The 69993-nt window shown below is 55.7% G+C and overlaps 1 protein-coding gene and 2 pseudogenes across 1 annotated transcript; 2 read left to right on the top strand and 1 right to left on the bottom strand.

Moving 5' to 3' along the window:
- Window positions 1–4761: 4761 nt before the first annotated feature.
- On the bottom strand, window positions 4762–29418 carry NEURL1B (neuralized E3 ubiquitin protein ligase 1B). Its single transcript, XM_070414402.1, has 5 exons — window positions 29255–29418; window positions 11682–12227; window positions 8250–8963; window positions 6428–6553; window positions 4762–6073 (listed from the first exon to the last, which is right to left on the bottom strand). Exons 1-5 carry the CDS (start codon window positions 29283–29285, stop codon window positions 5829–5831), a joined length of 1662 nt encoding a protein of 553 aa, XP_070270503.1. The 5' UTR covers window positions 29286–29418; the 3' UTR covers window positions 4762–5828.
- Window positions 29419–39057: 9639 nt separating this feature from the next.
- Window positions 39058–41223, top strand: LOC139010084 (spermine synthase pseudogene; annotated as a pseudogene).
- Window positions 41224–41603: 380 nt separating this feature from the next.
- LOC139011580 (procathepsin L-like) lies at window positions 41604–42056 on the top strand (annotated as a pseudogene).
- Window positions 42057–69993: the final 27937 nt, after the last annotated feature.

Here is a 69993-nt window from a genome sequence, read left to right on the forward strand (position 1 = left end):
TTCTTTTTTAAAAATATATTTTTATTTATTTCAGAGAGGAAGGGAGGGGGGGAGAGAGAAACATCAATGATGAGAATCACTGGTTGACTGCCTCCTGCACGCCCCACACTGGGGATCAAGCCTGCAACCATGACCTCCTGGTTCATAGGTCAATGCTCAACCATTGAGCCACACTGGCTGGGCTCTTTTCATTTCTTTTTACATCCATGAGATGGGAGTGTTTGTAGTTTCATGTCTTGGTTTCCCCAGCATATTTTAACATGAGGATGTTCCTGTTATGAACGCTTTGCTGAGTGCAGACATGTGCCTTGCAAACGACCAGCAGGATCTCAGGGATGCTCACACCCATCCCTAAGTCAGAGTCTTACTCTTCTTGCATTGCAGATGAGGAAACTGAGGCACAAAGCGCTTACGTGTCTGGCCCGTGGGGTGCTGAGGCCCAGCTATGAACCGGGTCTGTACCTGTGCAATGGTTTACCCACCCTCCCTGAGGGAGCTGCCGCTGTTGCCTGCCCAGCCCTCCTTCTTTGCTCCAGTGTCTCCCAGGGACTGAGATAGCCACCGCTCAGTGCCCTGGGGGCAGCTATTGGATGGAGGTGGACGGTATCCTGTCTGACCAATCAGAGCCCCCTCTCTCCCTGGCCTCCGTGATTGGTTCAGGATACTGCCCGTGATCCAGGTTTCCAGGTTGGGTGAGTGGGGATTGCTGACAGGCTGGCTGTGTGTGAGAACCCGCCTGGGAACCCCGCTCAATAGGGGGGGCAGCGGAGAGGCGGGGAGACCAGGTCCTGCTGCAGCATTTCCGATTCTGGGTCCAGCTGCCCTAAAGGGTTCTTGGGTTCTGCTACTGGACTTCCCATCACCTGAGCTTTTTAATCCCCTGAAGCCATTGCGAGTTGGGTTTCTGTCACTTGTGACCGAGAGTTCTGGTCGTTGGACATTAGGGTTGGAATAGTTTCTTTTTTATCATTATAAACTAGAGGCCCAGTGCACGAAATTCTTTCTCAGGACCACGAGTTCCCAACCGTGTGTCCAAACACAGGCCACGCTGACCAGAAGGCCCAGTCCTGGGGATGGACTAGGATGGGGAGCTTGTTTTGACTTGGAAACGGTCCAATTTCTCTAGTAATTCCGAAAAACAGGCATAAGCCCTCAGCCCAGCCTGTGCCCTCTTGCAGTCCAGGAGCCCTTGGGGGATGTAGCACTGCTGCAGAGGCTTGTGGTTGATTGGTGCTCCCCTTGTGGGAGCGCACAGACACCAGAGGGCAGCTCCTGCATTGAGCGCCTGCCCCCTGGTGGTCAGTGCGCATCACAGCAACCAGTCCTTTTGCCATTCTGTCAATTTGCATATTAGCCTTTTATTATATAGGATAATGCTGCCATGAACACCTTTATATTTAGAGCTTAATCTCTGATTGGAATGATTTCCTTGCAATATTCTGCAGGAGGTACTTGGTCAAAGGACCAACCATTGTCAGGGGCCTAGAGTCATTTTTCGAGTCGTTTCTTCAAGGCGGGCAATGATTCGTGCCTGCACCTCCACTCCCCAGAGGTGCACACCCCTGGGATTTACAAACTGAGTCTGGAGAGCTTTCTTTTTTAACAAGCCAGAGTTGTATTTGTTTTGTGTGGTTTTTTTTTTTAAACAGAAAACTTATGTTAATATAAAACAGATAAAAACAGACAAAAAAATCAAAACACACCACACACAAAAGCACAACACACAGGACAGTGCAAACCCTTCCCACCCACTCGCCCCAAGTTTTACAACCTTTCTTACAGTTCCCCAAAGATGAGACTGCATTGGAGAGGTCACAGTATTGAATCAGGAAAATGAGAGCAAGAGACAGTTTGCAAAGGTCTGTACACAGGTAGTGGGGGCGGCGCGGGGCGGGCACCTCACTCCACCCCGAAACACAACGCGGAACCGCAGTGACCGTAAGGTGTCCGGGACACGGTGACGTCTGCCAGCCCCTGCCCACGGGGGAGAGTTGCTTTAGAAAAGGATAAAAAGTGCACAGACACTCTCATAAGGCACAGACAGATTGTCGTACAAGTCATTTCATCAGGGACCTGGGAGAGACGGTGAGACAAAGACCAAGCAATGCCAGGCGGCCCTGTGTCCCCGGCCGTTGTCCCTCCAGACATGGGGCAGAGACGGGGTCTAGAGGGAGGTCACTGCCCTTCTCAACAGGAACTGACCGGGGTTCTCCAGGTCCAGGAACCAGTAGCAGATAGCCCCCCCCCATCTCCCTGGGAGGTCCTGAGGGTGGTCATCCGCTGGTGGGGACTTTGGGGTTCAACCCAAGGCCTTTGGCAGCGACGTACGGGCTGCATGGCACCTGGCACTTCCCATGCAGAGGAGCTTTGCGAAGCCTGCAGAAGGCTCTGGTCCAGAAGCAGCGGCCGGGCACTCACTGAGGTAGACCCCGAGGCCACAGTGGCCAGCGAGGCCCATGAAACCTGCCCCCATCGTCTCATCACTCTCTTACTGCCTCCGCCTCTGACCTCAGACCCAGGGCCGTCCTCCCAGCTCCCCACACCTGGCAGGCACTCAGCAGGTGTGTGAGGCGGGACTTTGCAGGCGTGGACATGTTTTATCAACCCCCGGAACTCAGAACCTGGTTCTTATTACTCTGCAAACCTCTTGTACCTACCACGTGCGAGCACAGACCCTGACACAGAGGGATTGAATCAAAGCTCGGAAATGTTCCCAACCCTGTGTCCAAACACAGGCCACACCGACCAGAAGGCCTGGTCCTGGGGCTGGCCTAGGAGAGGGAGCTTGTTTTGACTTGGAAATGAGCCAATTTCTCTAGCGATTCCAAAGGACAGGCACAAGCCCACAGCACAGGGGCATCCTTGGGTCTCCAACCCACTCCTGGGGGCCCAGGAAGGGGGTAGAAGGCCTTCCCCTCCCCAAAGCTGCCCCCATTGATGCCCGACGGAAGAGGCGGAGGCCCTGGGGTGGACCCGAGCTCTCACCAGCTCAGCTTAGCAGAGAGGCGGCGGCAGTGGACAGAGGAGCCTAAAAGGGCTGTGGGGGCACAGGGGCCAGACCCCCTGGGGGGCGGTCACATGAGTTTAAAGGAAGGAAACTCGGGCAGTCTCGACCTTTCTGGAACTCGGGCCAAGCAGCAGAGCAGGGGACTCAGCACCACACACTCCCCGGTGGGGGTCCCAGCCCTGTACCTCCCGCTGCGACGCCACCTCGCTCACTCCTGGGACCTCGGTTCTCTCACCGGCCGAGTGGGGACAATCCCCTATTTCATCAATTCCAATAACAGGGCCCCCACCCCCCGTTTCAGCATCTGATTGGGATGAGCTGTACAGCCGTGGCACCTGACAGCTCATACTGGCAGCGGTTTCCCCCGAGTAACGCGGCGTGTGTTACAGCCGGTGCCGTCTCAGGCACGACTCGGCCTGGTGATAAGACCTGCCTCTCGGGATGAACGTGGGGGGCCCTCCCTGGCCCAGTGCTGAGGACAAGAGACGAAAGAGGGCTCCTGTCCTCCTTCCTGCCCCTCTGGAGACAAAACCCGAGGGCGAGGCCAGCGGCTGCTGGGGGCACTGAAGAAACCAGCGTAGAGCGTCAGGAAATGTCTGGATTTTAGAAGATAAACACCCTCTTCGTTCCTCTTGGATGCAGGAGGCTATTTATAGCAACTACGAGCGCATCAGACAAGCCCCGGCTCCTTTCGCCCCAGGAGCAAGGCCTGGTCCACCCTGGGCCAGGCCCTCGGTCACTGCTTTCCTGGTGGCGTCTGTACATGACCCGCCTGGAACCCAGGGGGCAGACAGGAGCTGGCTCCTCAGGCCGCTGAGACCACCCGAGCTGTGCCTGTGGCTCAGGCCAGTCAGGAGGACTGCTGCCTGGAGAGCCACAGACTGGGGTGGGGGGGGGAGGAGGGGAGTCCTCTCACAGAGCGCCTGTGCCCTCACCCAGCACCTGGAGGACGGAAGGCTCCCATGGACCAACTCCAGCGGGGCACGGAGCGCTGCCTGGATTCTCAAGCTCTTAACGTGGCAAACACTGGGGTTCCAGTAGCCACCCCCCTCCCAGAGATTCTGCTGCAAAATTAAAATGTGAGCATGTTTCCCAAATTCGCTAGGAAAAAGGACCAATCAGGGGGTCTTGCAGGGGCCAGAGTAGCACTTCTGCAGTTGAGACCAGAAAACTGGGCCACTTCCAGACACAGGAGAGGCGGCTGGGACCTGCAGCAGCCCCAGGCCCCCCCCCGCCCCCCCCCCCCCCCGGGCAGTTTCCTATGCCGAGGGCGTGGCCCCGCTGCTCTCCGCGCCTGACCCCGGCCCCGGCCAACACCTGTTATATGAATACCTGAGTCTGAGTGTTCTCCCCCGCCGCCCTCACAGATGAACAGGTTAGGAGTTGTAATAAAAGTGACACCTGCTCTTGGCAAGGCGTCTCAGGCCTTTTAGAACGTGGTGTGGGTCCTCCCAGAGCTCTGCAGGGGCAGCTACGAGGCTCCTTCTTGGTTGCACTGGGGACTGAGAAACAGAGAGGCCCAGGGGGGTGCCTAAAGGCACGGCACCAGACAGGGCAGATGGGGGGACAGCCCTGGGGGCAAGAAGGGAGGAGGGCGAGGGCACGGCCGGGGTCCCAGGAAATGCCCAGCAAATAGCCCGGGGAAGGGGGACAGAGCATCTTCAGTCACTACCCCAATTTCCCTAACACTCTAAGGGTCAGTGAACATCCTAGTGATCAGCGGCGGGGGGGGGGGGGGGGGGGGGGGGGGAGCGGGGGGACGAGGATCAGAACCACGAGGTCGCAAAGCCCTGGTTCCCTCCTACTTTGCCAGCAGGCTGTCCTAGTGATGCCCACAGGCACGGGTGGAAGCGTGACCAGCTGTCTGTGCCTCACAGTGGCCTTCCCAGCTCCAGGCGAGTCCCTGCCTCTAGGCTTCTCTCCCTCCCCAGGAAAAGATAACCCGCTGTCTGGTACACAGTGGAGCTGCACAGACCCAGAGCAGCCAGGGGCAGGGGCAGGGGCAGTGTGCTTATGATCAGGCTGCCTGGGGCGAAGGGGGGAAAAGGCTTCTGGGGGCGGCCTGCCCAGAGCCCTCAAATGGCTACAGCGCCCAGCACAGCGCCTCTCCAGGGCGGGTTAGCAACCAGAGAGGCAAACTGTTCTTCTGTGTTCTCCGCCCACCTGACCCCCAAGGAGTTGCTGCTCGGGCTGTAAACAACGAGCTATTTTTTCCTGCTCTGCTCCTAGGGAGTCTGCGGCCCCTTTCCATACCATCCGAGGGAGTCTGTTCAGGTGCAGGCTTCACACATTCAAAGCCAGCGGACGTCACAGCCCCAGAAAGCCAGCCACTTCTAGTCTTGCTAGTGTCTGGGCTCCAGGTTGCACATTCCTTAGTCTCCTGGAGCCAAGATCCCTGTATAAATACCGATGCGTTCTCTCTCATTCTCGCACACATGCCCTCTCCCTGCTCAGTCTCTCCACCCCCCGCCCCCACACGCACGCACACACCTCAACCCACCCCCAGCAAAAAGCATTGCACAGAGGACGCCGTTTCCCAGCCGAGAGGTCACCGGAGAGACGGGCGGTCTGCCAGGCAGTTCCTGAGCTTGCATTTGGGTCGGCCGTTGGGGGCGAAGCACTCTTGAGCCAGAAGCAACCCTCGCCTGGGCTCAGACCCCCAGGGCCTCGTCTCCACGGCTGTCACGCCTCGCCCACCACGGAGAGTGAAAGACGAGATGGCCACTGCCCTCGGGCTCCCTGGTGGCCATGGTGGTTGCCCGGCCCAGAGGGGCTTCAGAAAGGTGACCTTGCTCTGGCCAAGGCCCGGCGGCGGGCCAGGCTACGGCCTGTAGATCTTAATGACGTCTTTGATGGGCCGCCGGCAGATGGGGCAGCAGGCCCGAGCCTGCCTCCTGAGCCGCAGGCCGCAGCTGGTGCACAGGCACATGTGTCCACACGTGTAGATGACCGTGTCCACTTCGCCATCGAAGCACACCGTGCACTCGCCATTCTTGCTGCCTGCTGGTTCCGGTGGGGGGAACACGGGGGAGACCGGGGGGCTCAGTGGGGAGCTGGGGGCTGTCACTGCAGAGAGGAAGGCCAGGCCAGGCCTAAGTAATGTGGTTCGCAGGTGGGTTCCGTTGGGGCAACCCCAAGAAGGCAAAGTTTCTCTGGGGGATCCCATGGGGGAATAACTTTGGGAGACACTAACTTGGGCTTTTTGTCTGGGTTTTGCCCCCTTTCCTGCCCCCAAGCATCAGGCACCGCTATCACCCTTTGGGTGCCATATCTAGATGTTTCTCTTCCCGCCAGCTGAATGCACAGCTGAGGAAGGAGAGGATGCGGGGGTAGGGGGGAAGGTGACCCCCTGCTTAGCCCTGGGAAGGAGCCAGGCCAGCCCCTGCCCCCGCCCCCCGCCCCAGGTCTGCATTTCCTTACCCAGGGATGACTCCGATGCCGAGGAGGACTGGTTGACACTGAAGGCCATATCGGAATCGCTATCGTCCTGGGAGCCGCTGAGGGACCCCGACGGAGACGGGATCACAGGGCTGGACTGCAGGGTGCCTGAGACAGAGAGACTCCATCAGGTGGGCGCTGCCCTGCCAGTCCCTGGCTCTCCGCTGCTTTGCACCTTAGCCTCCCCCTCTGTCTAATGGGAGGGCAAGAGCCGCCTCACAGGGTTCCGATGGCGTCGTACGTGCGTGGTGGACATCTACTATGTGCCTGCCCCGCCATCGTTCCCGTTTACTTCTGGGAAGCAGTACTGGGGTTTTATGTCACATGATCCAGGCCAGTAAGAACGTCTCCCTCTTGGTCTCAATGGCAGTTTAGGGAAGGCCGCATAACCCAACAGAGGCCAGTGAGGCCTGCCCTAGAACTTTCACTCCAACTACGGGGAAGAAAGGCTCATTGGCAGGCTAGCCTGGCACCGCAGGGCCGGCCCGCGTGAAGCCAGCACAGAGAAAGTGCACTCCGAGATAGAAAGAGGGGTGAAGTCCTACTGACGTCCTTCCCACATCTGGACCAAGCAACAGTCGCCATTGTTCACTACTTGCTAAGCATGCGGGAGGCAACAGGCACCTGCTGAAAGTATGCGCATCTTATCCTTTCACCCTCACAACCCCAGATGCAGGGGACCCTGCCCTTCTGCACAGAAGGAAGCTGAGGCTCTGACTGCCCCGCCTCTTCATGGCTGAGCAGCCAAAGACTGCGGCAGCCGTTAATTCTCTCTGTGCTTCAGTTTTCTTCTCTGTAGATGGGATCATGAAACGGGTTTCCTACCATGGGCAGGAGGATAGAAGGGAACGAGGTGACAGAGGACACGGTCATCGTGTCTGTTAGCCTTGGGACTCGACTTCCTGAACCATGAGAAAGCAGCTGTGCTCTGTGAACCTTCCCCACACCCCCTCTGCCCCGCAAACACCATGCCCTGCAGCTCTGCACTCCTGCCTCTGCACCCGGTCCTCTGCCGCCGCCCCCCCCCCCCCCCCCCCCATCCTGGAGCCCAGGGCCTGGCCCAGTTGGTGGGTGCTCCGTGTCTGGGGCAATGAAGGAATGCAAGAATCATCTCAAAATAGGGTGGTTCAAGCCCGCATCCATTTTCTGTGGACGGTGTTGTTCTCACTTCCTCTTTTCGGTATAACTGTACATACTGTTTCTCCTACACTTACTATGCATCGGCTATGTAAATCATGTAACCATAGCAATGGAAATAACGAGTGCACTGAGCATTGGCCGACTGCATAAAGCCTGCCACACCCTGACCCCGCAGGTACTTAGGTCGGTGCAGACAAAATGTGGTCCAGGGACCTGCAACCTGGGCATCCCTGGGGCACTTGTTGGAAAGACATCCTCCTGGGGCCCAGTGCTACTGCATGGAAACTCTAGGTCAGTGGTTCTCAACCTTCTGGCCCTTTAAATACAGTTCCTCATGTTGTGACCCAACCGTAAAATTATTTCCGTTGCTACTTCATAGCTGTAATGTTGCTGCTGGTATGAATCATCATGTAAATATCTGATATGCAGGATGGTCTTAGGCGACCCCTGTGAAAGGGTCGTTGGACCGCCAAAGGGGTCGCGACCCACAGGTTGAGAACCGCTGCTCTAGGTGGAGGTGCGTGGTGCGATGGGCCTCAAGTTTGGGAACCGCGGGCTGGGCTTCAGCGGTGGCTCCAGCTCCAGCTCTCCCGCCCCCGCCCGCGCTGCGCCCTCTGGGTCCCGGCGGGCCCGCGCATGCGCAGTGGGGGAGGGGGAGACTCACCGAGCAGGCGCAGCTGGCCGGCGGCGCCGCCGCGCACGACGAAGAAGGTCCAGAGCGCCTGCGTGGTGTCCACGCACAGCAGGCGGCCGCGCGGGCGCCCGTTGACGCCCAGGTGCACGTCGCCGCCGGGCCGCAGCGTGAAGCTGAGCGCGTCGCCGCCGCTCGGCACCGGCCCGGCGCGCGCCACCACCCAGTACTCCTTGCGGTCGAGCAGCGCGTCGGGGTCGGCGGGCAGCTCCGCGGGCCGGAGGCCGCCCGGGTCGCACGAGGTGATGCCGAAGGCCAGCGCGCCGGGCGCCGGCAGCCCCGGGCGGCCCACCTCCACGAAGAGGCTCTCGCCGGGCCGCAGCGGGCGCTCGGAGAAGACGAGCGTGCGGCCGGCGTCGGGCCGCGGCGCGCAGGCCACCTTGCGGTCGGCGGACAGGCTCACGTCGGGCCCGCGCGTCGCGTGGAAGCGCAGGTCGGCCTCGAGCAGCGCCGGCGAGGACGCGGGCCGCGGGCGGTCGCGGGGCCCGCACGGGATGGCGGCGGCGTCGGCGGGCGGCGGGCCGGGGGCGCGGCCCAGCCCCAGGTGGCCCAGCTTGGCCACCACCTGGTTGTTCTCCAGCTCGTTGTTGTTGAAGTTGGCGGCGTCGAGGCTGCCGGGCGGCGCGCAGGCGCTGAAGCGGGCCTGGCTGAGCCGCGCGGGCGGCAGGGTGTCGGCGAAGGTGCTCTCTGCGGGCGGAGGGAGAGGACGGGGGTGAGGGCGCGGCCCGGGCCCTGCCCATCAGCCAGCCTCCTTCCTCCCCGCAGCCCTCCCCGCGCCTCCGGGGCCCCAGCCTCTCCCCCCCCCACCCCCTATTCTTTTTCTGGTTCATGTGTCGGTTGGTTTAGGAATCGCGGATGGCCCGGCCGGCCCGAGTGGCTCAGGGGTTGAGCTTCAACCTATGAACCAGGAGGTCGCGGTTGCGGGCTCCATCCCCAGTAGGGGGCGTGCAGGAGGCAGCGGATCCATGATTCTCATCATTGACGGTTCTCTCTCCCTCCCCCTTCCTCTCTGAAATCAATAAAAACGTATTTTAAAAATCATCATCGCAGATGCACAGGATTGAGTTAAGCATAACCCTTCGTTTCCCTGACATCTGACCTTGGGGATGGGCAGGTAAGACCCTTGCCGCCTTCTGTGCTCCCTCCTCCCTTCTCTCCACCCCTTCGCCCTTTATTTCTCCTCCCGTTCTTCCCTCCTCTCCTCCTCCTGCCTCCCTGTTTCCTCGCTCCCTTCTTTCTTTTCCTCCTCTCTCCCTTCCTCCTCCCTTCCCTCGGAGGTTTTCATACTCGTGAAGCTGTAAAGGGCGTTTGGAAACGCTTTGTTTTCTGCCTCCCCAACCAGAACATAAGCTGCGAGGGAAAGAGGGGCCCTTTTTGCTCTTTACGTGTGGCCTTCGTCTGTGACAGGGGCCGCTTTAAGCTCCTCTCAGGAGGGGCTTCTGCGGTCCTCACACACCTGTGCAGTGTGGTCTGTTATTATCTGTTAGAACTCGCCATTAAGCGGAGAAGGAAGTTGAGGCACAGAGGGGTTCAGGAGTGTGACCACGGTCACAGGTCACTAAGCGGCAAAGCAGGACGAGAGTCCAGGCCTCCAACACCTGCCGGCTGAGCCAAGGCAGCAGGAGCACAGCCTGGTGGCACCAAACACCGAATGCAGAAGGTTTCAATAAGAGATGGACCCATTCCGCCAGCCGGTGTGGCTCGGGTTGAGCACTGACCTATGAACCAGGAGGTCACAGTTCAGTTCCCCATCAAGGCACGTGTGGGGGTTGTGGACTTGATCCCCAGTAGGGGGCGTCCCATCACTGATTCTCATCACTGATGTTTCTGTCTCTCCCTCTCACTTCCTCTCTTGAAATCAATAAAAATTTTTAAAGAGAGAGATGGACTCATTCTAAAAACAAGAAACTAAGGAGGAGTTTTTTGAAAGAATCATGAAAATATTTTTGAATAATTTTTAGTGATATGAAAATACGTTTTGATACGACATATTACAGTTAAGTAAAAAAGCAAAATAAAGTTATTTATCATCCAGGTAACAGGTCTTTATACTTTGGTAGATGAATAGTTGCCTGTCTCCCCAGCTAGAATGTGAGTTCCTAGAGGGCAGGGTCTGTGCCAGTCTGCTCACCACCATGTCCCCAGGGCTGAGCAGAGTACTCAGCAAGTAGCCCCCATTATTATGTGGTTTATTGGATGATGAATGAATGAGGTCTCTAGCACAGACTGATCTTAACAAAGAAATTGAAAAGAAAAAGTCATTAACATATTTTGAAGGTTTTTTTAAGTGACAAATATTAACCATAATTAAAGCAAGAAAACGTGTTTCTCAAACTTTAAAACCAGGTCCCTCCGGCTAAGATTTTGTTAAATATTACTATACAGAATTATAGTTTATGTTATGGAATAAAATTTTTCTTCCTCTTCAGTTTTCCTAATATAAAATTAAGTCATAATCTTGAACATGCTTTTTCAAAAAGCCTGCCCGAGCCCCTGGTGAGAGTCTGATATGGTACTCTGCAATCCTACCCCTCCATACAGGGCAGATTTGGCAAACTGGCAATCCCAGTTTTGACCCTGGCTCACAGACCTGTTTTGGTTGGCCTCCTGGTTTTTTGTTGTCCCCGCCCCCCTCCCCCCCCCCTTTTTAACTCTTTTTGAAAAACTAACCTATACAAATAGTATAATGAATGCTGATTATCCAGATTGAACAATTCATGGCCAATCTTGACACCTCCACCAACTCTCCCTCCTACATTATGTTGAAGCAAATGTCAGACATGCCATTTCATCTGAAAAAATTTCAGCATGTCTCTCAAGATAAGGGCAGCAAACTCCCCCTGAGTTCTCACCACCAGGATTTCAGCACTGGCCGCTGCCTCCTCTGATAGAGCCAGCGCCACCCCTGCCTGCCTGCCTGCCTCCCCAGTGGACCTGGAGCCTCTTACCAGTGGGCTGAATGCTCACTGCCTGACAGTGTAGACACTGGAGGATTAGGGCATAAATTACCATCTGAGTGAGTGGATGTGTGAATGCATGAATAAAGGAGTGAGCAAGTGGAAAAGGAGTGACGGAATGAGCAACAGAATGGATGAAAGAATCAGTGAGTGAGTGAGCAGATAATTGAATGAAGGAGTAAGCAAATAAACCTGGGCCAGACCATGGACTCTGGACCAACCCGGCTTCACAATTCAAGTCCTTTAACCCCTCCATGCCTCAGTTTTCTCAAATGTAGAACAGGGATCATGAGTTGTCATGATAAATGACTTAGAATGTATCGATTGTTTAGGACTAGGCCTCGCCTAGCGAAGTGAGCCCTCTGCGTCGTGTGAAATAAACACACAGCCGGCGCACGGAGAACCATCGCCTGGCCCCTCGCAGCAGGGACGGCGGCCCTGGACCTACCGAGGAGCTGGACCTCGTCGGTGATGCCATACACATCGATGAGCGCCCAGAGCGGGCCGCCCACGGCCACGCCGCAGTGGAAGAGCACGGGCTCGCCGTCGTTGACGCTGTAGAAGACGCGGCCGTGGCGGTCCACCCAGTAGGCCAGCACCGTGTCGCGCAGCGCCAGGTTCTCGGGCAGCGCCTTGGCCCAGTAGCCGGGCCGCGTGACCAGGTCCGGGCAGGCGTACTTGGGGATGTCCTGCGGGCTCATGAGCGACGGGTCGTGCACCGTGAAGCCAAAGCGCAGCGCGCCGCTCCAGCCCGGGCGCACGGCCACCAGGCGCAGCCGCACCTGCTCGTACAGCCGGATGGGCCGCTGCGTGAACGTGACCCCGTTGCAGAAGCTGTTGCGCCGCGTGGCCCGGCGCGAGTGGCCGTCCAGCCGCACGTTCTTGCCCTTGGCCTGCGCGTGGAAACGCGGGGCTTCACCCAGGACCGGGCGCCGCTCGGGGCCAGGCCCACAGCACGGCCGGGTGGACAGGAGGCGGGCGGGAGGGCTCGAGTCTGCGGGAAGAGACAGGCAGGAGGGTTAGGGCCCCTCAGAACTGTGCCGCCCCGATTCATCTTTTAATAAAAATTCCATCTTAATTAAACCAGTACTTGGTGAACTTAAGAAGGTTCCAGCCACCCCAATCAGCCCAGCACTCCCACAGCAAAGTCACTATACCCACTTCACAGATGAGCAAAATGAGACTGTGTGTGTGTGTGTGCGCGCGCGCGCACCGTCGGGGGAGAAGCACTGTTCAGAGCTGTTTCACCCGCTGAAGGGCCAATACCAATGAGCTCATCACCCAGCAGCTAGGCTGGGGTCAACCCACTTCTCCATCCCCATCAAATCCTTCCTGGTCCTCCAGGGGCCACTCCGGCTGCAGTCTGTCCAAAGGCCACAGGGGCCTTGGATTCTTGGGGAGAAGTGTGTGTGTGTGTGTGTGGGCGGGGGGGGACGGGAGGTCGAAGACTGCTTTTCTCTGAAATTTTTGTTCAAAAGCAAAGCAGAAAGGGCAACAGAAAGACTGGGGTCCGGGGATCCCGTGACAAGAGGATGAAAGGTGGGACCTTGGCTTCACAATAGAGTCCAGTCTGGAGCCAGGCGCCGGCCCTTCCTGGCTGGGATGGGTGGGAGAGCTGGTCACTTCTCTAGCCCGTTTCCTCGCCTGTGAAATGGGGACATTGCTTAACTCGCACAGCTGCTGAAAGAGCTGTGGCTGCAGTTTCTAGAATAGGGCCTGGCGCAAAGTATGTGCTTAATAGGCAACTAATAATATCCTGATACTGAGGTTCCAAGGAGACCTAGGCTACAATTCTGTGCCTGCCCCTTCCCTTTACCACAGAAAATGAAGACATCCTTTATAAGCAAGGTGACTTTTCTAGGACATGCACCTTTTAGGATGCTTTTCTTAGGGAACTTTGCCCCAAAGGACTTGGAGAATATTAGGATGGTCTCTTATTTTTTAAAACATGTTTTTATTAATTTCAGAAAGGAAGGGAGAGGGAGAGAGAGATAGAAACATCAATGATAAGAGAATCATTGATTGGTTGCCTCCTGCATGCCCCCTACTAGGGATCGAGCCCACAACCCGGGCATGTGCCCTGACCGAGAACCGAACCGTGACCTCCTGGTTCATAGATTGATGCCACAATCTATGAACCACTGAGCCACACCGGCTGGGCCAGGATGGTCTCTTTGAAAGGATCTGGTTGCTGGCCATGCACCCAGGTGGCCTGGGGCTGAGGCGAAAGCGTCATCCTTCCCACCTCCTCCTCCTCCATCCCAGGGGCAGTTCCCGGGGGCCCCGCAGCCGGGGGGTGGGGGGTGATACTGCATGAGTCTGTGCTGTTGCTCACAGCGTGCCTGGCAGGTGCTCATTAATCGCAGGCACTCCCTCGCACACGATGGTCTAGTGGTGGGAGAAGAATGGCACCCCAGGGCATGGCAGGCCACTGCAGGGACCACTCCTCCCACGCCCAGCCACGGGGCTCACTGTGCTCTGGGCACATCAGGGGGTTCAATTACTACTGAGGCTAATGGGAGGGAGGGCAGGAGAAAATGAAGAGGGAGAGGCGATGAGGAGGCAGGCACGCCATGGCCGACCCTCCCCGGACCCCAGGAGAAGGCCCCAGGCACCGAGGGAGGAAACCATGGGGGGAAGACCTCTCTCCGAACAGAAGACACAACACAAGGAATGAAGCCACGGTCCCACATAAGAAAAGGCACTTCAGGAACAAGAGCCATTCCTCCATTTGTCAAACGGTAGGGGGCACCTAGTATGTGCCAGGCACCATTGCCAGGCACTGGAAACACAGCAGCCACCTAGGCAGATGAGGGGCCCACTCGGTGGTGCTGACATTCCAGACTCCCTTAGGCCTGGGTGACGACGGGGCCCAGAGGCCCCAGACTCAACCAGGGATGGGTCAGAAGGTGAAGCCCACAGAGCCAGGTCCTGAGGGAGGAGAGGGGATATTCCAGGCTGCGGGAATAATAGGGGCAGAGCGGGGGGAGCCAGACTTTGCAGGGAGAGTAAGTACGGTTGGCGTGGCAGAGTGTCTGAGGTTGGGCAGGCCCTGCTTCCTAGGGGCAAGGGGTGAGGTTGCCATCGACATCACAGGGACCAGACAAGAAGGCCCTAAATGCCAGCCCGAGAGGCTCAGATTGCACAGCGTGGGGGACAGGGAGCCAGAAGGGCTTCCAGCCAGGCAGCCAGCATTGCCCGCCAGGGAGGGGCCCCCAGCAGCGAGGACCGGGACACAGAGCCAGGCTGCGGCCAGCTCTGAACCACAAGGGTAAGCAAGGGCCCACGGGAGAGCTAGTTCATTCGGACAGAAATCGAGTGGGGAAATGCCACTGGTGAAAACCACCAGGAGAGGCAGCCCAAGGTCTCTGCGCACGCGTGCTACGGCCCGTCCGTCCGAGCCACCAGCTCCTGGCCGCCGCCTCCTCCCGCGTCCCACAGGCCGGATTCTCTCCAAGGTCCCCGGAGCCGGCAAACTCTCCAGGAAACATGAAATACGACCACAGATGAAAGCCCTTCGGAGCCCCAGAGACCACAAGCCACCCTTATTTGATTATTTTGAGCTCCCCTGACATCACTGTTGCTTTTCCAACCTTATCTCTTAATCGGAGAGTTTCCATACCAGAGGACTTGGGAATTCTAAGCAGATGTTCCTTCAGAGCGGCCTCATGGTGGAAGTGAATGCTGGGCTGGGCGAAACACTGCTTTGTTACTATAAGGGGAAGAGTCCTGCAAATCCAACTATATGTTAGGGCGCACTGCAGCCAAGTCACCAGCGAAGTTTACATATTTGTTTAATCTTGATATGATCCAACTTCCTTCAGGGAATGAGGGATAAACACTCCTTTTTCCCCTTCTCTGAGGCCAGAGCCCTGATGTGCGTTAAAGAAAACAGAGGGAAAACGTTTCTAAGAAGATGTGTTATTTACATAAGTTGAAAATGCTGAACATAAAAGAGCAGGCAACCTCCAAATTGTACACCCACACCTGCTTTTAGCTCGGCCCAGGGAGAGTGGCATCCGGTTGGGAGATGTCCACGGAAAACCCGGACTTCAGCCTTTAAATCACTGCAGGAGACGCTGCAGCCACACTATGGAAAGCTCGGAAAGGACAAAAACTGCCTCGGTCTCCCCACATGCACAGCCTACCCCGCACTGCATTTTCACGTCCCCGAGAGAGCAGAGAGCCCAGCGGGAGTCCTGGCACATAGTAGATGCTCACTAAATGTTTTTATTTTCTAAATCTCAGCTTGAGAGGCAATTAGAAAGAACACAGGCTTGGAGACAGACCCGGTTTAAATCCGGTTTTGTCATATCTTAGCTGTGTCATCTTGAGGTACATGCTTAATGTCTCTGGGTCCCCCCCAACCAGACCTAGAAAACCGGTAAGAGTCATCGGCACGCTGCAAGATTGCTGAGAAAAAAGGAGGCCAACTCATCAGATACTCAGTATGTGGCACATAGTAGGTGTTCACTAAACACTCGGTCTCTTTTTAAAACCACCTTATTACAGAAAAGGTTTTTTTTCCCGGGTCAGAGATGCCTACTGTGGGCCTGGGGAATACGTCCTGAATGGTTTCTCCCAGGGAGGGCCAGCGACCTTGGCCAGGAAAGGCCTCTTGCAAACCCTGGGGTTGCTTTCCCTTGATGTCCAACGACACAGGCCTATTTTTAAGCCATCTCAGCAGCGTCCCAAATGCACACTGGGCCACCTCCTGAACGGATCCCGCTCCTCGCCCCAGCCCAGCCCAGCCCAGCCTTCCTTTGCTCCAAAAACAGTCGGGAAATGGCGTTTACCACCAGAGCAGGGCAGGCAGGAAGCCACAGCTCCTGCTCCTCTGGCCGCCGAGATGACAGCTTCCAGCGCGTTAGCATTCGAGCAGATGGCATTCGACTGAAATTTTCAGCAGATTGCTCCACAGGGGGCGAGAGCTGCCAGGGAGCCCAGTCTATTCTGCACCCTCCCCGCACCCAGCCGTGGACAGAGCGCTGATCACCCAGGCGCGGGCCTCGTGTGCTGGGTGCAGTCTTCAGGACAACCCTTCAGGGTGGGTTTACCCCCTTCCTTTTCCAGATGAAGAAACTAAGGCTCTGAGAGCAGCAACACTGGGCAGGTGCGCCCTCCTCCCAGGCAGCTCCGTGGGGGCCCGTCACAGGCCTTGAAAGCTGTGCAGGCCTCTTTCCCCGAAACGTACCCACAATCCACATGCCATTTGACATGGGGCTTCCGGGACCTGCCTGACATCCCGCCTCGGCCTGTGGAGCGCAGGAGAGAAGTCTGTGATCCGAGCGACATGTGCCCAAGTCCGCAATGCCAACCAACAGCGCGGGCGGCAGGAAGCCACATGGTGCGTGCGTGCGCGTGTGTGTGCATATGTGTGTGTGCGTGTGCATGCATGTGTGTGTGTGTGTGGTGGCATGTGCATTGGAGAGAAAAGGCAAGGCTGGTCCCGGGCAGGGCTCCCCACCGCCCGAAGCAGGGCGAGGATGTGGGTCCCCGTTGGCCCATAGCGCGCCTCTCCCACTGGCAGGCTTGAACGTGGGCTAGAACCAGAATAACCCACGCGCCTCACCCTGCCAAGTGGGGCAGCGGCATGTGCCCAGGGGCCGCCGCCAGCTTAATGGGACTTTGTTCTCTGCCCCAGAGGCCTGGTCAGCCAGCACCCCGAGTGGAAAGGGGCCAGCCCGCGCTGGAAACTGCCACCCGCTCCCCTCCCCTCCCTTTTGCAAACAAAACCCTCAGTGCGGTCACCTCAGTGCAGCCAGTGACACTCCTGTCGGCGGCGGGGAGGCCGGGCGGGAGGCCAGAGGTCACGGGACGCTGCTGCTGGGAGAAGCCGGCTCCTTCCAGGCCAGGCCGGCAGCCTTTCCGCTCAAGTGGGCTGGATGCACGAGTTCCCAGGGCGTGAGGTCATCCAACACCCCCTCAAAGAGTTCTCAGTGGCCCCGGGATTCCCAAGCCTGTCGGACCCCCTGCTGGGCCCCTCCTGATAACCCGGCCCAGGAAACTCCAAACTCAGAGGCGCCAGCTCCCAGGGTGGGGGTGGGAGGGCACCAGGGATGCGGGGGGAGGGGGCTGGGAACATGCCCTCATTCTTTCCCGAGTACATCACTTCCTCCTTCAGCTGACATTTAGGAAACATCCACTCCGTACTAGGGCCCGTGCTAGCTGCAGGGACACAGGTCCTGCCGAGCCACACACAGTCCCCACCCCCCACAGCCGGGGACAGTACAGACACAGGCCGCACAGGGTGGTCAGCACGAAGGACAGGGGCCCAGGGGACACTTCTCAGGGAAGCTCCTCTGCGGAGAGAAGTGACTGGGACGGGGAAGCGTGTGTCGGGCGGAGGGAACAGCACAAAGGCCAGGACGTGAGGACAAGCTGAGGGCATTTGGGGAACTGCAAGGACTTCAGGGCAGAAGGGAAAGGGGAGAGTGGACAGGGAGTCAGGGGTCGCATCACAAAAGATCTTAGAGGCAAGGCAAAAGAGGCGAGGGGCCTCAAGAAGGCCCTGAGGGCCAATGATGTGTTTGGAGCAGGAGAGGAACCCCGAGAACCCACCTGTCTGAAGAATGAGATTAAGCCCCGCATCTTCCCATAGAAACTGTTCCTTCCTTCTCCCCTATCAAAACGACCCAGCGCAGTGGGAGACACACACTCCAGGTTTAAGGGGCTGGCCCCACCCTGCCCCCGCCCTGCCCCTCAGCACCGGCTTCTCCTCCGGGCAGCCCGGGGCAGCTGCCTGTGGAGTCTGCCAGCTTTCTCCTTCTCTTTGCCTCGAGGGGAGCCACTCCCCGGCCTGGGTGGTGCCCAGAAGCCTGGCTGCTCAATAACCTCGGCCCCCCGGGAGCACCTGCAGGCCCTGTCCAGACTCTGGAACAATAGAGCCACACCCCTGCTTTCCAGGGTCAGAGGCAGCTGGTGCAGAGAAAGCTCCCTTGCACACCCTTGCTCTCACTCCGGGAGCCCAGGAAACGTTCCACAGGCCCCACCGCTGGGCAGTTTGCCGGCCCCGGGGGCAGGAGCCCACCTCTGTGGCCCTGGCAGTGTGTGCCAGGGGCTCACCCGCAGCCATTCACTGTCGCCACCCCTGCCAGGACGCTTCCAGACGAGGAGCCCAAGGCCCCGAGAGGCGGATGTCCTGCCAGGGGCCGCCCAGCCCGCGGAGCCAGTGCCTGTGTCAATCTGGTTCAGTCGGATCCCGAAGGCTGCATCCTTCCTCTTTCATGCCTCCCTGCCCCCTAAGGTCCCTCACTCACCCCCCCCCCTCCCCCCGACCCGCAAAGAAAAGAGCAAGACTATGTACAGGTAGCCTAAGCCACCTTCGGGCGAAGGGGGTGAGCCGGGCCCTGCCTTGGTCTCAGGGAGGGGCAGGGGTGGGGGTGGAGATCATCAATCAGCTTGTTCTGAGCTGCTCACAGGCCTTGGTTTGGTGGAACTTGGGATGAACAATAAGCCAGGCATCTAAAAAAGGAGAGCGGTGACTGATTAGGAGGGGCAGGGGAATGGAGCCCGGCCGACATCCCTGAGGTCTGAAACAGGAATCGTGGCGGGGCACGGTCTGAGAGGCAGACCTCCCAGGGGGCAATGCGGAGACTGAAACCAGCCCTCCATCCACAGGCCGCCTGGGACCCTCCTGAAGACCCACTGCTGGTGAGGCAGGGAGGCTCAGAGAGGTTGGGAGAGCTGCCCAGGGTCACACAGCCAAGAAGCGGTGGCGTTGGCATTTGAACCCATACCAGCCTGGCTCCCAGGGCTAGGAAGAAGGGTCTGTGGTGCTCTGGGCAGAGTGTAGAGGTCGTCCCTGCAGGGAAGATTGGCGCACAGGGCCTGGCACACAGTCAGTCCTCAACGAATGCCCGTTCCTTCCCTGCCGAGGTTGGCTCTCAGGCCCACCGAGGAGTGACTCTGAAGGGTGCCTCTTCCACCCGCTTCCTTCTCTGAAGACCCCGCTTTCTCTTTGCTCTCCCCGCCTCCATCGCGCTGGCCTTCCTCCAGATGCCTGAGGGCTCCTGGGAGCCTGTGGGTGTGGGCGGACGAGGCGTGCAGGAAGTCTGCGGGGCTTCGGCCCCTTCCCTGAGAAGTCAAGGATATGTGTTGGAAATGCGAACTCTGAAGCCCCGAGAAGAATCTCCATCCACACATCCTAAGCGCGGGTGATCTGAGAGTAGTGGCTCACTGGCCTGTCTCTATGGCCCTGTGGACCCATGGCACAGACGAGGACATTAAGCCCAGACGGGGAGAGTCTGGTCCAAGATCATGTGCAGGTCAACAGCTGGGTCAGGATTCAACTCAGATCTGAATCCAATGCCCGTGTGAGCTGTGGACCACCACAGGCACCCCTCGGCCCGCCTGCGGGGTCAGGTCCAGATCGCTGCAAGAGAGCAGAGCGCAATAAACCGAGGTGCGCCTGAACGCAGAACTGCTTCCCGAGGCAACCAGAGGGCACTTTAGACATCTATCCCAGGACCGGGAGAGGTGCCACAGACACGGCAAGAAGTCACGGTCTGATCGGTCCCCTCCCCCATCAATTCCAGGAGCACCGCTGTCTTGCCTTCAGTGGCCACTTCCGGACTGTGTTGGGCTCGGACTTCTCACGGAGTCTCCTATCTATTCCTCACCACAGCCCCGTGAGGGAGGGGCTATCATTACGCCCATCCTCAAGACAAGGAGATGGAGGCTCAGAGAGGGGGAGTGACTTGCCCAGGGTAACACAGCTTCGCTAGAGACCCGAGGTTTGAAGTTGAGGCTGCCTCCAAAACCAGTGCTCTTTTTCTAACCACGTCTCTTGGCGCTCCAGCCACAGAGCACATCTGTAACCGTGTGAGCCTGCACAGAGCCCCCAGCCGCCGAATGGGAGGTGGGGTGTGGCGATTCCGAGCGCTCACGGGTCCTGGGGAACGAAGCCCCGGTGACCTGCGTGCAGGGATGAAGGTCTGCGCCACCTTCAGAGGCAGGGAAAGGCCACCGTCCCACCTCCTGCCCTTGAATCTCCGGAACCTCGAAGGCACGGAAGCTCTCCTCTGGTTAGTGGAAAGTTACCCAGTCGACCAGGCGTTGGAGACACGGGGTATGCGTGTGCCCACCCATCTCATAAATCCATCATCCTTGGGGGAAGGGAAGAAAACATGCGCCCGAGGGATATAATTATGTTATAAACAATGTGTAATGTTGAGGATGTAAACAAAACACGCTTGTTAATAGCGATGGGCGCTCTGCCAGTTCCGAGTGCCAGCCATCCCCACCCCACCACTTCCCCCCAATGGCTTACTCATTAAAGAACTTTCCCCGGTCGCCCAGAGGTGAGGCTGAGCTGCCCGAGTCTGGTTAGAAGGGTGAAGAGAGAAGGGGTGAGGGTGAGCCGGGAGTGATGTCCAAGGATGGCTGTCCTAACCCCATTCAGAAATACCTGTCGCCGCGTCTGCAAAAAGGCCGAGGATGGGAGGTGGGGGGAGGGAACAGACCTGGGCAGGGCACGTGACTTCATCTTTCTGTGCCTCCGTTTCTCGATCTATAAAATGGGGCTAAAATCTCCCAACATGCAGAACTGGCGGGAGGATTGTAGAAGTGAGAGAAGGTGAAGGGCCCTGCCGGTGTTCAGCAGGCGAGCACCGGACAGCACTCCCCATCAGACCTCAGGGTCAGAGGCGCCTTAACGGACCATCATCCCAGACCCATCTGGTGCTCGAGTTGCCTTTGCAATGTCCATGTCCAGCCCCAGCTAAACACCGATGCCCCTCCCGCAACGGGCGCTTCCTCCCCGCCCGTTTCACTCCAGGCAGCTTCACAGTTAGAAAGCTCTTCCTTTAAGCTGAAATGTGCCTCCGTGTGAGGCCCGCACATGGGTCACATCTGCATTTGGTCCCCATCCTGCCTGCTTGCTGGCCTCACGGTCTGCAGACAGCTCTCAGGCCGCAGATCCGCAGGCCGTGCTGCTGGGGATCCGTGGCTCCCTGAGGGGTGGCATGGCCCTCGCTTTGCTGTCCAGAGAGACTTCAGGACATCAGCTGTCCCCTGATCTGCTCTGAAAGGCAGTTGGAGGCCTACACATCAGACACTGGGGGATATCAGCTGGGGTCCCCACCGGGAACCACAAGCCACTGGAGCCTGCCCCCTGCCATGCCGAGAGGCAGGTGTGAGAGAAACAAGTAAAAAAGCAGGTGAGCGACTACCACAAGCCTGCCAGGGTTTCTAAATGCTTACAGACCCCTGCTCACTACTAGGGGGCTTCCAGCTCGAGCCCCCACCCCAACCTGGCAGTTACCCACCCCACACCAACACCCCTTCCTTCCAGCCTGACTCCCCGAGCTGTGTGCCCCTGGGAGGTGACTGTCCCTCTCTGTGCCTCTGTCTGCTCTCTCAGCCATTACTCAGGACTAATATCAGTAGCCATCTCGCAGGGCTTGTCCTGGGGTTCCATGCAGGCACCTGCCTGGAACAGTGCCCGGCACAGACTGGCTGCGTGATACCACTTAGCGGTTGTTACTGTTCTTCTGTGTGTGTGTCTCCCTGGGGAGCTCGGGGCTCAGAGGAGCCGGGGCTCGTTGGCCCAGGGAATCCAGTCCTAACAGGTGGCCCGTGTGGACATTACTGTCTGTCGGACGCTGTGCATGCCCGGGAGGTCACATCACCGCCCCTTTCTGCAGAAAAGGGGATCGAAGCTTGGAGGGGTCAGGCTGCTTATCTGGCTAATGAAGAGGCAGGGCCGAGACCCGATGGTGGGGTGCGGGGAGCTCAGCCCGTGCTCCTACCAACCCTCCTGATGGGGACAGCACGCTCCTCCCTGCAGGACAGCCTGTGTGCAGGGCGTGCAGGGCGACAGGGGTCTCCCCGCGGGCGCCCTTGCTCACGGATTGGTGGGTGCCGCCTGGAGCTCCGGGTGGGCGATGCACCAGGACACCTGGGAGTGGCGAGTGTGGGTGGCTGACCACAGGGCAGTTTTTACCGGGCGACACGTCAGAAGCCCAAGCCCCAGTTGGGCAGGAAGAAGGGGTTCACCCCTCCTCCAGGGCAGGCTTCCCAGAGGCCACTCCCCCTTCTGAGCTGCAGATTCAGGGTGAGGCCTGAGGGGACAGACCGGTTCTGGGGGCAGCTTCATCCTGGCTGCTGTAGACAGTTGTCATTCACCTTCCCAGGACGGCCAAGATGAGGGCCTGTGGGAAGGACTGGAGGGGCGCAGGGCGCAGGAGGGAGGCGAGGGGCAGTGCCCCCTGGTGACGGAGGCGAAGGGGCTTTGGAGCCGGGCAGGCCTGCGGTCAGATGCTGCCCTGCCACCTCCTGGCCGCCTGACCCGTGAGCTCAGTTTCCTCACCTGTGAAATGGGAGGCTCCCGTGGAGGGCTGGCCCTGCTGCTGTAAATGGGACGGAGCAGGTAAAGGTCTGGCGCGGGGCAAGCAGGCGGAAGCCCTGACCACTCTGCCCCACGGCCCAGGTGAGCAGCCAGGCCTGCCCCGCTTCCCTCTCTGCTTTCAGCGCTAGCACACGCCTGGCTCCAGAGCTTCTGTTTCCAGCCAGCACAGAGCACCACCAAGCACAGAAAGCCCCTGGGTCCGAAGGAGGGCAGAGCTGCCTCTTGTCCGCGAGGAAGATGACACACTGTGTCCTGAGAGGTCCTTGTAGCCGCCCCACGCAATTGCTCCGTCCCTGCTGGCGAACACGTCTCATCCCCCAGCCAGGGAGGGAGGCAGCTGGAAACCTAAGCCTCCCGACTGTGCCGGCCTGGCCTCTGACTCCACATGCTACCCCCACTTGCACTGGGACCCCCAGAATGCCACAGCTCCCCACCTATGGCCTGCTCTCCCTCCCCTCAGGCCTTTGCACATCTAGCCCCTCTGCCGTGCACAGCCTTTCTTGGTCCCTCCTCTTGGCTAACTCCTCTGCTTTCTGGGCTCAGCTGGACAGCACCTCCTCCAGGAAGCCTTCCTGCATTCTCTAAACTCTCACCCCTCTGGGCTCCCCCTCCCCCAGCTACTGCTGTACCTGCCTGTCCTCGAGTTCTCTCCCATCAGACCTTGAGTCCCCAAACCCAGGCTGTGACCCCAGGCCCAGCACAGAGCCCAGCCTGAAGGCTGGTGGACAAATAAAAACTGGAAAATTGGACCTGCCAAGAAGATTCTCCTCATCAGACATCAGGTGTCCTGGAAAGAGCTCCAGAACCCATGGGACTGCCGTCAGCGCACATGGAGGGTGCCTCCCAGGCCAGCCCTGGGTCTGCGGTTCATGGTCACCTGGGCTTTCAAGGCAGGAGATGAGGGCTCCCGTCAGCCAGCCCCGCCGGGCACCCCAGGGCAGGCCCAAGGCCCCTCCTTACCATGGGGACAGCAAACGCCCTGGGCATGTGCTAAAGACTGCCTGCTCCACTCCAGTTCACTCCCACCCCCACCAACCACGGGAGCCACGCACCCTCCCCATTTCACAGCGAGGAAACTGAGGCAGAGAGGAAAGTACCTTGGCCAAAGTCCCTCCACTGACAAACGGCTGGGCTGAGATCTGAACCCAGGCAGCCTGATCCATGTTCCAGGCCAGGACACAGACGTCCGGCTGCGGCTGACCAGCGAGTGGGCTCATCATGACCCTTAGACACGACGACCCGTGGAGAGAAATGCATTTCACACTGTGACACACACATACACATGTGCGCGCACACACATACACGCATGTACACACACACCTGAAACAAAAGTTCATGAAGCAGAAGCACTCTCACTGCATAGATCACTCAATATTTTATCTTCATTCTATTCTACATCATTACAGATTGTTTTAAAGCTGGTTGCGCATGACCCACAGTAGATGGCTCACTTGGTCTGGCGGCCAGGCCTTGTTCGGGGCAGTGGACACGGATCCCTCCCTCTCTTAGGCACCTGTGCCCTGCGCCCTCTGGTAGCCTGATCAAAGCTGTACCGTGCTACTAGAACAGCGGTTCTCAACCTGTGGGTCGCGACCCCTTTGGCGGTCGAATGACCCTTTCACAGGGGTCGCCTAAGACCATCCTGCATATCAGATATTTACATGACGATTCATAGCAGTAGCAACGTTACAGTTATGAAGTAGCAACGAAAATAATTTTATGGTTGGGTCACAACATGAGGAACTGTATTTAAAGGGCCAGAAGGTTGAGAACCACTGTCCTAGAACATTCTATTCCTCTTCCACCAGCGGCTGACCATCCCATTCACCGCTGAACCTCCAGTGCCTGGCACGTGACAGGTGCCCATAGGTGTCAGGAAAATGAATGAAGGTGAACACAGTTAAATATAGGGTCACCCCAGCTTGGGGTGGAGATCAGGGTGATCTTTGGGTGACAGAGCCACAGGAAGACCTACAGGCAGACTGAAGGAGATGACGCTTGAGGGTAGAGGTGACATCTAGAACTTTCCTTCAGATGTCACCTCCTCCAGGCAGCCTTCCCAACTTTCACAGCCCCAGAGCTCCCTCCTCTCCTGCCAGGGGAGAGAGCGCAGGGAGCAGAGGTGGGAGCAGGACGAGGGTAGAAACGGAGGATGGGCCTAGTTCCTTCTGGTTCCAGCTTCTCCCTGGGCACCTCCTCCACTTGTCCTGCACACCGGACAGAACCACTCCCTCTTCCTCACTTCCATTGCTGGACCAGCCACGCCACCCTCCAACCCCACCCCAGCCCCAGCATCCTCATGGGCCGTCACTAAGGGGCCTTGCCGCATCAGGCCCCAGCAACGTGTCCACAGCCTGTGGGTTTCAGGGCTGCCGGCGGGACCACTGTCACTCAGAGGCTCAGCTCAGGCCTCTTGCTCCACTGGGTGGGAGGGAGGCGGATGGGCCGGAGAAGGCAGGCAGGCCTGGCCTAACTACGCGTGACTGGGTGACAGCGGGAGAGAGGTGCGGGGAGCAGAGAGCGTCACCGTGGGGTCACCCACACAGCCATTGCAATGGCTGTGAATAGAGTGACAAAGGCTTCTGTCTTTCCAAGAAAGTCCAGATCCAGGGAAAGGAGTGGCTGCCAGGCCCTCAGAGCATCACCGCCCACTGCCAGGGAGCGGAGCTGACCCACAAGGCCCCAGCACCCACGCTCTCCTTTCCCAGCAGCTCTGCGGGCCAGGGGTGGCATCCGAGGGGCCCAGGGAGGAGCAGGGCCTCCCCGCTCTGGCCAGCGTTTGCAGATTGCCCCTCTGGATGAGGAAGACTGGCTCCCCTCTTACTCCAGGAGAGTGCCTTTGTTTGGTACCTCTCCGAGCCTCCATTTGCCTCCCTGTAAAATGGGGATAGCTAGAGCCCCTCAAAGGGGTTCGGAGGATTTGAAATAGGCAACCAGAGCTTGGCAAGGTCAACACTTCTCTCCCGCCAAAGCTCCAGGATGCCGGCGACTGAACTAACACCAAAAAGGTGGTTGACTTGCTCAATGGACAGACTGAATGATTAACCAGCCCAACGGAGAGTTTAAGTTCAGCCTCTTCTCCAAACGGAGCCTCGTGCTGAGGGAGGGGCAAAATGTGAGAAGACAGGGAAGAGCTCCTCCTCCTCGACCCTCCCCTCCCCCCCCCAGAAATCCTGCTCCCCCCCCCCCCCCCCCCCGCGCCCCACGTGTTTACACTTTTCCCCCCTTACAAAATCCAGAAGAAGGCTGATGGAGTCCGGAGAAAAGGCCCACGTGGTTATTAGCAATAAGACAGACCTGGGTCTTCAAGCTCAGCTTTGCCGATGCCTAACTGTGTGAGCTGGGGCAAGTGTCTTAACCTCTCTGTGCCTCAGTCTCTTCATCTGTAAAATGGAGCCAGGCCCCTGACCTTGCAGGATTGCAACTAGAAAGGAATGGGTCGTGCACACAGCAGGAGTTTAGCCAACGTGGGTTCCCACGCTGAGCCGGGCCCACTCCTGCTCGTCGGAATTGCCGATGCTCTCTGCCAGGGACGGCCCCACAATTGATCATAAAGCACATTCCTTCCTTTGCTGTTTCGTTTCCTTATTGTACACAATGGCATGCCGGTGGACTGGATGCCCATCAGCGTTATCTAAGCCATGGATGGGGAGGCACCACATGTGGGAGGAAGAATGCAGGACTTTGAAGCTAAATAAACCTGGATTTCAATCCTCGTCTGTCAACTGGATGCGCCGTGTGAGCTGTGGCTTCCTTACCTGTAAGGTGGAGACGATCACCCCTACCTTGCAGGGCCGTCGCACGAATTAAATGCACTCATTCATTCAACAAAGGTTTCCAGGGCATCCACTGTATACTAGCCACTGGTCCAGGTGCTGACCATAGAGCAGTGAACAAATAGACAAAACCCTCCCTCTTTAGACAATAAACAGCCGACTACACACACAGCCGGCACGTGGTGACCCAGGTTAAGGAGAAATGAGAAGCAGGGTGGAGGGAGGGGCGAGTGCTGGGGACAGGGCCCCTGATGGAAGCAAGGGGGGGGGGGGCGCCATGCGGGGGGGCTGGTGGAAGAAGGTTCCAGGCAGAGGGTTCAGCAAGTGCAGGAGCCTTAAGGAGACGCGTGCCTGGCATGTAAATGAAGCCACATATGCAGGAAGCCTGGCCCAGAATCCAGGTGCTTGGCAAATGCCAGCTCTCTATTTCAAGACCCGAGGAAGAAACCCCACGCATGTCCTTTTCCTGAGAATGAAACAAGGATTTCTGCAGGGCAGGGCTGAGCCAAGTGTTCTTTCAGCCTCACATGCAGGCGACACAGCTCCACTGCCTGTTTCTGAGCCCCTGCCAGGCACCAGGTTCTGAGCTGGGCAACCAGAGATACAAGATGATCCAGACCTGGTCTCCGTCCTCACGCACCCCAAGGCGAGTCATGGAGGTGGGTGACCGCCACGCGGCATGGGCAGACGTACCAGCAGAGACCTAAGGAGGGATCTAGGTAGCAGACCGCAGGATGGGATCGGGTGTGGGTGGTCAGGAAAGGCTCCCTGGAGGAGGTGGCAACTAAGCTGGATTTATTTTTTATTTTTTATCTTTTATTGATTTCAGAGAGGAAAGGAGAGGGAGAGAGAGATAGAAACATCAATGAGGAGAGAGAATCATTGACTGGCTGCCTCTTGCACGCCCTCCACTGGGGACTGAGCCTGCAACCTGGGCATGTGTCCTTGACCAGAATCAAACCCGGGACCCTTCAGTCCACAGGCCGATGCTCTATCCACTGAGCCAAACCAGCTAGGGCTAGGCTGGGTTTTGAAAGTTGGACTAGGCTAGAAAGGATAGTCCAGGGGTGGGGAGCATCACAGACTGAAAAGGCACAGTGTATGTGAGAAACGAACCGCAGGCAGGTCGCTGTGGCTCAGGAGACACTTAGGTACTGCAGCGGGTGAGCCGCCTAACCCCCGGCACCCAGCCCGGCCCAGCCCAGCGTGGCCCAGGCCAGAGCCAGGCCCAGTGGACTGAGACCACAGAAACCTCCAGCTATATTTAGCTCACCTCACAGCCTCTGTGCCTTCGCTCACCCCAACCTGACCCACAGGTGGCAGAATGGCTTTTTTACTAGAACAGCATGCACGTTTCTTAGTTAAGAAATCCTGAAAAGGGGCCCGTGCCTCCACGCCGTGTCTTCCTGGCTGGGAGGTGCTGCCGTATTTGCCATCACCCCGGACACCTCTGATTGGGTGGGTGGATTCCCCCCAGGAGGCAATAGCCCTGTCAGTCAGCGGACCTGGGTTCAAGTCCTAAATCTGCCACTGACGCACGGGTGACCTCGCCTCTCTGAGGATTTGGAGGTTTGAGTGCAGTGGCCCTAAAGCTGCCCAAAGGTGTAGAAAAGTAGGAGTTGGCTCCTCCTCCATCAGCTGGCCTTGGGAATCCCCGGCTCAGCTCCGGCCACTGCAGTCCCCTCCAGGGGAAGGAACAATGATTGCTTGGCAACACCTAGAAGGGAGGGCTCTCTGGGAGTGTTAGAGCAGAGATGGGCGATGGTCCCTCTCCCCCTAAGCCTCACACTACATTTACCCACAGCTGACTGCCCCCCCACCGAGCTGTGCTTTTGTACTTTCTGTGTGTGTGTGCTTTTGTACTTTCAACACACACACACACACACACACACACACACACACACCTCACCTTCTGCATAAAGGATGCTACACATGCCCAGCCGTCAACCAAAATAAAGACTCATTCTAAAGACACGGGGGATGGGAGAAGGGCTGGCCGACGGACTGGGGTCCCCACCCAGACAGACTCTCCCCCTGCTGGCGGTGTGACCTCAGGCGAGCCACTTCCCCTCCTCTGAGCCTCAATTTCACTTGTGAAACTGAAACCCACACCCTTCCAGGGAAGCTTCTTTGCATACCCTCCGTGCAAAGGCGAGGACATGCTAAGTGCCGGCACAGAGCCTCCGCGCGGATCTGTTCCACCGTGACCGGGTATCCTAGCAGTGAGACCTCCACTGCCCCCACTCCCACCCTCGGAATCCCCTTACTCTGCCCCCGCGGTTCTGTGCTGGTTTTAACTACAGGGGAATGCGCTCTGCAGTGGCGACTCCGAGGGGCTAGAGTCCCTAGTTGAGCGGACACCAGAGGGGGGCGCAGCCGGGGGTGCGCGTGGGAACCTGGCCAAACCGAGGCAGCTTGTGCCGCGGAGGCGCTGGACAGCAGTAAGCTGGGGTGCTCCTGAGAGCACCCCCCACTCTCAGTAGCTGCAGTCTCCACACAACGGTTGGCTCTGGCCGTCGGAAGCCCTGGGGAGCCCGGCTCCAGTCCCCACCCCCCACCCCCAGGGCGCCCCAAGCTCCCTCATCAGCGCCCCCAGGCTGGAACAAAGGCGAGGGGGCGCACAGCATCGCCCCAGCGGCCCCTTCGCTCATCTGGCCAAAGCCGGGAGAACAAGGATGGGGGTCCCCAAGGTAACCAGGACGCGGTACCCGCCTTCCCGGAGCGCAAAGCCACCCGCCAGGCGCACACGGATATGGGGTCCAGGAAGCCCTAGAGTCCAGTCCACTGGACGCCGAGGATTCCAAGGCGGGGGTGGCTCTCCGGAAGTCCCCCAGCTGGCCCCCCAGGGAGAGGAGCACCCCAGCGCCCGCCTCCCGGGCAGGGCTCCCGGCGTACCTGGCAGGGTCCTGTGCGCCGTGTTGCCCATCGCTGCTTCGGGGCGCGGCGTTGGCAGCGGCGCGCAAAGGGCGCACGAACGCTAATTGCGCGGTGGGCCGGGGACCCGGGCCGAGGGCGGGCCGCGGGGCATCGCGGCTGCACGGGCGAGCCTGCCGGCGGCAGCTGGGGCGACCGCCGGGAGGGAGGCGGCGGCGGCGGGAGAAGGCGGAGCCACCGGCCCGGACCCGCCAGCTCCGCCCTCGCCGCCTGCCGCCTCCAACCGCGCAGGGAGGGAGGGGCCGCGGCCGCCGCATCTTTTGAAAGTTTGCACCGGGTGGCGTGGCGGGAGCTGAACCGCCGGGACTCCCGCCCTCGCCGTTCCCGCGCGCCCGGGGCAGGAGGGCGCGCCGGGCAGCTGGGTGCCCTCTGGGTGCCGGGCTTGTCAGCCTGCTGACCTTGCCCTCATTCAGTCCAATAGTTTGAGAAGCCCTTCTGTGTGCCAGCCCCTCTTTCAGGCGCCGGGCACAGGGGACCCCGTCTTAGCCCCCAAGGAGTACATATCGGGGTTCGCGCGGGGAAAGGACGCATACACAGGCAGAAGGTCACCGCGGACAATGTCCGAAAGGGCTTGAGGGGGACAGTCCAGCCCCGTGTCTGGGCAGTGGGATCACGTACCTACAATTAGAAGAGACTTCGGCAGAGTCCAAAGGTTGGGATGAGAGACCCCACATTCATGAATCCACTCACTCATTCAAATATGTTTTTAAAACTATATTTTTATTGATTTCAGAGAGGAAGGGAGAAGGAGAGAGATAGAAACATCAATGATGAGAGAGAATCACTGATAGGCTGCCTCCTGCACACCATGGATCGAGCCCACAACCATGACCTCCTGGTTCATAGGTGGATGCTCAACCATTGACCTACACCTGCCCGGCTCTCATTAAAATATTTATTACGCGCTGGCCGGTTTGGCTCAGTGGATAGAGCTTTGGCCTGTGGACTGAAGGGTCCCAGGTTTGATTCTGGTCAAGGGCACATGCTTGGGTTGTGGGCTCAATCTCCAGTAGGAGGCAGCCGATCAATGTTTCTCTCTTGTCATTGATGTTTCGATCTATCTCTCTCTTTCCTCTCTGAAATCAATTTTTTTTTTTAAATTGAGCATATGTTCCAGGCCCTGTGCTGGGCACTGCAGATCCAAACAAAGCATGCTTAGTGGTGAAGACAGAAATAAGCCATTAACATCACAATGTAATGATGGTCGCCAGAAAGAAAAACAAAACAAGAGTGATGGGGTGACTTCGGGGGACTCGGGGAGAAGCTGGGCGTGTCCGCTCCATCTGATGGACAATAGGCATCGGCCTGGGAAGAGCTAGGGAGCGGTCGGCAGAGGGAGTAACACATTCCTCCTTCATTCATTCACCCCACAGGTATTTGGGAGCACCCCTCCTGTCTGTGCAGGAGCCCACACCACACTGGGTGGGGAGGGAGGGAGGCCTGCTAGCTCCTGCCCTCACTGGGCTCCATTTTGCAGACCCAATTCCAAACCAGCCCCCCTCCCCGCTTGGCTCTACTTTCCATGCTCTCGTAGCCCTTACGACCTTATGAAATGCCATTACCTCCGCTTCCCAGATAGGCAATAAGGCTCACGAGTGGAAAGGAGGTGCCCACGACTCCCCCGCTGGTAAGGGGAACAGCCGGCCTGGAGCTGTGTGAAGAAGGGGGTATCCGGGAGAGACTGCCCCTCCCCCCACCACCTTCAGCTCAGTTTGTCAGGTGGCTTCTGCCAGGAGTGCCTGAGCCAGCTCAGAAGGTTCTCCTTCTTTAAGATCAGCTCAAAGCCTCCACCTCCAGGAAGCCCTCGGTATTCCCCACCAAGTCCTGACTCATCATATGTCTGATACTTGGGCATATACACAAGCTGCTTTCCCCCTGAGGTCCCAGTGCACCCTCAGGGCAGGTCTTGTAGCCATCACCCCTCTGTGCTCTCCACTGGCACATGGGAAACTTCCTGAGGGCAGGACCAGGCCGTTTTCTTTCTTTCTTTTTAATTTATATTTTTATTGATTTTAAAGAGGAAAAGAGAGGGAGAGGGAGAGAGATAGAAACATCAATGATGAGACTGAATCATTGATCAGCTGCCTCCTGCACACCCCCCACTGGGGATCGAGCCTGCAACCCGGGCATGTGCCCTTGACCGGAATTGAACCCAGGACCCTTTAGTCCGCAGGCCAACGCTTTACCCACGGAGCCAAACCAGCTAGGGCCTGGCTGTTTTCATTTACGAATCCCAGTGCCCAGAACAAGACTGACATACACAGGGACTCAATACACATTTGAATAAACTGACACCGAGATGAGTTGCTCTGAACTGGGAGAAGCAAGGAAAGGAGGGAAGGTGGGGTGAGGAGAAGAAAGGGGGAAGAAAGAGTTTAAAGGAATGAGTTTCTGTTGAGAGTCGCCTGGGACTCTGGTATGGTCAATAGTGACATGTGCTGGGAGAGACACAGCAACCAAACAGGAATACTTACACAGAAACATAGTCTCTAGAACAAGGTGCAGGTGGCGTTGGGAGAGGGGGGTCCCTGTCACAGGAGGGGTGCAAATGGCAGCAGGGGCACACTGGGCTCGGGCAGCAGCCTTCAGCGAGAACCCCTCCCAGCTTTGACTTCCACCCCCCACCCTTAACCACATCCAGAAGCGCACAGACTGTGCCACCCTCCCTTGGCACCAGGACTCATGCTTGGATTGCAGGGGCCCCTGGGTGGGGCTGACTCTTGATTGTGTAGTGTTGGCACAGTCTCCCATGGCAGTGGGTAGAGGGAAGGGCCCTGGCAGGGCTCCCTGGCACTGCTCTCCCGGGGCATGCCATGGCAGGCCCTGCCCCTGCGATACCAGGCGGTCAGGTGCACCTTGGAAAAAGGGTGCACGCTGAGCTGAGGGGTATGAGCCCCGCTGACACCTGGTGAAAAGACCCTTCCTCAGGGCAGGGATTTTCCACCTTTGTCATCTCGTGGCACACACATATTAATTACTAAAATTTGCGGTGCACCAAAAAAATATATTGTCTGCCCAGCTGGCGTGGCTCTGTGGTTGAGTGTTGACCTATGAACCAGGAGGTCACGGTCAATTCCCGGTCAGGGCACAAGCCCAGGCTCAATCCCCAGTAGGGAGCGTGCAGGAGGCAGCCAATCTATAATTCTCTCTCAATGATGTTTCTAATTCTTTCCCTCTCCCTTCCTCTCTGAAATCAATAAAAATATATTACATTTATATGTATTATCTTTTTCGCCAATCTGACAAAAAATAGGTACAATTTGATTCGTCCATACAGGACAGCTGTTACTGTGTTGGGTATTATCATTCTTTTATGTGATAATCCAAGGGAAAAGGTCAGTGCCCCCGACTAAATGGTCAGGTATTGCATGTTTTAGAAGTTCTTGCGGCGCACAGGGTGCCTGCTGGGACACACCGGTTGAAAATGCTGCACCAGGGAACCCAAAGGCGTTTGCTCGTCTCCTCCCTGTAACTCGAGAACCAAGAATCCAGGCTGTAGGCAAACCACAAAGCTCAGTCTTAAAATTGCTACAGGAGGGCTCTTCTTTTCAGCAAACCCTCGATTTCCAAACCCAGCGGGTCTTCACCCGCAAAAGCAAGTTTTCAGTTCCTGGTGACAAAGTGCCAAGCACGTAGCGGGCACCAGGCGGTCACGGCCTAGCAGCATGGTGATTAACACAGTTCCCATTTTGCAGGCGGAGAAACGGAAGCACAGAGAAGAGGCAGGAACTGCCAAGTTCATAAGAGAAGGCCATTTATGCCCTAATCCCAGGTGTAAAGATAAGTGTCCTCTTCTTTCTCCCTCCTCCCTGCAACCATCCCTGGCCCCCACTTGCTCTGCCATCACTGATCCCTTAACTGGGTGAAATCTCAGCAGGGCTCTTTAAACGCCATCCCAGGACCGTGGCTGGGGCGTTCACTCTGCCAGGCCCAGGGGACAACAGGATGAGCAGCCTCTCTAGTTGAGTCACCAGCAAGCAGCCCCCATCATACCCCCGCCAGTCGGAGAGATTCAGTCAGTCCCGGCGAGGTGGAGAGAGCTGGGGTCCTGGGCCAGTGCCTGGGAGGGAGCTCCCCGCTTCTCCCCAAGGCCCAAGAGCTCCTGCATATGGACCATCCATGGAAGTGTTGAAGGCACTCAACACCTGGGAGTGCCTTCTGGTTCAGAGACATTTCCCTTCCGTGGCCTCTTTTCATCTTCGTGGGGCCCTCTTTATCCATGTCACTGATAGAGAAACTCAAGCTCAGAGAGGCGGAGGATTGGCCCATGGTCACACAGCTGGATGCCGTGGACTCTGGCCTGTCCTGGGGGCCCCACAGCTGGGTCCCCCATCTCTCTAACCCCTCCCATGCAATACCCAGGCCCAGAGGAAGGAGTCCATGAGAAGAGGTGCAGTGTCTCAGAGAGCCACCAGCATCCTCCATCCGCCTGGGGTGGTTACGATCGAGAGGCCTGGAGGCAGGGTGCTTGGGTTCGAACCCCAGCTTGGGCACTGGCTGCCTGTGACCTCGGACTGAGAGGGCTGTGAGGACTGAATGAGCCGATAGTCCTGAAGTGTTTATACAAGTGTCTGGCGATGGTTCTCAAGAAACACAGGCCCCATGAAGAGCCATGGCTGCAGGTTCTAACTCCTGCTTTTAAAGGCCTTATAAGCTTCTGTGCACATTCTTTGAGTCTGGAATCCACTTCTAAGAACCTCTCCTGAGGACGTAATCCCAGCTAAGCAGGGACTAAGCGAATAAATGCCCAGAGATGTTGGTTACATACCAGGACAGCATCTTCAAGTCACACTCACTCCTACCACAGGGAAATGCTCCGTAAACAGGTGTCACTCAACAGAGCCTCACCGAGCCCTTGGGCTGCTGCTTCCAAAGACTTCAGAGTAACAGGAGAGAAGGCTTTTGTTTTCATGCTAAGTGAGAAAGGCCGGACAGAGAACTCTAAACGCAGAACGAGGTCAGGCCTATAAAAACAAAACAAGCAAATACAAAATGTGTATAGAAAACAAGACGAAAGAAAATGCATGGGCTATGGCCAATGATGATCTCTGAATAAGAGAAATATGGGTGTGTTTCCCCCCTTTTTCTATCTGTTGGCAGTTTCTAAAGGTTCTATAATGAGCAGGTATGAAACGTTTCTAATGGGAAAGAGCTCAATAAGCTACTTTTTTGTTTAAAAAAAATAGCTTTATCAGGAAGCTGACAGGCTGTCTGATCTGTCCTTAGCATGTGGGCATGGATGGATGGGGTTGCCAATTTTCTAGCAAGGAGTTGAACGCTGTGGGGTGGGAGTATTCACTTCGTCAATATTTATGAAGTCCCAGCTCTGACCAGCTCCTGAGTGTGCAGGGGAAGTGGGTATGGAGGGAGGGCCTAGGCACAGGCACAGCTGGAAGTCCCCTTGGTACCACGCTGGCTGGCTGAGGGTCCAAAGGAACATTCTGGGAACATTGCTGTCATGATTTTGCCACCTCCAAAATGTTGCCTGTACTATCACTCACTTAAAAATGGCTTTACCTAAAAACGACTCAGGAAATGGTAAGATGTGATCGAGAGGAATCTAAAACCTCAATGGAAGGGTATACCATGTTCATGGATTGGAAGATGCAATATTTTCAAGAAATAATTTCTGTGCAAACTGATTTACAGATTCAATGCATACAACCCGAATCAAAACCCTAACGGGTGTGGAAGTATTTCCTCTACTGGATATAAATACTTATTGTAAAGCTCAGTAAGCAAGATTGTGGCATTGCTACAAGGATGGACACATAGACCAATGGGGTAGAAGAGAGATGCAGGACACAGATGGATACATGTTTTAGGACAAATGTGACACTACCAAGCCGGGGGGGGGGGGGGGGGGATGGGAAGGGGGGGCAATATTTTCAATGACTAGTGCTGACCAAGTGGATAGCTATATAGAAAAAGAAAAAAAGGAAGGAAGGAAGGAAGGAAGGAAGGAAGGAAATTGATCCCTATCTAACAACATTTGCAACATCAGTTTCAGGGGAATTGTAGATCTAAATGTTAAAATAGTAAAAATTCTAGGAAGTATCATGAGAATATCTTCATGACCTTGGAGTGGTCAAAAGATTCTTTAACAAGACACAGAAAGTGTTGACCATAAAAAGGATCGACAAAATTGACTTCATTAATATTCAACATTCTTTTTTGTCAAAGATATTAATAAGAAAATTAAAAGACAATTTACAGAGTGAAAAAAGATATATCAGAAACATATAACCAACAAAGAACTTACTTGTTTCCACAACTACAGATCGATAGAAAAAAAGACTAACAACTCAAGATAAAAATGGGCAAAAAAGCAGGCATTTCAAAACAAGAATATTCCAATGGCCAATAAATATATAAAAATGGTACTAAGTCTCATCAATAATAAGGGAAATGAAAATTTAAAGTCACAATTCGATAATCACAGCTCCCCAGCCAGATTGGCTAAACTTTTAAAATTCTACAATGCCAAGAATTGACAAGGATGTGGGGCGGCGGGGACTCTCCCACGGTGCTGCTGGGAGCACAGAGGGGCACACCCACACTGGACAGCACCCTGGCAGTATCTTTTATAGTGAATCATACATCTGCCCCCCATGGTCCAGCAAAGCCTCCTAGATATAGACCCAAAGAAATGCATACATAGATGAACCTAGAGACCTGCCTGTGAGTATTCATAGCAGGTTGATCTGAAACGGCCCCAAGCTGAGAGCAAGCCAAATGTCCATCATCAGTAGAATGGATTGATATATGGATCGATAAATTGGGATGTACCCATACGAACGAATACCACTCGGTAATGAGAAGGACGCAGAGCTGCACACGCCCACCCGGTGACTCCCAGCACCATGTTCTGTGAAGGGAGCCAGGCAACAGGGGCACGAGATACGGGACTCCATTTGTACGACGTTCAAAGCCGGGAAGGGTTCGGTGGTAAGATCATGCAGCAAAGCAAGAAGTGACCAGCATCAGGTGCAGGGTGGTGGTCACCTTGGAACAGCATGGAGGGGTACCAGTGGGGAGGAGCCCATAGGGGGGTCTGGGGAACTAGACATGTTCTATTTCTTGACCTGGATGCGTGCTTTTTGATAAATAATCAAGCTGCACATTTTGTTTTGCTGTGAGCTTTAGCCACACACACTGGGCTTCTCTGTGTGTGTTCCATTTCACAATCAAACGCTGAAAAGAAGAGCATCCGAGGAGCCAGAGGGAGGGCAATCTGAGAGGCCAGCTCCCGAGGGAGCACCTGGGGCAGGACAAGCCGGATGGTGTCAGCGAGCACCGGGCACCGAGCACCGAGCACGGAGCACCGAGGCCTATGTCATCCAGGCGTCGGATGCATCTCCTGTCCCAGAATTAGAGGCAGAATTCAGACAGAGGGCGGTGCAGAGAGGTTCACACATGGAAAATAAACCCGTATCGTTTCTTGACGGAAAAGTCCCGCCAACCTGGCTTAGTGGTTGGGTGGACAGTGCTGGCTTCGACATTCAGCCCACCTGGTGGAGTTTTTGAGAAAGGGAATGAGCTGACTCAATAGCTCCGAGGTGGTGAGGAGGTTTGGTTTAAAGCACTTGGTCAGTGTAGAGATGGTGGAAATCGCATCCTTTGCAACTGCTTACATATGCTCACATTTAGATGCCAACTAAAAACGTGCACTGCTGGGGTCCAGCCCCAGCAGTCCAGGGGTTCCCAAAGGTGTGGATGGAGTTGGCGAAGAAGGAATGACACGGGGACAGCATTCAGATGACCAGCATAGCCAGCTTCTCTCTTTATTCTCCTGTTACATCTGTATTTATACCATTTGATCCTATAAGCATGCCTCTATAGTCACATCATGGTATGTTTTGGGTCCTCCCTTGACCTTCTACAGTCCCTTGTTTCATGTCCATAGTTTCTTATCTGACCTTTGCCAAAAATCCCATCCCCATCTAGTTCTGTTGAGTTTAATCCTATCCATTCTATTCCAAAGGTTAGGGCTAGTTTGTTATCTCCATTCCAAGGTCACTACTCTACTGTTCTGTTAAGCTACAAGGAAGTAACTGAAGGAGATTATCCTATTCTATGGCCTAAGTAAAGATTATGCAGCTTAAGCATGATTGTTCGTAGTTAAGGTGATTAACTACCCGCCTGGCACTTAGTTAAGGGGTTTTACTGATTTATTCCCTTCCTTAGTCCTGTTAATCCCTAACTCCAGGGAAACATCCCCACCTGGGGAAACAACCTTTCTCAGGGATGTGGCCCTAGTTAGAACACATAGGGCTAAGAAGGGGAGCAAACATATTAAGAACAGTATGCCAGATCCCTCGAAACATATGCTGTGCAGATGTTTCTTCCCTGCAGCGACTGTGTCAAGCAGCAAGGATGGACTGGCTTCCAGCAGTGCACCATCTGTAGTTTCCAAAATTATTTTAGGGGCTATGTGAGCCCCAAATTTGAAGAGCACTGTTTTCCCAGGTGTTAGGAGTAGATGGCCAGGTGGACAGAGGCAAGGAGGGCCCTGGGGTGGAGGAGCCCAGGCGAAGGAAGGCCGGAAGGCTGGGAAGGCCACTGTGCTAGGGAGACGGGGGAGGAGGGAGATGGGTGTCACCTGCAGGGAGCCCTGAGCAGGCTCTGGGTCTGCAGGAGGGGAGCAGGAAGAGGCTGGAGGTGGCAGGGAGGAAAGGCCAGGGCTGAGAGCCTCTGAGGATCAGGTGTAAAGAGGTAGCAAGGAAAGGGGACTCCCTGGTCCCCCATTGTGTGTGGCCACAGCTCTTCTTTTAAAAATATACCTTATCTATTTTTTGTTAATCCTCAACTGAGGATATTTTCCATTGATTTTTAGGGAGAGTAGAAGAGAGAGGGAAAGACAGAGAGAAACATTGATGTGAGAGAAACACATCGATTGGTTGCCTCGGCACGTGCCCAACCAGGGCTCAGGTCAGGGAGGAGCCTGCAATCAAGGTACATGCCCTTGACCAGAATCGAACCCAGAACCCTTCATTCTGCAGGCTGACATTCTATCCACTGAGCCAAACGGTGAGGGAACCACAGCTCTTGAAAAGACTACCAAGCAGGCCCCATACCTGGCAGCTGCTTCGAAAAGGTTGGTTGCCCACCCATCTGCCACCAGCTCCCAGCCCCCACTATTGCCAGGGTCTCCCAGCAACACTGGCCCTGTCCTCGCCAGGTGGGGGGGGGGGGGGGGTGGGTGTGGGGGAGGAAGAGGGGAAGAGGGGGAAGGCTACCACCTACCACTCTGCCTGGGGACAGAGACTGGCCCACCCCAGCCACTCAAAGCTATTCTCTCAGCGAGAGGGGCTCCTGCCCAGCCTGCTGGACTCAGACAGCTAAGGGGCAAAGCCCTCTCTGACCCCCAGGCTTGCCAACTCCGGCCACTCTCTGGCCTCAGGCGTGCACTTGAGGACTTGAACCTAGCTGTGAAATGGACCAAGAGCAGTTGCTAAACATTCATGAGTGAATGAATGAATGAATGAATGAATGAATGGAGCAGCTGACAATGAAAGGGATGCCCAAGCAGACAGGTGGGATGGAGAGTGCTGGCTGGCAGAAGGCACAGGGAAGGTGGCCTTCCCCCCTGAAGGGCCAGACTCCGCGGGGCTTCCTATAACTCCACCTCCCGGGCTGATGCGCCCATCTGTGAAATGGGCCCGTTGTGGGTTCTGCTGGCAGTCTGGCTCGGTTCTGGCCTTCGGTCAAGGGCAGGCTCAGAGGGGCCCTGGCCCCACGGGAACCCACCCATGGGAGCCGGGATGAAGGGCTCCGCTCAAATGCAGGTCCAGGCCCGGAGGGTGCCTACCTCCAGCCTCCCGACAGCTCTCGCTGTGGGCGGACTGCCTGTCTCCGAGGGGCAGAAGCAGCCACTTGGACCCGGCGTCCCAGCACGAGCTCGCACGGGGGAGCCAGAGCCAGAACCAAGCCCGGATCTGGGCACCAGAGACCCCGGGTGTGCATCCACCCGGGTGTGCATCCTTTCCCGGCACAGCTCCCCTCCGGCCAGGTCTCTGCGAGTCTGCTCCGACCCTCAGCCCAAGGTGGGGGTGTGAACGGCGGGGGCAATACCTCAGGACCCGTCACACGAAAACAGACCGAGGATCCCCCTATTTTTAGCAACTGAGCTGCGTGTACCTGTTTCCCCCACCCTGGGAGCAAAAGCTCGGGCAAACAGTCGTTCACACCTTACATGAAGCAGCTGCCTCCTGGCATCCCCTGTGCTCAAAAGCTACGCTCCCTGGGTGTTGACTGTCACGTGCGGTCTGCATCATCTTCACCCAGTGCACCCGCCATCGACTGTCCAATTCCGTGAGTTGCTGTTTGGAGTGTGAGGATAAAGGGAACAGATCGGCAGGCTCAGTGGGTGTGCGGGGGTCCCCGGGTGCAATCCTGGTGGTCTGTGTGAGGGATCTGGGTTCCCCTGGTCCCCCAGGGAAGGGACAGTAATCATCGTAAGGTCTACCAGCTACTGCGCCGGGCTTCCCGGATCCACTCCACTCACGTGTACCCCTCCCTCTGTGGCATGCCCCTGGCTGAACCCCTCCCGCGCTGTCCCCTCCAGTGGATAAACGCCCACTTCCTGACCTGCTCATTAGACCCTCCCTGACCCGGCCTCTGTGACCTCACCTCCATCTCCCACCAGGCTGGCCCGTGCTTGCCACGGTCCTGGCCACACCAGCCTTCTGCTCGTGAAGCACACTGAGCCTCCTCTAGCCCCAGGGCCTTTGCACCTACTGTGCACCATGGGATGTTCTTTCCCCAGGTCCCCGAAGTGGCTCCATCTCCTCACTCGGGTATCAGCTCCCGTGTCATCTCCTAGGGAGGCTTCTGAGATCCTGGCCACCAGACTAGCTGTACTTACCTTTCCTGCCCCTCCTCCCCCAGGCATGGTCCAGGGCCTCGCCGCCCTGTGGCAGCAGCAGGGCACAGTGCTGACAGTGAGACCATTCTAAACAACCTCCAGCCCATGGCCCAGGGGCAGGGGACGGCCGAGCCGGTGTGCGCCTCACGGGACCACGCTATTCAGCGACCTCCACACACAAAATCAGCAGCTTTGCTACGTTGAGAATTTACCCACATGGACCTTCAGAGTTCCGACGGCAACGCGGAAGGCAAGGAAGTTGACAGTCTTTTGAACAAAGTAGAAGACAGAGTGAAAGAATTGAGTCAGGACAGTGCTGGGCGGGTGAAGCGATCCCACCCATAGTTCGAGGAGCAACCCTTGACCGGTACCGGCCCACTGCTGATGGCCGCCTGGCTGGTCCGATGTAGGCGCAGTGGTGTCTGGTGAAGATGCACCCAATCAGAACAGTAACATTCCCGCTCGAAGCCATTTGGGAATATTCTCATCCTTAGGGGGATGTTAACGGGCGTGTACCCCGGCCGTCCTGGGCAGTGGCAAAGGCGAGTACGCTGGCAAAGCGTGCCGATTCCGGGAGGCGGGGACGGGCGCATTTGATGTGAAATAGTCACCTTGAAACCTAAGCTGGTCACTAGGGTAGAGAGTCACCAAATGGTGACGGATGGATGTAATAGAGGCATGCGAAAGGCGTGTGGCGACGTCTTAGACAACCGCACAGGGCCCGGTGGAGGACTGCATCCCAGCACCGAAGAGGTACGCCGAGGAAGGCAGACTTGGATCATGTGCTGAGTGGATTGACAGCTGCCCCGACCTCCACATCTCGGGGGAAGATCCCATGGGGGTGCCTCAGACTGGCTCCCGGCCTCTCCATGAAGGGACTGAAGCCGATGGGGCATCCCTTACACGGGGGACCAGAGTCAATCGGACAGGAGCTTGGTTACTCGACGGAGAACAGCTTGGGCACCTGGATTGTCCTGTGGAATTCTCAAAGGAGAACGTCCGTGCCCCTTCATCCTTGGCATTGTGGGTAATGCACGCTGTTTGGAAGAAAGCTAAACCTTGAAGATCAGTGTCCCCTAATCGCGTGTGCTACAAACAGCCCTCCCGACCTTTCCATGCTCTACGTGCCATCAGAGCGAGGCAGGCAACTCATTGTGAATTCACGCAGGTGATGAATGGCCGTCAAAACCAGAAGTGCGAGGAAAGGAGAGTGTTCCGGGAACCTTACCTCGCTGAAATCCCCCCAACGACGGATTGGCGAGAAGAAGGCTATGTCACTCCCGTGAAGAGCCAGGGTCACTGTGGTTCTTGTTGGGCATTTAGTGCACTGGTGCCCTTGAGGGACAGATGTTCCAGAAAACTGGCAAACTTATCTCACTGAGTGAGCAGAACCTTGTGGACTGCTCTCAGGCTCAAGGCAATGAGGGCTGCAATGGTGGCCGAATGGATAATGTCTTCCAGGATGTGAAGTCCAACGGCGGCCTGGACTCAGAGGAGTCCTGTGCATATCAAGCAAAGGGTGGACCCTGAAAATACAGGCCTGAGGACTCCGTTGCCAATGACACTGGCTTCGTGGACATCCCTGGGCAGCAGAGTGTCCTCGTGAAGGCAGTGGCAACCGTGGGGCCCATCTCGGTGGCTATAGATGCAAGCCGTCTTAGCTTCCAGTCCTATGAATATAGCATTTATTATGAGCGGCGCCGCAGCAGCGTGGATCTAGATCATGGCGTTCTGGTGGTTGGCTATGGCTTTGAAGGAGAAGATTCAAGTAACAAATACTGGATTGTCAAGAACAGCTAGGGTGAAACTTGGGGCAAGAATGGCTACATAAAGATGGCCAAAGACCGGAACAACCACTGTGGAATCGCCGCTGCGGCCAGCTGTCCTACTGTGTGAGATGATGGTGATAAAGAAAGACTTGATGGAGAACAGGATATCCAGAGGAGGAATTTCTGTCTTAAAACTGACGACATTTTACTTAATGGGATACAACACTTGAATCTTGAAGGTCAAAACTGTGATTTGAATTCTGTGATGTTTTATATTGGTTAAAATGTTACCACTTCTTTTATAAGGATGTATACATTTTTACTTTTTAAAATAAAACTTAATTTTTATTATTAAAAAAAAAAGAAATTCGTGCAAGGGGCTCAGCCTTCGCAGCCCCGGCTTTGTCCAGAAGGTCGTCCAGAAGGTCATCCGGACGGTCATTCTGCTGTTTGGCCGTCTGGTCTAATTAGCATATTACGCTTTTATTATTATAGATGAGAGAATCAGTGATCGGCCCCCACTGGGGATCGAGCCCACCACCCCTACATGTGCCCTGATCAGGAATCGAACCCTGACCTCCTGGTTCATAGGTTGATGCTCAACCACGGAGCCGCACCGGCCGGGCAGGTGTTATTTTTTGACAGTCAGCTGAAGGATGATTAGCTAGCATAGCAAAGGCTGCTAAATGCACTGAAGCCCTAGAATGTGATTTTGTTACTTTTTTTTCCCCTGTGTGGGCTGTTTTTGTTTTAGTAGACTTTGAATTTGGCTGTTTGGAGGAGTGAACATCATTGTTTTATTCTGGAGGGGGAGTTCTGGATGGTGTTTCTTTCCCCCCAAATGAATTGACTTACATGATTAAAATTTGGTGCTTATATGAAAGTTAAAAAAAAAAATCAAAACAAATTAGCAATGCTTTGATTCGAATTATAAATGAGGGTGAAAAAAAGAATTTCTGCAAACATATTGGGTTCCTTCTGGGAAATTATGCTAATTGAATGGTCACCACCCACATATATTCCTACCAAACAGCAAGCTCTCCTGGCCCTTCTCAAGCAGGTTCGGAGGTCCATAACGTCCAGCACAGATAATCCTGAGGACCAGCTGACAACTGGGGAGCACAGAGCGGTATGAGGACTGTTCCCCGAACATTGAAATGCAAGGACTGTCAGGAGGAGGGGCAGAAGCAAGGCAACCCCAACTGTCCCGCTAGGCAAGCGTTTGAGGCTGAGCGCCCCCAGCCCCGAGGATCCAATACGATGAAGGGGAACCAGAAACCATTGGCTCCCCAGGATCCACAGAAGCCATTTAATTCTAACATTTCTGCTGGGGAGATTGGACAGCAATCAAGGCCCGATGAAGAAGAGATACCGACTCAGAGGGGGAGAGACAAAAAGAGCCTCCAGGAAAACCAGGAGGACCAGGCAAAATTCGTAGGCTTGGCAAGAATTCGAACCCAGCCGATGCCCCTCCCCACAAGCAAGAGAAGGAGACTACAAGACCCAGATGTCACCATCGTTGCTGATCAGCCCACAGGTGACAGGACAGAGCCCCACCCATAAAGACGATTGTGCCAGCCAGGTCAGCGGCTCCGACAAGCTGCTCACCTGAGCTTGTTGTTGGAAAGTCAGGTTATCGCAGGGCATGGCTGTGGCCATAAAGCGCCCTGGAATGAAGGGGAGAGGGGAGGGGCCTTTTTAGAAATTTTCAAGTCAACTTCCAAAATCTTTGACAAGCTCAGAGAGGGGGGAGCTCACACTTTCTGGGCTCGTTTTCTCCCAGCCGTGGAGAAGTCAGAGGGACTCCGTCACAGGGCCCCTGCAGCGTCCTCCAAGAGGACCATCCGCTTTCCTCTTCCTCTGAAGAGAGTGAAGGCAGTGAGACGCCCAGTGTGAGCCAAGACTTGTTCTATGGCCCGAGGCCTCCTGGCGGTGACCATGGGGCTGGGGAGGGGACACCACCGGGTTCCGCTATTCCTGGTGGCCCAGAGCCCCCCTGCTGAGCTGTGTGTTCAGATGGTGGGATGTCCAATAAGGCTTGCTCAGGACGGGGACTCTTCTGATGGCGTTGTAAATTTGATTTACGAAATGTTTTATTAAAGTCTGTTTTAGATGTTTTTATTCTATATAATAAAAGTATTTATATGCTTTTATTCCATATAATAATAAAAGTTTTTAAAAAAACATGTTGGTAAGGTGACTCGTTTGTTGTCTTCCTTCCCACCGGAAGGTCAGCAACATGAGAGCAGCAATCTCTCCTGCCTTGTTCCGGCTGCATCGTCAGTGATGTATAGCAGGTGCTCATTAAATATCTGTTAAGCGAATGACCGATTTCTCACCACAGCCCTTAGCAATGCTGTTGCTATTTTTCCTGTTTCAGATGAAGAAACAGACTCAAAGAAGTCAAGTGACTGGCCCAGGTCAGACAGCCTGTCCGTGGGGATCCTTCCCGGCCCCCAGGAGCCCCACAGTGGGTCTGGGTCTGGGAGCCTGGCCCTGAGCACAGCCCTCTCTCACTCCTCCGGGAGTGAACTGGAGGCGCGTGTGTGAAAGGCTGAGCAAAGCTCGCCTGATTAACCAGGGCAGGGTGCCAGGCAGAGGGGACAGGCCTTTGATCGCAGCCTACAGGTGACAGGACAGAGCCCCACCCATAAAGACGATTGTGCCATCCAGGTCAGCGGCTCCGACAAGCTGCTCACCTGAGCTTGTTGCTGGAAAGTCAGGTTATCGCAGGGCATGGCTGTGGCCATAAAGCGCCCTGGAATGAAGGGGAGAGGGGAGGGGCCTTTTTAGAAATTTTCAAGTCAACTTCCAAAATCTTTGACAAGCTCAGAGGGAGAGGAGCTCACATTTTCTGGGCTCCTACTGTGTGTCAGTTGCCACACTAGGTGCTTCCCTTACATTCTCCCATCAAACCCTCCCGGTGACCGTGGAAGGTGCGTTGCACCAAACCTCAGATGCCGTCAGTAGTAAAAGCATTCCGACTTCAACCTCGCTGAAACGTGAACAAACGTGCCTTATAGAACTGATGATCCATGGGATGAGCCCGGTCTTACAAAGGCCTCAGGCTCAGAGACGACCGTGCATTTACTTATGCATGAAGTTACTTTGTCCTTGATCCCCCTCGTTTGTGAGTTCAGGCAGATGGCTGCCATAGCCATCAGGTCACCGCGATATCCCTGGCTTCTAGCATCCGGCCGGCAAGTAATAGGTGCTCAACAAGTAGCTGAATGAACAAAAGCAAGGATGAATGAAGCGTAGAAGTCCTTAGGGAAGAAGGACCTACTGTGTGTTGTGGAGCGGAGTCCAGCAGAGGGACCTGGATGAGTGAGGTGAGGGTGGGGAGAGGCCGACAGTGGCTCCCTGGGTTAGCTCTTTCCACACAGGATACATTCGACCCCCTGCAACCCCAAGAGGAGGGGACTGCTACCCCATGTCTGAGCCAGGGAGGCCTGGCTCCACTTGCTCGGCCCACACACAACTAGCTGTGTGACTTGGACAAGTCCCTTGGCCTCTCTGGGCCTCCGATCCCTCCTCTGGGAGATAATCATAGCCCCCTCTGCGCGGTGGAGGACAGGGTGAGCGGTCAGGGGCAGAGCAGAGGCCCTGCACCTGGCACACAGTAGGCGCTCCACACATGTTTACTCCCTTGTCTTTGCAAATAAGCATGCAGTTTAGTTCCTCGGGGGAGCGTGGTTCTCACAGGGTTTTTGTCTCTATATTAGCTCGTGGGCTTGTAAAACCACATTAACACCATATTTTTAAAAGCTGTGCTCACGGGAGGAGCGAGGGGAGGGAAGACATTGCTTTGTGAAATTGGCTCAGTGGGAAAGGATGTTGGAGTTAGGGAAATTCTTGTTTGGGGTCCAATCCCACGAACTGCAAAGAGGCATGATGGGAACGGGGGTGGACCGGGGCCAGCTCCTGCAGCTCAGAGGACAGATGCCGGTGGGGTGCCCAAGGCACCTACAGGTCCCCCATTAGCGTCCCCTCTTTGCATTCACTGTGCCTTCCAGAAGCCCCGGTGAAAAGAAATCTGTGGTCATGATGGGTCCCCGGGGAGTGAGGCGAAGTGGGGAGACCCCGTGTGTCTGCGTGTGTGTCTGCATGTGAGTGTGTGTGTGTGTGTGTCTGCATGTGTGTGTGTGGTGTGGGGATGTCGTGTGATACCTGTCAAGTGTAGGGAAGGAGGAGGGGCCCCCACACAAAGAAACAAGCGAGGGTTTGTTTTTCCACCGCTTGGGCGAGACCGTGCGTCAGCGGGCGGATCAGGAGGGGGACGGCTCCAGCTGGAGACGCTCAAATCAGCCCACGGTTCTCTCAGACTCATGGGGCCGGCTCTCGGGAGCTGCCAGGCACCCTCTGTGCTCCTCCCGGCCCCACGCGGCTCCTCGGGGAGCACCCACCCCCGGCCACGCCGTTCATATCATTAAACAGGGCTCCCTCCTCCCTGCTGCGGTGGAAGTGACGTTCCCGAGACACCTGGGTCTCCTGTAATCCTCACTGCACCCCGAGCGGTGGGGGATGGAGGACACTGAGGCTCAGAGAGGCCGAGTCCGTGGCCTAAGGCAGCACAGGGAATGGGTGGGGAGGCCTCTGGGGCCCGGACAAACTTTGTTCGGACAGTTTGGCCACAGCAGCAAAAGCCCTTAAAATGTGTCTGCTTTTCACCCAGTTCCTCCACTTTTAGAAACAGGAATAGAATCAGGCCAGAGCCTCCCGGACTCACTCTGTGCGTGCCCTGGGCACATTCTTAATAAGGGTAAAACCTAGGAGCCACATTTCAACCACAGGGAATTTGTTAAGTAAACTCTCGCGGTGGAATACTATGCAGCCGCTAAAAATAATGCACGGGCGCTGTCGACTGCAGTGGAAAACATTCAAGGGCAGAGCCAAGATCTGCACGGTCTGTGAGGTCCCTGGATTCTAGTCGTGGCTCGGCCACGCGTCCTCTGTGTGACCTTGGGCCCTTGATGAACGCTCCCGGCCTGTTTAAGATGGAGACAAATCAAGAACGAGAGAGCTTTCGTGAGAAGCACGTCGACGCGTTAACAGGTGTAAGCACTTAGGGCAGCACCTGGCACCACAAACAGCTTGCGAGTGTGGTTGGAGCAGTGGGCTTGGGGGGCATTATTTCTTGAGATTTTTCTCTGTCCTCCGCTCTCCTAAAGACGCGCACAGAAGCCACTTGAAGCTGCCCCGCAGCTCACCGAGGCTCTATTTTTAAAATTCTCTTTTCTCTCTGTGGTTCATTTTGGATAGTTTCTATCGCCGGGCCCAAGTTCAGGATCCTCTGCCACGCATCCCACCGCGAGCCATTTCTCACGCACTGTCCTTTTCATCCCTAGACGTCTGCCCCGTCTCCATTTAACTTCTTCAACGTATGGAATGCAGTTATAACAACTGTTTTCACGTCCTTGTCTGCTAACCCTAACATTCGTGTCAGTTCTGGGTCAGCTGCCATTGATTGATTTTTTCTCCTTATTACGGGTCATATTTTCCTGCCTCCTCGCATGCCTGGAAATTTTTGATCGGGTGCCAGACCCTGTGACTTTGACCTTGTGGGGAACTGGATATTTTTTTGTAGTCCTCTGTTCTAGGGTGAAATTAAACTACTTAGAAACAGCAGCCTTCTTTCAAGTCTTGCTTTGCGTCGTGCTTAGTAATTCGCTCCCGAGGCCCGACCCTCTGTGTACCTCCTTGACGCCGAGTCACGGGGTCCCCTAGCCCGGTCTGGCTGGAGAGCGGCACTAACCCCGGCCCCACGGAGCCCCAGGTGCTGCTCCCTCTAATCCCTTCGTGAGGTTCTTCCCCAGCTGAGACGGTTTACCGCCTGCGTGCGCTGGTCAGCGCTCAGCTGAGTACGTAAGGGGGACCCCCGAGTTTCCCCGGAGCTCCCTCTGTGCGGCTCTCTCCTGCCCAATACTCTGTTCTGGAAACTGAGCCACTTGGGCCTCTCTGGCCTCTCGGTTCCATCCCTTTAACTCAGACCATCAGGACCTGCCTGGCTCCCTCCCCTCCCCCACCTCGGGCAGCCGGGCACTCTCTCAAGGCAGTAAAGCTCAGCCCCCTTTGTTTCCTGACCCTCAGGATCACTGCTCTTCCTCCACTCCCACCCAGCAGCTCGGAAACCGTCCTTCTGTGTATTGTGTCAGGCTTGGGGTCGTTTCAGGCAAGAGGGTACAGCCAGGTGCTAGCACCCCGCGGTGGTCAGAAGCAGAAGCCCCTGCATTCGCCAGCTGCATGACTGCCATTCCCCCCTGCTCTAGCCCGTTCCCAGGGCCCCAGGTCTTAGGGAAGGTGAGACACAGAGAGGTAAAGCGCCCTGCCCAGGAGGCACAGCTAGCAAGCAGTAGTATAAGCGGAAAGGGGACCAGCCCCCAGCGGGCCTGCCTAGGGCCCCCGGGAGTGTGGGGGTTCTTGACTCTGTGCAGGAAAGGCCTCCCAGCACGAGCCCAGGTGACTTTTAGAGAACGTTCATTGAAGGTGGGACAGGGAAGCTAAGGAAGAGCCTAGGATAGAGGAAGCAGCGGGAGAGCCCAGGCGGGCGGCTTTGGTTCTAAAAATGTTACAGGAACGAAAGAAGTGAGCCGAGGCGGCTGCTCTGGCTCACTGAGAGAAAGCCAGAGAAAAGGGGGGCCCCGGAGACAGGTCAGGGGGTGAGCTGCCACTGCCCAGTGCTCCCCTGGTTGCAAGTCTCCTGGGGACTCAGCGTTTTGGAGATGCGTGCCTGTGGGAGAAGGAAAGGGAGAGAGAAAGGCACAGGCAGGTCTCAGAGAGGAGGGTGCGCGCTGGGCTGTTGGTTTTGAGGGTTTTTAAAGGCTGGGTGTTCAGGGGGAGGATCTCAATAGAATAACCATCAGCTTTTCCAGGTGTGTTCGTTCAGGGTCAAGGTCTCCACCGATTGGTCGGCGTCAGGGGGGTCATTAGTCACGGCACCTGGTCCTGGCGTTGCCCACCTGCTCAGGCTGCTTTTCTGGGCCTGGAGCTGAAATGTAACTGAGGCCTAGACGTTATCTCTGGGGAGGGGGGTCTTCTGTCCCTGCTGTAAGTTGCTGGGCCAGTTTGCTCAGCTCTCTGCCTCGGCTTCCCCACTCCATCTGTCCCAGCCTCTCAGGAGAGCCAGGCTCAGCACCAGGCTTGGCTGATACAAAGTCCCTTCTCTCCACTGGCTCTGGACAGGGAGCTGGCCCGGACCAGGAGTGGCTAAGAACCAGGGGACAAAGGGCCAGGCTTGTGCTTCCAGCCCCAAACTCACCTTCACCAGCGTCAGGCTGGGCTGGGGCTGAAGGCCGAACTGTGGTGTGGGGGCCAGGAGTGGGGCCCCCCGGGCCGCAGCAGGTGGGGCAGGGGTGCCGGTGCAGGTGACAGGCAGGGGTGAGGGCAGTGCGAGGGGCTGTGGGACAGCTACCCCTGCCCCCACCTCCCCATGCCCCTTCCGGGCCTGCAGGATGAGGAGGGAGGCCCTGTCTCCCTGGGCCTCCTCATTCATCTGGGCATCGGAGGGGCCGGGGGCCAATCTAGAGGCCCTTTGGTGCCTGTGTTGTCGTCTTGATGAGGTCAGAGCTATCCTTGTCCCCTGAACGCCACCACGGCTGCTACCCAAGAGAGAAATTTCAAAGACTGAGGTTCTAACTTAGCCACGACCCCCAGGCAGGAGGCCCTGCGTCTAAAAGGAAGGCACAGCCTCTCCTTCGAGATCCTCACAGAGACCGGCGTCTGTAGACACACCTGGGCCAGGGACCCCATCCCTGGACACCAGTTTCCCCAGCTGTTACCTGGGGGTCGTTCCCAGGACGGTCGCAAGGATCAGACCCCACAGCTGAGGTCAGGTTACCCTTTTCCGTGGGTGTTTTTCCCACCCGGCTGACGCGAAGTTCCTGGAAGGTGAAGTCGGGGAATGGGCACAGCGTACCCCACTGATGATACCTGGGCCCTCATTCTTTCCCAGGAATAACTTCCCCCAAGTGACTTGGCTGCTAAAACATATGCATGAAGCTTTGATGAGCAATCAGTTCCAAATTGCCTTTCAGAAAGATGTTATCAATCTGTGCTCCCGCCTGTTTATCTCACCCACCCCTCCAGCAACGGCTGGGGCTGCGCCTTTTAATCTCGCCCATCTGACCGCAGGACAATAGCAAGCTCATTGCTATTTCCATTTGCGTTGCTTTTGGCGAATAACTTACTAAAAAACTGGTAAGTCAACTGAAACTGTATTTGGCCAACTTTCAGGAGCCTTTGCGAGGCCTCTGGGGATTATGGGAGTCCAAGAATGGATCTGGGACTCTTAGCTTTGGTGCACGGCATTGCTGATCCATGAGATCAAGTAGGAGATCCATTCACCCACCAAAGAGCATCAGAGCTTTTCCCAGGAGGCACCTTGCTGTGTTGCTCAACCTCACCTTGTCCCAATCACCCCACTCCCTGCACCACCAACCCCTCCTACCTTTGTCTTAGGCAAATACACCTGGAAATGTCAGAGCACTCACTTGGCGTGCTGTGGGAACCGACACCAACACCTGTGCTTAGGGAAGGCTGCGTTGGGCAGTGGGAAGTATCTGAGGGGCTTTACAAATAAAGGGGGGGTAGGAGGGGTCCTGGAGAAGAAGCTGATGGCTCTGAGAGTCATTTCACCTCTCCGAGCCTCAGTGCCCTCATCTGCAAAATGGGGGTGGGAGTTGGGGTAGTAATAGTATAGCCCATGTGAGATTATGGTGAGAATTAAATAAGCAAATGCATTTCAAGTGCTTAGCACAGGGCCTGGCACATAGTAGGTATGCAACAAGGGACAATCTTCGTCATCATTATCCTCATTGTTATCACACTGTCAAAGCGCTTTGTAAACCACAGTGTTCTCTACCAGTGTGAGTTAATGTGTCCTCCATCCCCTCTGCTCTGATCAGGAAGGTCACCATCGACCTCACATGTCCAGCTCCAAAGCCAGGCTTCTCTGGAGTGGACTGTGCCCCTTTGAACCCAGGGCCTTCATTTGACCAAACACAATGACTTTTCTCAGAATGGAGCTGAAGTCTTCTCCAAGAAGTGTTTTCCAGCTGGTCCTTTCTGGCTTTGTTTGGCTGGGGACAAAGTATCATGATGGGGCTCCTGCCTCCTGTCTCTCCCATAGCCAGTTTTCTCTAAGCTGGCTTTAGGAATCTTCTAGGACACAGCCTTTCACCCATCCATCCATCTATCATCCATCCATCCATTCATCCATCCATCTATTATCCATCCATCCATCATCCATCCCTTCCTCCATCCATCCATCATCCATCCATCATCCATCCATCTATCCATTATCCATCCCTCCCTCCATCTATCTATCCATTCATCATCCATCATCCATCCATCCATCCATCATCCCTCCCTCCCTCCATCTATCTATCCATTCATCATCCATCATCCATCATCCATCCATTCATCCATCCATCCACCCAACACATTGATTGCTTTGGTCCATTCTCAGCCACCACACAGAATCACAGAAATCATGCACTTGCCAAGGAGTCAAATTTCAAGCAAATTTAAAAAGAAAAACCAAACCTCTTACCCTGACTTTCATAATCTGACCCTGCTCATCTCTCTGATGTCATGTTGCCACCCTCCCTCTCACCTACTATGTACGAGCAACTCAGTCAACTTGTGGTTTTCCTTGAGCATTACCGTCAGCTATTCCCCCTCAGGACCCTGGTCCGTGCTGCTCCCTGGGCCTTGAGGGCTGCTTTTCTCCTCTGCCTGGCCAGCTCCTTCCTTTTCATCATTTTGTTTCCAGATTAAGTGGTCTTCCCTCCAAGGGAACTTACGTTGCCCCGCCCCAACCCAAATTATGCCTCCTTCATCATGCTTCCTTCATAGGTTTCACATTACATATGAAGGTGTGTTTTCTTTGTGTGTTTACTCATTTCATGTTTGTTTCTTCTGTAATTCCTGAGGGTGGGGGTCCTTCCTGCTGTGTGCATGGTGCTGGGGCCGGAGGTGAGAGCCGGGCCTGGCTGCCTGCACACTCAGGATAAATGTGTTGAATGAACGAGGCAATACTTAGCCAAAGCTCAGCGAGGGAAACAGTGCTGCGTAAGGATTGCTTAAAGGACAGGCTGTTCACCTTCCTTCCAGATATTCCCAGTCACTCCCGGAGGCGGCCGGATGGCAGCCGGTTGGGAATGAAGACTCACCATAGCGTGTTGGCAGAAGAGCAGAAACGGGGTGGGCTCCAACAGGAGACGTCTCCTGTGTCCACCGCGAGATTGTTGGTTCTTACACAGTGTCCACCCGTGGGAAGGATTCTTATCTTAGAGCCACGGGGTGGGTTAGAGCTGAGGCACTGAATTTTGGTGGTCGGCACCCCAATCCTTGTTCCACCAGGGGTCTGACCTGGGCAGGTTGTGAACTTCTTTTCTCTCAACCCATTGGTGAGGCTAATATTAGCGCCTCCCTTGTATAGGTGTATAAGTGAACACCAATAGGTACCAGCTACTGTTCTAATTCTCCTGGGTAACTCGTTTGTTCAAATGGCACGATCGTGGTGATTTACGTATCTGACCAAATTTCCCTTTCCACACTGACTGCTGGGAAGCTCAGCATCGATCTTGTGGCCCCACCATAGCTCATGTCTAGGACATCGAGTGCTTTTGCTAATAGGTTTTATTCGTGGCTCCATTCATGCCCCGTATGAGGCTTGCTCTAACCTGGGTGTCCCTGGAAACTGTCTCTCATGTTTCCAGGGAGAGATCCGGGGAGAAGTCTCTGCTTGCCGGTGGCCACTGTTGTCTCCTGTGTGAGACGAGGGGTCCCTGGAGCGTGGGGGCTGCCTCTTTGCAATCCCTCCCTTCCCCCGAGTTCAGTCCACGCTGTGGGGATGGATGGATGCAATGTTAGAAAGGTGAGGAGCTCAAAGGAGCTCCCCGCCTCAGCCTCAGAGAGGAAATGCTGAGGCGAGAGGTCTCTGCTCTCTCAGATGTCCGTGAACCTAACAACAGCTCCATGTGGGAAAGGCTGGGACAGTGAGCAGGTTCCTTGTGCCTGGCTGCCACGGAGAGTGGGGTGGGGGTCGGGGGGCGTCTGGAGGGAGTGGACATCCGGGCCTGGGAGACTGGTGGTCCCGGAGCTGCCCCTCGTGGTCAGCCAACATGGGGAACCCAGGTCCATTTTGATGCCTGGAGAGTCCAATGACTGACGGGCTCCCTCACCAACATCGGGGTCCCCCTCTTCTTTCTGGATGCACAGGCCATAGGTGACATGTTTTGTATCTTCTCATGAAAAGTTAGACAGCTGGGCAACTCTGAGCCCCCGGTCCCACATGGTGACCGTCTGATGAGCACTGACCCCTGAGTGTTGAGCTGGTCCCCGCTGCCTGGCCTGCCTCACCTCCTCCGACCTCTGCCTGTCTCTGTGGGGTCTGAGGCCGAGCCCTGGTTGATGGTGTCGTTGATGCTGCTGGCATCTGGGCAGCCTTTCTTGCCTCCTTGGAGACCCTGTGCCACCCTGTGTGGCCTCTCGGGTCCTTGTCCTGTTAGGTAGCCCGGGTGTTTCCATTTGTAAGTTGCAGTCCCCTCTGTGGCACCCCGCTCTCCTAGGACACCCATCTCCACCCCACCCTGTCCACCCAAGTCTTTCCTGTCCTTCAGACTTGAGCCCTCTCATCTCTGGGTGGGCTGCCAGCATCCCCAGGGCATCCTGGTTCACGTGCCCTCGTGTTGCTCTGTAATTATTTATCCACAGTCCTGCCAACATACAGACCTTGCACACACTGGGGGCTCAAAGCGCTCTTGTTGGATGAATGAATGAGTGAATGAATGAATGAGTGAGTGAGTGAGTTAGGGGATGAAACAAAGCATGAGTGAGTAGGTTGAAGTTGCCTGAGCTCATACTGGCCCCAGTAGCAGGCCTCAGAGTTGAGTGCAGGACTCAGACCCTGTGCTCCTATTGTATCAGTCTGGCCCGGCCCCTGGGTCGCCTGCTGTCCCCCGACTGCCTCTCCCATGCCAGCTTCACCCACTGAGCCACCATCATCCCCAGCCCCCCCAAGCTGATGTCCAGAGAAGATGTCACAGCGCTAGACGGTCACACGCGCGCCCCCTGCACCATCGGCTGCCTTTGCTGCGAGGAACAGCCCGACAGGGAGGCCTTCTTGTCTCCTCTCTCCGAGCCTCTCCCAGTGCCCCCGCCTCGCTCCCCCCCATCCCCCCACCCCCCAGCCGCTCTAATTGCTGTTCCCGGAGCAGGAAGAGTGTCATAGATGGTGCATCTGTTTTTCTGGAAGACCGGGAACGCGCATTAGAATATGTGCTCCGTGGGCGGCGGTAGGCTGTGCTGGGGCCTCTCTCAGCTTAATAACGGGGGGAGGGCTGAGGAGGGGAGAGGTGGGCGGGACAGACAGACAAGGGGACACTCAGAAACAGAGCACAGACAGTGTACTCTGGAGAGACGTGGACAGAGAGAGAGAAACAGAGGTAGAGTAAAAAGTGAGAGAGAGAGAGAGAGAGAGAGAGAGAGAGAGGCTGTGAGTTCGTGGCCATCGCCGCGTTCCTCTGATTTTCAGCATTTTTCTAACGGGCCCTGGACAGAGATTTATGAGGGTTTATTCTAAGCATGTGCAGTGCGAGGCCGACAAGATACACACTGTGGTTATTTCAGGAGCGTGGCGAACGGCTCATGGAAACCTTGCCCGGCTAGACCCCGAGGCCGCTGGGCCAGGGCCTGCCTGACCCCCTCACTGTCCCCTCCTGTTTCAAGCCTTCTCCGAGGAGCCAGGAAAGCTCATCCGTCCCGATCTCCCCCAGTCCCCCCCCCCACCTCCCACCCCCCACCCCCCACCCTGCTGGGAGGGGCTCTGTGCGGCCTGGCTGGTCTGCACCGGCTTGAATTGAGTTTTGTGTGCGTTGAATGACGGGTGTGGGCTAGGAGGGTCAGGCAGGGACCTGAGATCGAGACCTAGCTCCAGGGGTGGGATCTGGGGCCGGTCACTTCCATCTCTGAGCCTCAGTTCCCCCACCTGTAAGGCGATGACAACAGCCCCGTTAGACTGGGCTGCTGGGAGAATATGGCGTCAGACCTACTTGCTCCGGGACCCTGGCCCTTGGGGTACAGACCAGTCCTGCTTCTGAGCTTCCAAGAGGACGCCCCCTGGAGTCCCCCCTGGGCCGGGGCCCCTTGGCTGCTCGGAGCTGGGGCGGGAGCTTCTCTGATTATGGTCCCTGGCGTGGCTACCCCAGGAGCCTGGGTGTGGCTCCCCGTCAGCTCTCAGACCCGCCTCTGACAGGCCAGGAAGCCAAAATAATTGCTTCACTGGGTTTTGAACAGGAAATCTATTTCCAGCCCAGGGAGAAGGACTTCTTGGCCTGTCCTTGGGGACAGAGATACTGCCATGAGCTCGTGTAGGCAGGGGGCAGCACCCAGGACCCTGGGGGCCCTCCACACTGGCCCCCGCCATCCCAGCTCTGCTTCTCCAGGACAGCCGGGCCAGCCCACCATGGGCGGCTGCAGGGGCAGCCAGGGCTCCTCCTCCTTTTCATCATGAAAGTCACACAAGTGGTGAAACTTGACATACTGCACTGTACAGGCCTCCCTCGGTGCCCCGCCCCCTGCCTCTCCTTACAGCATCCATGAAGGACAGTGTGTTGGCGACGTCTTTCCAGAGATGTTTAATGCCTAGACCAGTGGTCGGCAAACTGCGGCCCCTTGAGTGTGGCTCTTCCACAAAATACCACGTGCGGGCGCACACGTACAGTGCGATTGAAACTTCATGGCCACACTCAAGGGGCCAAAGAGCCGCATGTGGCTTGCGAGCCGCAGTTTAGCGACCACTGGCCTAGACAAGCAAACACGTGTATGGCCTTTTTTCTTAAACATAGACTCGCATTATGCTCATGCTTCCACAAGTTAATTTTTAAAACAGCTCCTGGGAAGCTCCAGAAACCAAGGACCACACCAGCCTTGAATTTTTGTGCCAGACCAATCTTAGCAATTACTTCTTTCTTTGATTTAATATATTTTTATTGATTTCAGAGAGGAAGGGAGAGGAAGAGAGAGAGAGAAACATCATTGATCAGCTGCCTCCTGCACACCCCACACTGGGGATCAAGCCCCCAACCCAGGCCTGTGCCCTGACAGGGAATCCAACTGTAACCGCCTGGTTCATAGGTCGACGCCCAACCACTGAGCCACCTCGGCTGGGCAGCAATTACTTTTCAGTGGTAATTCAGTGGTCACCTCCTGCTCTGCTGCCCTCTCCACACCTGAATAGCAAGAAAACCTACTTTAAAACACCAGTCCTGGCTGGTTCTCATCCTTTCCACCGGCTGCACTGCTTGAGTTCCTCTCCAGGGGCAGTGCCCCGGGGACTCTGCCTCTCTGGCGTACCAATGGCTTCCCGCGTCGCTTCACGTCTCTGCCTGTCCCAGGCCCAGCCTGGGGCTTATCTGACTAGTATCTGTCTCCTACACAGACCCTAAGCCCCATGAGGGTGGGGCATAGTAGGTGCTTAAGCAATATCTGTGCTACTCTAGGCCTGTGGTCAGCAAACGGCGGCTCGAGAGCCACATGCGGCTCTTTGGCCCCTTGAGTGTGGCTCTTCCACAAAATACCATGTGCCGGCGAGCACGTACAGTGCAATTGAAACTTCGTGGCCCATGCACAGGAGTCGGTATTTTGTGGAAGAGCCATACTCAAGGGGCCAAAGAGCCGCATGTGGCTCACGAGCTGCAGTTTGCCGAGCCGCAGTTTGCTGACCAATGCTCTAGGCCATTCCCTCATCTGACTCTTTCCTCCTCCCCCCAGTCACTTTCCTGTGGAGAGCGGCCACAGTGTTTGGACAGGTTCAAGCCTCAGACTAATGAGAGGGCACGGTCCCTTCATGGCAAAGCCACGTGCAAGTCCCAGCTTGGAGGGCAAAGCCCTCCCAGCAGAATGATAGCCAAAGGCTGTAGTTGTAAGCTTGACCCTATGGTCCGAACCTGTGGCCCCACGTGTCTGAGTGATGTGGGCTTGATAGAGTTCAGGTGCATGTAGTTGAGTAGGATCAACCCCACCAGAATGTTGTAAACATCTAGACCACGCCCTTACTTTGCCTCATGGAATCTGCTATAAAATAAAGACACGGCTTGTAGTCTGTGACGCTGTCGCTAGCTCTCAGTCAGAGAGGCTCTCTATCAGAGAGGACAGTGTCCCACCCAGACCCAGCTTTCTTCTCTTGTCTGTCTTTTCTCAATCCTTCACCACCCCCTCTCAGGCTCACCGAACCTGGCTGAGCTGGCTCAGCACATATGGTGCCCAACGTGGGACTGAGTATGCCATGGCTGTGCCTGCTCGCCACACTTTCCAAGGCAGCTGGGCATGAAGTCTTGTACCCATTTTACAGAGGGGAAAGGAAAGGCCTAGAGTAGTGAGGTGGCCGTTCCATGTGGTGGGCCAGGGGTTGGAATCCAGGCCTGAGCCCCTGAAATCAACAGATGCTTCCTGGTGACTGTGCTTCATGATCTTGTGTCCCAGCCTGCTCGCTGCAGGGGACAGGTGTGCACGCAGCCATTCTAAACACTGTGAAAGGGAGAGGCCAGCCGGGCCCCGAGAGGGAACAGGACAGCCTGGCTGAGACCCCGGGGAGCAATTTTCCAGGGGCCCTTGAAATGAAGCAGAAAAGACCTGATTTATAAATGGAAAACGTTCCCAAGTCAAGTAATCATCATCCCGCTTTTCTTCTCTGTGTGGGTGTTGGCCATTCCCAAAAGCAAGCTGCTGGGGGCCGCGGCCAGCTTTGGAGGCTCCTGCTCTGCCCCTTTCCTGGCCAGGGGCCTGGGCCCGGCTTCCCCTTACACTCAGCCTCAGAGACGGACGCCCCCTGAGTCCCAGGGTCGGTTCTGCCGTGGGCTCCTGAGCTGCCCGCTCTGGGGTATCCCCCTGGAAACGCTGCATACATGAGTGAGTGGATGGTTGGACGCAAGGACGGAGGGACAGGTTTTTCACAAGCCCCCTTCCCAGGGGGACCGCCCCTGGTCGCCCCAGTGGGATTGCCGCACCTCCCCCATCTTGGCGGCCCCCGTCTCTGCTCTTTCCTCCTTACACCGTCCACACCCGGCGGGACTCTCAGACCTTCTCACCATCACTGCCTCCCCCCCCCCCCACCCCCACCCCCGGCATCAGCGCACAGGCTCCCTGAGGGCAGCGAGCTCGGTATATTTCATTCGCCGCTGGGTCCAGGCGGGAAAGATGGTGAATGAGTGAGCCTGTCTGCTGCTTAGTCCATCCTCCTGGGCTTCGGGCAGTCATCCCCACAGGATGTCCACAGCCACCCCGTTTTCCAGCCAGCTGCCTCCCCCAGAGCTGATCTCCCACGCCCTCGCCGAGAGCAGGAAACGGCTGCCACCTCCTGGCCTTGCCCCTCCTCCCTCCTTCCCCACTGGCCCCCTCTCTGGTCCCCCTCGCTCCCACCGACCCAGCATCCTCTCTGAGCCCCCAGTGCTCTTCCGAAGACACCAGCCTGACCCTGTCCGGCGCTGAAGGAAACACTCCCAGCTGGAAGGAAGCCCTGGTTCCTTAGCGTCTTTGCAAAGCCCTTCGTGACCTGGCCCTGCCGACCTCTGCAGCTGTCCCCGAGCCTGCCCCACACTGAGTCCACCCCCAGCACCATGCCCGGTCCATTCCTCCCCCCCCCCCCCCCCCGGCTGAGCTTTAGCCACGCCGCCCCCCTTCCCGGGCGTCTAATCCCTCCTTAGCCCGAGGCCCAGACCCTCCCGCCTAGGGAGCCTTTCTCAGCCCACGGCTCAGTGAATAGCTCCTGGACACCCCCAAACGATGAACAGTGTATCCACCTCCCTGTGGTCCCTGGGGGCAGGGACACCCCTCTGCCTCTTTCTGAAGCCGCTGACCCGACACCAGCCTGGCACTCAGAGAGGCTCAGGTCACGGCTATTGATCTGAAAGCAGATGCAATAAATTGAACTGAGCCCAATGAGCCAATCTAAGTGATTGGCCCCATGAGAAAGCAATAGAAGGCAGTTTTAATCCTCATTTTGGATCCTCATGGCATCCAAGCCTCTCCTTTGCAGATGGGGAAACTGAGGCCCAGAGATATTAAATATCAGAGTTCAGACTTCATCCTAGGACCTAGGACCTGTTTCTCCCAGTTCACGACCTTCTTTCCTTCCTCCTTCCTTTCTTTCTTGACTGTGGCTGCAAGGACCGGCTGCTTCCTGACCTTGGGAAGACCCCGAGGCAGCATGGGGGAGGGACGAAGCTCAGAGAAGTAAAGTGACAGCCCCCCCGCTCCCACCCCCCCGCCCCCCGGACTCCAGAGCCCTTCTAGGGGCTGTGAAATGAGGCTCAGATCAAGGGGTAGGAGGTTGACCTAAAATAGCATTTTTCCTAGATTCTGCCCTCAGCCTGTGTTTCCTTCCCAGTCCAAGCCACCTCCAGGTCTGGCTGGTGGCAGGACAGGCCGGTCCCCTGCTGGCCCGTCAGTCAGGTTCTGCTGCCTCCACGCTGGGCGCAGGCACCTTCAGAAGCCCCCCGGGTGCGCACGGGGCCGCGATGCTTGTCTGATGTCCCAGTCAGGCTAGCTTCGGGCAGAGACGCTTTTTTCTTTTTTTAAACAAACTTTAAATGGATATAGAGCTCTTTTAGACAACCAGGAGAAAATGGAGCAAAGGCATACACAGGGAAGTCACAAAATCGGACACACCGATGGTTAATAAAAGCATGGAGACTGCTCACCGGCACTGAGAACTGAGTAGCGGTTAATGACATTTTCAAGCCGTTGTCATTGTAAACCCATCAAAGCAGCAAAGATTAAAACCAGAGTTTGCAAACTCAGAACCTGCGGAGGCCAGGTGGGTCTCACAAACCGGGGCGGGGGGGAGGGGGGGTGGCCAGGAGGGCGCAGGAGACCCAGCTGCCAGAGGGAGCCGTCCCCGCAGCTGGCAGCTGGCAGCTGTCGTCGGCTCCAGGAAGGGGCCGGGCAGCCAGATTGCCCCACCTGTCAATCACGGCCAGAAATCAGGTTTTCTTTATGGGTGGCAATGGCTTCAAAACCAGACCTCGTAAACCTCGCTCTCGGAAAGAGCTGGATGAGCGCGCAAAGACGCGGGTGTGAGGACACGCACAGCAGCACTGACTATAATCACCAAAGACCAGAAAGCAACACATGCCACGCAATAAGGCAAATGTTACGTAAAACGGAATACATCCCCACGACGGAACACGGGGAGCCCCTATAAAGGCGGATGTGTCCTCCTAGGTTAGTGCCAATGCCACCGGCCTCCGTGGTGGATAAGGAAGAGAAGTGGCAGCGTTAGTAACCAATAGACTTATCCAAATGGGACCAGGCCCCATTCACGGAAAGCAGTTACAAAATAAAACCAGGCAGGCTGCGTAATACAAGAAAGAAAGGCCTTCGGAAGTAACCGTTAACGAGTGTGCTCTGTCGATGTAGCTCAGAACCAACAGATGCAAAGATGACATCCACTAGTAATAAGGTAATGTGAGCAATTGTCCCTTTGAGAAAAAGGTTGTAAAAAAAAAAAAATCTAAATGAATCAGCTTTGCCAGGGGCAACTATGGGGACACTTTTTTTTTTTTTTTTTAACACTATTGATTCTTTCCGTGAGCATGGGGTGTCTTTCTATTGATCTGTATCTTCTTTAAGTTCCTTCATCAATATTTTATCATTTTCAGTGTCCAAGTATTTCATCTCTTTGGTTAACTTTATTCCTACGTGTTTTATTCTTTTCGTTTCTATTGTGAAGGGTTTGTTTTTCTTACTTTCCTTTTCGAATAGTTGGTTGTTTGGATATAGAAACACGACCGATGTCTGTATGTTGATTTTGCATTCTGAAAATTTACAAATTTTTTTTCTAGTTGAGTCTTCAGGACTTTCTACATGTACGATCATGTCATCAGCAAACAGAGATAGCTGTACTTCTTTTCCTGTTTGGATGCCTTTATTTCCTTTTTCTTGTCTAACTTCTCTGGCTGGGACTGCCAGTTCTATGTTGAATAGAAGTGGTGAGAGGGAGCCCTCTTGCTTGTACTGGGTCTTAGGGCGAAAGCTTTTCATTTCCCTCATTGATTTGAATATCAGCTGTGGGTAACAGATGCCCTTTATTGTTCCTTCTCTAGACCTATTCTGTGGAGCGTTTTTTGTGTGTTTTTATGGCAAATGGTTGTTGAATTTTATCAAATTCATTTCCCACATCTATTGAGATGAACATGTGGTTTTCTCCTTTCATCCTGTTAGAATGACTGTTATCAAAAGGACAAAAGATAACAAGTGTTGGCAAGGATGCTGAAAGGAAACCCTGTGCACCGCTGGCGGGAATGTAAATTGGTGCAGCTTTTGTGGACCACAGTGTGGAGGTTCCTAAAATATTAAAAATAGAAGTGCCCTTTGATGTAGCGATTCCACTCCTGGGTATTGATCTGAAGGAAATGAAACCAGGATCTTAAAGAGATATCTATCTACACTCCCATGTTGATTGCAGCATGATGTACACAACCCCCAAGTCCACCGGTGGATAAATGGATAAAGAAAATACGGTGTATGTGTATACAGTGGGATGTTATTCAGATTATTCAGATTATTTTCAAAGAAGGAAATCTCGCCATTTGCAATAGGGATGATCCTGGAGGATGTCCATGCCACTTAGCATTACCAGACACAGAAGGACAAACGCCGCACGACCTCCCTCACATGTACGGTCTCTAAGAGTAGGACTCAGAGAAGCGGAGAGTGGAATGGTGGCTGCCAGGGGCTGGGAGGAGGGGCAACAGGGAGATGTCGGTGAAGGGGCACCATGTTTTGAGCACAGGAGTGCAAGATGAGTAAGTTCCGGAGGGCTCCTGTAGGCATGGGGACCAGTGGTTCTCAACCTTCTGGCCCTTTAAATACAGTTCCTCATGTGGTGACCCCCAACCATAAAATTATTTTCATTGCTACTTCATAACTGTCATGTTGCTACTGTTATGAATCGTAATGTAAATATCTGATAAGCAGGATGGTCTTAGGCGACCCCTGTGAAAGGGTCGTTCGACCGCCAAAGGGGTCGAGACCCACAGGTTGAGAACCGCTGGTGGGGACTCAGTCAGCAATACGTATACTTGGAATTTCCAGAGGAGATCGTAAGCACTCTCACCACACAAGTGAAGAGAAGTATGCGAGGGGATGAGCATGGTCCTTCGCTGGATGGTGGTGATGGTTTCACGGTGTCTATATATCAAAACATCAAGGTGTACACCTTAAATATATGCAAGTTGTATTTGTTCATTTTACCTCAATGAGGATGGGGGGGCCTCAGAAAGCCCACACCCTCTGAACCGACCATCACATCTCCAGGATATGCATGCAAAACAGTCATGGGATACAGCCCTAGAGAGTTTGGCTCAGTGGATAGAGCGCCGGCCTGCAAACGGAAGGGCCCCAGATTCTATTCCCATCAAGGGCCCGTACCTACTTTGGTTGCAGGCTCAATCCCGGGCCCTGGTCAGAGAAGAGGAACAGGTTAAGGGTTAACCTTAACCTTAACCTTCCTCCCTATTGCATGTGGGAAGCAACCAATATACGTGTCTCTCTCACATCGATGTTTCTCTCTGTCTCTCCCCTTCCCTTCCACTCTCTCTAAAAATCAATAGAAAAAATATCCTCAGGTGAGGATTCACAACAACAAAAGCAGCCATGGGATGCAGTCATCTCTTTATTCACAACAGTCTGGTTTCATACAACCACCCTGAACACATGCTGAATTAGCAAATACTGAACCCTCGCTCCCTGGGAAATACGGGGTTAGGGTCCTGTGAGCCGCTGGTCGCAGCATTTTATCATGTGTTTACAGACGCCTTATTTAACAGGTAGTGCTAATCATTAACAATGAGCGGCCAGAGGCACCGAATGAAGCTCACTAACACTTGTGTTTTCTCCTTCAGGCCCAGCCCAGCCCTCCTGAGCTTAGGGTCACCAGCCAGCATTTCAGTATTAGGGTGGGGCCGTTTCAAGCAGCAAAATCACTAAAGCACAAAAAGGTAGAAACCACGGCACTAAACAGGCCACAAAACGGACACTTGCTCACAGCGTGAGAGCCAAACCTCGAAGCCGAGTGTCGCCTGGTTCGTCCTCAGCAGGACTGTGTGTGCGCGCAGGTGACTCACATTTGGGCTGCTCTGTGAATGTCCAACAACGAGCGTAGCACACAGTAGGCCCTCAATCAATGGTAGCTCATGGGGTTCACATCGGGGGTGATGCGAAGTTCTGGAACTGGGTGGGGATGGTTGCACAACATCTTGTACGTACTTACTGGCACTGAGCTACACACTCTAAAGCAGCGGTTCTCAACCTGTGGGGTCGCGACCCCTGAAAATACATCCTGCACATCAGATATTTACATGACGATTCATAACAGTAGCAAAATTACAGTTATGAAGTAGCAACGAAAATAATGTTATGGTTGGGGGTCACCACAACATGAGGAACTGTATGAAAGGGTCACGGCATTAGGAAGGTTAAGGGTTAAACGGCCGTGTTTATGTGGGTGTGCTTTTTACCGCAATCGATGAGTCTGTGTGGCTCCCTCCCAGCTGCTGTTCGGTCTTTCTCTCCGGCCTGTCCAGCCCTAATCTTCGGATGCCTTTGCCTCTTCTTCCAGCTGCTCCTTAGGAAACTGCCCTGACCTTGAAGCTGACTAAGACAACTTGTTTTTTCCTCTTCCTGAAAGGCCCTCCCCCCACCCCTGACCTCCACAGGGGCGGGGAAGGACCAGAGGAGGCACGCTGACCCGCCACCGAACTTCACGTCCTGTAACTACGGTCGGCAGCTGGGGAAGGGAGGACCCCACTCAGCCCAGGAGTTTAAAGGAACCCTTTGTCTCTCAGGGGAGGGGGGTGGTCAGTAGCCCGGGGTCTTTCTCGGGGTCTGAGCTAAGCCTGGCTATTGAACTGCCTAAGCCACGTTCATCTCCCACTCCTGCCTCTCCCTTTTCCCCAGGTTCCTGTACCCAGGAGTGGCCCTGTCCCTTCAGCTGTCCACGTCAGAAACACTGAGGCCACAACCTTACGGCCTCAGTCCAGATCCAGGACCCAGAACTCTCTGCCCACACGCCCGGGGCCCACGCAGATGGCCCGTGTCCATCCTCCCGAGGGCGGACCGGGCCGCTGGCCTGTGTGCATCCCTAGGCCCGAGGGGTGGACATTGCTTAGAACTTGGAAGTGCAGACTGGTCATGACACGGGGGTGCAAAGAGAAGAGGGCCAGCAGCCTCCAGGGGAGATGGGGTGGGCCTGCCTCCACCATTCCCGGCTGCCCAACCTTCTCGAGCAGGAGGCAGGGCTGGTCCCCATCTCCCGGCCTCTGAACGGCTTCCTGTCAGCTCCCAAGTGTTTCATCCTGTGTGTCCAGGACGTTCATCACACCACTGTCTCTGTGCCTTCCCGTGGCGAGGAGCCAGGCTTCCCACCAGGAGGTCTCCTGCCAAGAAGAACGAATGGCAGGAGATGCCCCCGGGCAGCTGTCAGCTGGGGCTGACGGGACCACCCAAGGGACAGCTCACACGTCAGCTTCCTGCACAGACTGAGGGAGCAACTATGGATCCTCCCGGCCGGACTCTGCCTTCTCGTACAACTGGTCGACCTGCCCCCTTTTCTCCCTGGTGTCTCTGCCCCAGCCAGCCTTCCCGGCCTATCCTCCACCTGCAGCCAGAGAGAACTTTCCAAAGCACCGGCTCGCTCCCCGCCGACACACCTTCAGGGGCTCCTACTGCTCTTTGGACAACGCCTGGACTTCCCGCCAGCCGGCTGCAGCCCCAGCTGATCTCTCCCTGCCACTGCCTGCCCCACACACTAAGCAACAACCATCAGCACGTGCTCCCTCCCTGGGAGAGTGGGACGCGCTCTCGTGCCCTTGCATCTAGCATAGCCTTCACCTGCTTTTTCACCTGGAAGGTTCGCCTTCATGCACATCCATTGAAACCTGCAAAGTGAATCGTAGCAGCACCCCTGACGTCATAATGCGTGTGCTCCCCTAAAGGAGGCAGTTGCGAGTGTGATCTGCTCTCAGATGGGCCTGGATGCAAAACCCAATGTACTGATTATTGGCTGTGTGACTCAGGCCAGGTACTTAACCTCTCTGAATCTGTTCCTTCATCTGCAGAGTGAGGCCATGATATTGACTCACACGAGTGGTCATGAAATTTACATTGACCTGAGCCGTGCATGGACTTGACCGTCCTGCCATTGCAATTGGCCCGCAAGCTGTAAAGCTGTAGCTGTGACCACAGCAGTGTTATTTTCTGCACCCAGAAGGAAACATAGGTGGTGGATTCCTCCCTGCAACAGGGCGTGAAAAACAGTGATGAGAGCAGGCACTATTTTCACATCAGGTGAAATCAATAAATCCCAATGCTGAGCCCAGGATAATGGAATTTTTGAAGATACAATAACATATTTTTTAAGGTTTTATTGAGAGATAGAGAGATAGAAACATCGATGAGAGAGAAACAACAATCAGCTGCTTCCTGCATGCCCCCTACTGGGGATCGAGCCTGCAAGCCAGGCATGTGCCCTGACCAGGAATCAAACTGGTGAATTCTTGATTCATGGGTCAGTGCTCAACCACTGAGCCACAACCGCCAAGCTACAATAACATATTTTTAAAATATATTTTTATTTCAGAGAGGAAGGGAGAGGGAGAGAGAGATAGAAACATCAATGATGAAAGATAATCGTTGATTGGCTGCCTCCTGCACACCCCCCACTGAGGATAGAGCTTGTAACCCTGGGCATGTGCTCTTGACAGGAATTGAACCCGAGACCCTTCAATTTACAGGCCGACATTCTATCTAGTAAGCCAAACCAGCTATGGCACAGTAACATATTTTTGATGGGGGAAGAACATCAAGAACAGCGGTTCTCAACCAGTGGGTCGCAACCCCTTTGGGGGTCCAACGACTCTTTCACAGGGGTCGCCTAAGACCATCGGAAAACACATATATAATTACATATTGTTTTTGTGATTAATCACTATGCTTTAATTATGTTCAATTTGTAACAGTGAAATTGGGGGTCACCACAACATGAGGAACTGTATTAAAGGGTCGCGGCATCAGGAAGGTTGAGAACCACTGGTCTAGAAGGAGGCATCCCAAAATGTTAGAAGGTTATCCCCATGTGGTGCACATTTTTAATGATTTTGTTTATTTACTACTTATGTTTAATGACTTTATTTACTACTTACTTATATTTTCTATATTTTTTCCTATAACGAGTATTGTGGGTTGCATTGCATTCCCATAAAGATATGTTGAAGTCCTAACCCCCCCTGGGGGTTGTGAATGTGATCTTATTTGGAAATAGTTGTGTTTTCAGATGTAATTGAAAGTTAAGATGAGTTATACTTGACGAGGGTGGACCCTAATCCGATGTGACAGGCGTCCTTATTAGAAGAGAGGAGACACACGGAGAATGCCATGTGGCGGTGGAGGCTGGGATTGGAGCGCACAGCCAGGGAGCTCCCAGGACTGCCAGCAACGCCAGGAACTAGAGGGAGGCAAGGATGGTTCCCCCAGAGCCTCCAGGGAGAGCATGGCCGGCTGACACCCTGAGCTCAGACTCCCAGCCTCTGCATCTATAAGAAAATGTGTTCCTGTTGTTGTGAGCCACCCGGTTTTCGGTCATTTGTGATAGCAGCTCTTGGACTTGCTTTACTTGTGTATGAGAAAGCGCCGAAAGATTTTTGTAAAAGGAGGAGGAGGAGGAGAAGCTTGAAGTGTGTCTGTCTGCTCAGGGCTCAGCCTCGATATGCGGACAGACATAAATGTCTCCTTCCTGCCTCCTATGTTCCCTTTGTGCGAATTGTCCTTCCCTTGGTCCTGTCTCCCGTCCTCCCTGGTCAGCTGGGAACTGTGAAGGAGTCCCCTCGCTGGGGCAGCCAGCCCCGGGGGCGGGGGGCGGGGAGCTGGAGGACCTGGAGGTCAACATCTCCATGCCCTCTGCCCGTGACCAACCCACCACGGCCATTGGTAAGTCCTTCCTGCTGCTTCCAGCACAATTTTCTAAAACACAGGACAGACCGTGCCACCCCAAGCCCTTCACAGATCGCCAGTGGCGCCCAGTTCCTTGGCATGCCTTCAAGGCCCCTCTCTAGTGCAAGCCAGTTTCTGGTTTATCCCCTAGTCTTCCACCCAGCGAGTCCTGCAGCCCATTCCCCAAACTCCCCCACACTCCCCACGCTCCCCCACGCTCCCCCACGTTCCCCCACGCTCCCCCACACTCCCGCCCGGCCACACCTCCCTGCTGGCCCAGCGGAAGCCCAGGCCTCTCTGAGCCTCAATGACCGGCAGGGGCCCTGGACGGCGGGCGAGTCTTGCTCAGCTCTCCTTCCAGGAACAGGGAACAGAGTGGGAACTTTTCTGGGCTGACAGGGGCTCTGTCTCCAGCAGGGGAGCAACATCCGTGGCTTCTCCTCTGAGTGACCCCGACAACCTGGAAGAATCGCAGGAAGCGGCTCTGGGATCCGCTAATTAGCTTTGGACATCTTCCCTCAGGCCTGGCCCGGGACTGGCGCCCTTGGGTCCCCCTTGATTAGACACCGTGGCCCTTCTTCTGCCTTCCAAGTGCCTCCTCCCTTTCCTTCTCCAGGAGCGGGACGCGTGGCAACAAGGCTTCAGGTATTGGGGGGGGGGGGGGGACGAAAGGGGGTGGGCAGCGGAGGCCGGCAGAGGAGGCCCCATTTGCTCCTCTTGGGGCTTGCTCCTCCATTTGCCCAATTGGGTCGTGTTCTTTTCTTTAAATATATTTTTATTGATTTCAGAGAGGAAGGGAGAGGGGGAGAGAGAGAGAAACATCAATGATGAGATAGAATCATGGATTGGTTGCCTCCTGCACGCCCCACACTGGGGATCGAGCTCGCAATCCAGGCATGTGCCCTGACCGGGAATCGAACCGTGACCTCCTGGTTCATAGGTTGATGCTCAACCACTGAGCCACACCAGCCGGGCGAGGGATCACGTTGTTGAGCAGGGTTTTCAGGACACCTCGGCTTGGTCAGGAATGGCTTGCTTCTCAGGAGCAGAAAGCTCAGTCGAGATCATGAAAATTACTAGGAAGGTGGGGAGCAGCGTGGACACGGGTCACTGAGCCAAGGGAACTGTCCCAGAGGTGCTACTCTCTGTCTCTCCATCCGGCCCGCCCTCCCCCCACTAGCGCCGTTTCTCTGATGTGCTACGGGGATCTTCTCTCTCTGTTTGCCTCTCTGGACCCCTCATGGCAGCCTCTGTTCTCAAACCTCACCCGGCCCCCAGGCCCAGCAACCAACCCAGTCTCTTCATACCTGGGAGCAAGAATGACCACCGACAGCGAACATGTGCACCCGTGGCTGAAGGTCTTTACGTGGGTTTTCCCATTCAATTCCCAAAATAACCCTCCATGGCAGGGGTGTCTGTTATGCTCATCATAGAAGGGAATAGAAGCTCTGAGTGATGAACTAGTGGAGAGGTCAGAATTTGAACTCGGGCAGCCCAGTTCCAAGGCCTGAAAACGATTGGCCCCGCTCAGCTTCCGGATTGCTTCTCCTGGACCCGGTGGCCCTGCCTGGCCTGGCGAGCGATGGCACAGGACGGGAAGGGCTCGCACAGCACCCAGGGCTGCGGAGGGAGGGGCAGACAGGGCTCTCGCTGGAACAGAAGCTGCTCCAGGGCAGGGGTTTTGTCTGTTTTGTGCTCTGACACATCCCAGGCCTAGAACCGCGCCTGGCACACAGCAGGCACTCGGGGGCTGCTTGCTGAATGAACGAACCCCAACATCTGGGCTCGTCCTTGCCAGATGAGGAGGTGGAGTTAGATGTAGCCTTCGGAGGGCCATCTATGACCACCTCACCCTCTGCAGGGGCCTCCTTGGTCCAGTCCGGGAACATCCACCTACTCTGCTCAAGGCTGTGCCACAGGATGCTAACAGCCATCAAGGCTGCGGCCCCTGTGCTCCATATGGTGCATGGACCGGACCGCCGGCGTTAAATAAGACGAGGCCGGTTTCTTCTCAGGGTCTCTGGCCACCTACGGAGCTCAGTGACTTGCAGACGGTTCTTCCCTAAGGACCTGCCCTGCTCCCGTCCTTTCCGAGAGCATCTCGTGGGGCCAGCAGGGTGCACACTACGCTATGGGAAATGAGATGCCAGTCCGTGTTGTTGCCTTGAGGTCACCGAACATACTTGAGGCCCTGCTGTGTGCGCGGGGATGCAGCCTCGGGTTCTCCTGCTCCTCTGGGTTTAGAAGGGCCTCGCCGGGCTGCCCGCCCTCATTAACCTCCCTCCCGGTGGGAACTCTCCCCGGGGAGCCATGGTGCCGCCAGGCCTCCTCCGCCGCCGCTGGTTGGTCTGGGAGATGGCGCTTCTTCCTACACTTGAGCCGTCCGGCCTCACCTTCTTTCACGCTGTGGTTTCAAATGCAATTACAGTTCCCTACGCAGGTTCCAGGCAGAATGTTAAGCTCGAAGACGACGGCAGGAGAGTGCGCTCATTGTCTTCACCTCGTGTTGAGAATCTGGAGGTCGGGCCTTGGACAAGGCTGTGTGAATGAATGACAGCGAGACAGCCCCTGCCCCTTAAGGGATTCCTTCAGTGCCCGGCTCTGTGCCCTGGAGACTACACCCTCAAAGCCTTTCCTGGGTCCCTCTCCGCTGTCTGACACATGGTATCATCTTCCAGAACCTTCCAGGGCATGCTCTTAGACTTGGCTATTTTTTGTGTGTTTTTTTTTCCTAAAGGGCATATGTTATTATAAAGAATTAAATCTGTTATTATTAAAAATTGCTTCTTTGTGCTCATTTGTTCGTGACGATTTATGCAAGCAAAAATGATGAAGGTCTGAGTGTCCCGGTCCCTAGAGTGTCCTGGTTTGCAAGTCTGGTCTCCGTCTCTCCAGGGCCCCCTTCCCTCCCTGCCCAGCTGGGCACTGCACTGTGCTGGCCGGTCTGGACCTCATCAGGGGCCCTTCATGCCCTTGGACTTCCAGTTGGGTGGCCCAATGGGCAGTGCTGGCAGGGGGCAGGAGCGTGAGGTCGGGGACAGGTTGCCTTGGTTCTCTCCTGGCTGAAGGTCACA

The sequence above is a fragment of the Myotis yumanensis genome, unplaced genomic scaffold (genome assembly GCF_028538775.1).
Source record: "Myotis yumanensis isolate MYYU_CA2020_CCGP unplaced genomic scaffold, mMyoYum1.0.hap1 SCAF_5, whole genome shotgun sequence".
NCBI lineage: Eukaryota > Metazoa > Chordata > Mammalia > Chiroptera > Vespertilionidae > Myotis > Myotis yumanensis.

What these genes read in the sequence shown, in the direction of transcription:
- NEURL1B (XM_070414402.1), bottom strand. Translation starts at nt 29,285, where the DNA reads ATGGGCAACACGGCGCACAGGACCCTGCCAG. An exon ending in CGGCCAGCTGCGCCTGCTCG is followed by an intron (nt 6,554 to 8,249) that starts GTGAGTCTCCCC and finishes TCTCTGTCTCAG; the next exon opens with GCACCCTGCAGTCCAGCCCT. An exon ending in GGCATCGGAGTCATCCCTGG is followed by an intron (nt 6,074 to 6,427) that starts GTAAGGAAATGC and finishes TCCTCTCTGCAG; the next exon opens with TGACAGCCCCCAGCTCCCCA.